This window comes from Lepidochelys kempii, chromosome 23 (assembly GCF_965140265.1).
Source record: "Lepidochelys kempii isolate rLepKem1 chromosome 23, rLepKem1.hap2, whole genome shotgun sequence".
NCBI classification, from domain to species: domain Eukaryota; kingdom Metazoa; phylum Chordata; order Testudines; family Cheloniidae; genus Lepidochelys; species Lepidochelys kempii.
The window spans coordinates 6095552-6164795 of record NC_133278.1 but is presented as its reverse complement, the minus strand read 5'-3'; the positions used below and the strand labels follow the sequence as shown (position 1 = coordinate 6164795).

Here is a 69244-nt window from a genome sequence, read left to right as displayed (position 1 = left end):
CCTTCTCCATCTCCAGTACATGCTTCCTCTCTTTTTCTTTCTCCTCCATAGCTCTCTTGTGGGCAGCTTCCTCTGCCTCCACCCTGGCTTTTTCTGCCTCAATATCCAAGCGCCTTAAGGCCATCTGTCTATCATGCTCTTTTTGTTTCTCTTCAGCTTCCAATCTGGCCAGCTCTAGTTTATTAGCTGCTTCACTGGTAGTCATTTTCCTGCTTTCTTGTGCTTAACTCTAGCTATACTGGAGAGTTAGGGGGGGAAAAAACTTGTGAATTTCCCTGCAGGAGGTGAGCTATTACCAGCAGGAGAGTGAGTTTGTGTGTGTATGGGGGTGGGGGGGATGTGAGAAAACCTGGATTTGTGCAGGAAATAGCCCAACTTGATTGTCATGCACATTGTGTAAAGAGTTGTCACTTTGGATGGGCTATCACCAGCAGGAGAGTGAATTTGTGTGGGGGGGTGGAGGGTGAGAAAACCTGGATTTGTGCTGGAAATGGCCCACCTGATGATCACTTTAGATAAGCTATTACCAGCAGGACAGTGGGGTGGGAGGAGGTATTGTTTCATATTCTCTGTGTATATATAAAGCCTGCTGCAGTTTCCACGATATGCATCTGAGGAAGTGAGCTGTAGCTCACGAAAGCTTATGCTCTAATAAATTGGTTAGTCTCTAAGGGGCCACAAGTACTCCTTTTCTTTTTGCGAATACAGACTAACACGGCTGTTACTCTGTACCCTGCCTTTAGGTAGAGAAAACTCCAGCTCACAAAAGACAAATCCCTTTGTAAAAAAACTAACACCTCTGTCTCCAGGCAAATAGACAGAAAACCCTCTAGCTGCTCTCAGCTTTAAAAAAAACCTCTTCAGGTCTGTGCTTTTGGTTCAAAATGATCCCACTGCTCTGATTCCTTCCCCACTCTGAACTCTAGGGTACAGATGTGGGGACCCACATGAAAGACCCCCTAAGCTTATTCTTACCAGCTTAGGTTAAAAACTTCCCCAACGTACAAACTGTGCCTTGGCCTTGAACAGGATGCTGCCGCCACCAAGCGTTTTAAACAAAGAACAGGGGAAGAGACCACTTGGAGACGTCTTCCCTCAAAATATCCCCCCAAGTCCTTGTGACGATGTGACTCAGCAGGGAGGGGGGAGTGTTGACCTGGGAATGTGCCCTGGGGATGGGAGACCTGAGAGCCTGTCACCTGAGCCCGGAGGGGGAGGGGGAGGTGACACCTCCGCCCAGGAATGTGAACAGAGGCTGCAGCAGGGAACCTGCTGGGTGGGTTTAGTTTCAGTTTGGGGCTGGGTGGAGGAACACAGGGAACCCCAGGGCTGGGGTCTAAGCTCCCTGCTCCCCCAGAAGGACGTGATTGAGGGGTCCTGGTTGTACCCACAAGCTCTGTTTGGGACTGTTCCTGTTGTCCAATAAACCTTCTGTTTTACTGGCTGGCTGAGAGTCTCAGTGGATCCCAGGAAGAGGGGTGCAGGGCCTGGACTCCCCCACACTCCGTGACAGTCCTACACACCCCTTTTCCTGGGGAGGCTGGAGAATAATATCCTAACCGAATGGTTCCAAAATCATCAAAGACCCAAACCCCTGGATCTTGGAAGAATGGAAATATCAGTCAGGTTCTTAAAAGAAGGATTTTTATTAAAAAAAAAAAAAGAAAGGTAGAAATCACCTCTGTACAATCAGGATGGAAAATATTTTACAGGGTATTCCGATCCAAAACACAGAGGATCTCCCTCTGGGCAAAGCCTTAAAGTTACAGAAAACAGGAATAAACCTCCCTCTTAACACAGGGAAAATTCACAAAAAACAAAAGTTAAACTAATCCTTCGTGCCTGGCTTATCTCTACTGGTTTCAATAGTGGAGGCTTGGATTAGAATGGGTTGAAGAAGATGGATTTCTGTCTGGCCTCTCTCAGTCCCAAGAGAGAACAACCACGTAAACAAAGAGCACAAACGAAAGTCTTCCCCTCTCCCAAGATTTGAAAGTATCTTGTCCCCTTATTGGACCTTTGGGTCAGGTGCCAGCCAGGTTAGCTGAGCTTCTTAACCCTTTACAGGTAACAGGATGTTGCCTCTGGCCAGGAGGGATTTTATACAGAAAGGTGGTTACCCTTCCCTTTATATTTATGACAGATGGGAAGGGATGCAGTGATAGGGGTGCGGGAGGTTGGGATGGGGAGGGATACAATGATGGGGGATTGGGTGTGGGGGGATGTAGTGACGGGGGGATGGGGGTGTGGGGGATTGGGCTGGGGAGGGATGCAGTGAGGGGCATGGGGGTGCGGGGGGTTGGGCTGGGGAGGGATGCTGTGACGGGGGGATGTGGGTGTGTGGGGTTGGGATGGGGAAGGATGCAGTGAGGGGGATGGGGGTGTGGGGGGTTGGGCTGGGGAGGGATGTAGTGATGGGGGATGGGGGTGTGGGGGGTTGGGCTGGGGAGGGATGCAGTGAGGGGGATGGGGGTGCAGCCCCATTCCCAGGACTCAGAGATGGGGAGACACATCCCTCCAACTCCTTGGTGCTGGCGACGGGGCGACAGGCCGCAGTGTGCAGCAGGCTCGAGCCCAGGCGTGTGAGGAGCAGGGGGCTGGGCAGCAGCGGAAGAAGCATGCGCCATGCGACCCCTCAAGCGCCGCCTGCCGACCGCTCGCGAGTGGCGCTGGGTCCGGCCCTGCAGGCAGGGGGCAGGGCAGCACACGGACCCCCACAGCAGCCCCTCGGGCAAGGAGCCGGACATGCCAGCTGCTTCCGGACCCGGGAGCCCTGCGGGCCGCGGCACTAGCAGGGAGCCTGCCAGCCCCACCGCGGTGCCGTGAACCGGACATTCAACTGCCCGGTCAGCAGTGCTGACCGGAACCATCAGGGTTCCTTTTTGACCGGGTCCCAAACCGGACAACTGGTCACCCTACCAGCTGGGCTCTGGGCTGAGCCAAACCCCCAGCAAAACCAGAGCGGGGATTCAGGTGGAACTGCCCCCCTGAGATCCCACCCCCCGACCCCTGGATTGTTTGGGACGTGCCTCTGGCCCCTCTGCTGAAAGCAAAGATAAAGGGGGTGTTGAGGCTGGGAGCAAGGGCTCGTATCGGGAAGAAAGTCACTCTTATTCTGGGACAGCGTGTCCACTCGGGGAGTTAGAGCCAGCGTGGGAGAGTTACTCCGATTGCCCCTTCCTCGAGCCCTGAACCTTGTCGGAGACCCTGGTGGCGGGGGAGCCCTGGCAAGGGAGAGATGACAAGCCCGCAGGCTGGCCGGCTCGCTCTGGTTCCCGGATTTGTGACTTTCGCCATCTCCTCCCTCATCTTCCTGGGGGAGGCAGTTTCACTTCTCCAAGCTGGCGGCTCAGCTGGAAGGATGCAGGCATGAGCCACATGTCACCGCTAAGGGCAGGTCAAAGCGACCCAAGCACAGGGCCCGGCCGCAAAGGCTGGGAGATGCGGAGAGTCCTCACTGGGCTGGGTCATGTCCAGGCAGGGGCTGGACTGGGAAGGAATTTGAGGCACGGACAGGACCTCGTCATGCTCCGGATTCTCAGCTTTCAGGGAGCAGCTGCTGGGCCAGGCACTTCCAAAGTGATTCTGGAAACCTGCCCTGAGGCTGAATGTTGCAGGGCTGCGCATGTAGCTCCCACTGGCTTGCGCTCCCCTGACATCCGGCTCAACCACAGCTCCCTGGGCTCAGGGGGGGTTCAGGGGGTGCATATGGGGGGCTCCCTGGCCTGGGTTATGCAGGAACTTGGTCTCTTCTGGTCTTAAAGTCTATGGACCTATATTGGACCTGTGGGTGCTCAGTGTACCTGGAACCCAGCACATCTGGAAACCAAGGGGTCTCAAGTTGCCCCTCCCCAATGGGGGTAGTGACCACTTTTGAAATTTTGCCAGCACAGTCCCGCCCTTTGGGTTATGAAGAAAATCTTGAAGACGTGACCAGGACGTAACTGGTGCACCAACATCTGCCTGCCCTGAGTCTGCACACAGCTGGGATGATAGCTCTGGGAGAGGAAGCTGGCCCCGGCAGCTCACACAGTGTTCACTCTGGAGCCTAATAACGATGGCTATGCTCTTAACCATGTTAACTCTTTCTCTGCTGCTCACAGCATAAGAGAGTGAGGATCGTATTATCAATCAGTGATGAATGGTGTCTCGTGGTACCTTGCATGGGCGGGGTATTGGACATCACTGCTTTATTGTCCTGTGTGTGAGGCAGGGTCTAGCCAGCCGTGTCTGTAGATCAGTGGTGCCTGATCCTTGGGGATACATCAAGAAGGGCTTTCAAAGCTAAATGGGCCATTGCAGGTCATCCCAATGCAAAGGCTTTGTGAACTGTCCCTTCACATCCACGATGGGCTCGTCCCATCAGCTGGAATTCTGGAAGAAGGAACTAAGATCAGCCGACAAGAACGTTTTTCCATCTCTCCCCTTTGCTGCTTGGATTCTCACAGGGCTGGAGCTACAAAAAGAAGCCGAGATCCCCAGCCTGGATAAGCCCTGGAAGGCGTTCAGAGCTGACAGATTGCGACAACTCGGTCACCTTTTTAAAACCATAGACTGTAACTCGTGTATGTCGACATGTTGCCTGCTTGAACCTGCACTAAATCTCTTGTATCTTGGTTAATAAATCTCTGGTTCGTTAATTACAGGATTGGCTAGCAGCATCTTTGGTGAGAGATTTAAGGTACAAATTCAGTGGGGGTAAGTGCCTGGTCTCTTGGGATTGGGAGCAACCTGCACATTTTGTGATCTTTGGTGTATGGCAAAGTCCAGCTGGCCCGGATGGCAGGAGAGAAGAGCCCAAGAGGACTGTCTGTGGCTCCATGATAAGGCTGTTACAATGACCCAGGAGTTCACATTTGTTACTGGGTTGGTGAAATGTAATTATGGAGCATGTCACCAGTGTGCGGTCTCTGCCCTGCTGCTGACAGGCTGCCCTGAGGGTGACATTCCCAGGCGTGACCCACTCCAGGCAGCGTGGCACTTGGTGGGGGTGTCATTACTGTTATTTGATTTTTAATATATGTGAGGGTGCAACTCTGCTCTCAGTTACCCCTGCCCTGACCCCGAGAGTCCGGCCTTGCCGGCATTGCAGTCAGGGGGTGACTCTGGATTGACCCCGGGGGGCTGAGATCAGAATCCAGCCCTGCCCCCATTGCAGTCGGGGGGATAACTCTGGATTGACCCCGGGGGCGGGAGGGCTGAGATCAGAGTCTGGCCCCATACATCCGGCTTGATGCACAATCCTGCAGATGCCTCTGCATGGATTTGTGGTGGGTGCCAGGTGGGGCCCCCGATCCCAGACACTGTAACACCGACACACTTGCATTTTTAATACAATGGACCCCAAAGATTTTAACCCTAAGGCAAGAAGGTTTCTCCACAATCCTGCCATGTGTCACAGCCCCCGCTCCTAGGGTCACCCCATCCACTTCCCCCCGGGATGCACCTCAGCTCCGTCCCCTCCCCACCACCTGCCAGCTATTGTGCAATAGGGGGTCCCAGAGACTGGCACCAGGAAGTGAGACCCAAGGTGGGAACTGTCACATCTGCAGCTCATGCCTTGGCTTCAGGCAGGGCAAGAGGAGGTTGTCTCCCTAGGTGGCTGCCCTGGCTCTGCCCCCACTTTGGGGGCACGCAGGGGCCTGTTTGGGGGCATCTGCCAGAGATGAGGGCCACCCCCAAACTGTAGCTCCTGGGTTCTCAGGCTCTTGGGTGGCTGTGCTGAGCCCAGTCCCTGATCCTCTGGGCTCGGAGCTGGACAGTGTCTGGCTCTGTGCTGTGCAGATACATGCTGAGAGCGCTCAGATTTGAGGGACAGGTGCACCCAGTTCCTGCCCTAAACTGCTGTGTGGCTTATAAACAGCCTTCATGCCCCACCCCAGAGGTGGCTGCATGTCAGTGCTGGGCGAGGGATCCCTGTATAAGAACAGAAGAGCAGCCATAGTGGGTCAGACCAATGGTTCAGCTAGGCCAGTGTCCTGTCTTCTGACAGTGGCCAATGCCAGATACTGCAGAGGGAATGAACAGACAAGGAAAATTTGGAGTGATCCATCCCCTGTTGTCCAGTCTCAGCTTCTGACATTTAGAGGTTTAGGGACACCCAGAGCAGGGGGCTGCATCTCTGACCATCTTGGCTAATCATCACTGATGGACCTGTCCTCCAGGAACTTAGCTCATTATTTTTTAACCCAGTTATGGTTTTGGCCTTTACAACATCCCCTGGCAGTGAGTTCCACAGGTTGACAGTGTGTTGTGTAAAAAAGTACTTCCTTCTGTTTTAAACCTGTTGCCTGTTAATATCATTGGGTGACCCCTGGTTCTTGTGTTATGCAAACTGGTAAATAAACACTTCCCTATTCATGTTCTCCACACCAGGCATGATTTTATAGACCTCCGTCATATCCCCCCCTTAGTCGTCTCTTTTCCAAGCTGATCAGTCCCCGTCTTTCTAATCTCTCCTCAAACGGAAGCTGTTCCAGCCCCTTACTCATTTTTGTTGCCCTTCTTTGTACCTCTTCCAGTGCTAATATCTCTTTTTTGAGACAAGGCCACTGGAACTGCACCTAATATTCCAAGTGTGGGCATATCCTAGATTTATGTAGTAGCATTATTGTATTTTCTGTCTTAGGTATCCCTTTCCTAATGGTTCCTAACACTGTTCTCTTTTTTGGCTGCCACTGCACATTGAGTGGATGGTCTCAGGGAACTATCTGTGATGTCTCCAAGGTCTCTTGCTTGAGTGGGAACAACTAATTTAGACCCCATCATTTTGTATGTATAGTTGGGATTATGTTTCCCAATGTGCATTACTTTGCATTTATCAACATTGAATTTCATCTGCTATTTTGTTGCCCAGTCCCCCAGTTTTGAGAGATCCTTTTGTAGCTCTTTGCAGTCTGCCTGGGACTTAACTATCTTGAGTAATTTTGTATTGTCTGCAAACTTTGCCATCTAATGGTTCAGCCCTTTTTCCAGATCATTTATGAATATGTTGAATAGGGCTGGTCCCAGTACAGACCCCTGGGGGACACCACTAGTTATCTCTCTCCATTCTGAAAACAGACCATTTATTCCTACCCTTTGTTTCCTGTCTTTTAACCAGTTACTGATCCATGAGAGAACCTTCCCTCTTATCCCATGACAGCTTACTTTGCTTATGAGCCTTTGGACCTTATCAAAGGCTTTTGAAAGTCCAAATAAACTATATCCACTGGAAAAAGAGCAGGAGGACATGTGACACCTTAGAGACTAACCAATTTATTTGAGCATAAGCTTTCCTGAGCTACAGCTCACTTCATCGGATGCAGCTCTAAGGTGCCACAAGTCCTCCTTTTCTTTTTGCGAATACAGACTAACACAGCTGCTACTCTGAAATATATCCACTGGATCACCCTTGTCCATATGTTAGTTGACACCCACAAAGAATTCTAATATTTGAAGTGTATGGATTCCCTTTACAAAAGCCATATGGACTCTTCCCCAACACGTCGTGTTCATCTCTGTGTCTGATAATTCTGTTCTTTACTGTAGTTTCAATCTGTTTGCCTGGTACAGAAGTTAGGGTCACTGGCCTGGGATTGCCAGGCTCATCTCAGGAGCCTTTTTAAAAAATGGGTGTTACATTAGCGATCTTCCAGTCACGTAGTACAGAGGATCATATAAGCCATAGGTTCCATACCAGAGTTAGTAGTTCAGCAATTTCGCATTTGAGTTCCTTCAGAACCCTTCGGTGTTACCATCTGGTCCTCGTGACTTATTACTTTAATTTATCCATTTGTTCCCAAACCTCCTCTATTGACACCTCAGTCTGGGACAGCTCCTCAGATTTGTCACCTAAAAAGAACAGCTCAGTGTGAGAATCTCCCTCATCCTCTGCAGTGAAGACCAATGCAAAGAATTCAGATGTTTTCCCTGCAACAGCCTTGTCGTCCTTGACTGCTGTTTCAGCGCCTCACTGGTCCTGTGGCCCCACAGACTGGTTGGCAGCTCCCTGGTGCTGATGTACTTAAAAAAATTTTTTGCTGTTAGCTTCTGTGTCCTTTGTTAGTTGCTCTTCAGATTCTTTTTCTGGCTGGCCAAATTACACTTTTACACTTGGCTTGCCAGAGGTTCTGCACCTTTCTATTTTCTCCCCTAAGATTTGATTTCCAATCTTTAAAGGATGCCTTTTTTGCTTCTAACCACCTCTTTTACTCTGCTGTTTAGCCATGGTGGCGGTTTTTGGGGGTTTTTTTTGGGTCTTCTTACTGTTTTCTTTTTTTTATGTGGGGTTTAGATTTAGTTTGAGTCTCTATTATGGTGTTTTTAAATAGTTTCCAAGCAGCGTGCAGCCATGGCATTCTTATGACTGTTCCTTTTCATTTGCATTTAACTAGCTTCCTCATTTTTGTGTAGTTCCCTTATTTGAAGTTAAACGCTACTGTGGTGGGTTTCTTTGGCATTTTTCCCCCTACAAGGATGGTAAATGTAATTGCATTATGGTTGCTGTTACTGAGCGGTTCAGCTAAATTCTCCTCTTGGACCAGATCCTGCACACCGCTTTGGACTGAATCAAGAATTGCCCCTCCTCTTGCGGATTCCAGAACTAGTTCCAGGAAGCAGCCATTTATGGTGTCTCAAAATTTTATCTCTGCATCCCGTCCTGAGGTGACATGTTCCAGTCAACATGGGAATGGTTGAAATCCCCCGTTGCTGTTGCGTTTTCTGCCTTTGTAGCCTCTGTGAAATGCTCAGGGAGATTACAGTCACCGTCCCCATCCTGGCCAGGTGGTTGGTAGTGTATTCCTATTGCTCTAGTCGAGTCTGGAATTTCTAGCCAGAGAGATTCTATGGTACAGTTTGATTCATTTAAGATTTTTACTCTATTGGCCTCTGCTTTCTTTCACATACAGGGCCACTCCCCCGCCAGCACGACTCACTCCGTCATTCCTATATATTTTGTACCCTGTTTACCAGCCCCCTGTATAAACAGCTTCTGTGCCACACCTCAGAGATGGCTACATCTCAGTGCTGACTGAGGGATCCCTGTATAAACAGCCCCCACGCACCACCCCAGAGATGGCTGCATCTTAGTGCTGAGTGAGGGATCCCTGCATACACAACTTCTGCTGCACCCCACCCCAGAAGTGGCCATGTCTCTGCGCCAGACGAGGAGTCCCTGTATAAACAGCCCCACCTCAGAGGTGTCTGCATCTCAGAGCCAGGCAAAGGATTCCTGTATCCACAGCCTCCACTCCCCAACCCAGAGGTGGCTGCATTTCTGCACCAGGCTTGAGCGATACCCCAGAGTCAGCTGCATTTCAGTGCCAAGTAAGGGATCCCTGTATACACACCTCCCCTTTCCCCCAGGTGGTAGTACTTCAGTGCCAGGTGAGGGATCCCTGTATACACAGACCCTGCTCCCCAACCCAGAGGTGGCTGCATTTCAGCGCTGAGCAAGGAAGCCTGGTATAAACAGCCCCCATGCCCTACCTGAAAGAGGGCTGCATCTCAGAGCCAGGCAAAGGATCATTGTATGACCAGCCCCTGAACTGTACCCAAGAGGCAGCTGCATTTCACTGCTGAGGGAGGGATCTCTATATAAACAGCCCCCACACCCCACCCCAGAGGTGGCTGCATCTCAGTGCTGGGCAAGGGAGCCTTATATAAAAAGCCCCCACACCCCCCCCCAGGCGGCTGCATCTCAGTGGTGAAAGGACCCCCTTTGGGGTTAGGAATAACGCCCCACCCGGGGGTGCCCAGGCAGGTACCCCTCTCCTGGGCTTGCGCATGGCATGGGTGGCTAGCGAGGGCCCAGCGGGCCGCTGCGCCGGCGGGAGGAGCCGATGACCGCATCGCCTTGTCCCCGCGGTCCCGCCGAGGAGGACAAGGGCAGCGGGCCGGAAGCGGGTGACTCTCCTTCCCCGCCCGCCCGCGCTATTTCGGGCTGCAGCGCTGCGGGGCCGGGCGCTATTTATAGCCGCGAGCGGCTAAAAATAGAAGCGGGCCCAGTGCGCGAGCTTATGCGCGCCCGGTCTGCGCCACGGGCAGGTCGCCAGCCCCAGAGCTCGCCCCCCCCCCAACTTCGGGCAGTGGCAGCCCCGCGGCCCCCCAAGGGAGCGCAGCCTGCCTGCAGGGACCAGCTGTGAGCGCGGAGAGGTGTGTATGGGGCGGGCTGGATACAGGGACCTGTGGGTGGGGCTAGGTAGCTAGATATAGCGGATAGCCGGGGCGGGGGGGTCGCTAGCCAGAGAGGGGCGTGTGGGGTGCATGCAGGTGGGGGTGTATTCGCTGCTCTAGGCAGCTGGGAACTCGTCCAGCCGGGGTATGCAGGGGCAGGTGGGGATTGAGGGGCATGGAGGGGGGCTGCAGGTCGGGATTGATGAGCATCAGCGGAGCTGGGGGCGGGGAACTCTCCCAGTTCAAATCCCCCACTCCTCCTTTGTAGCCGCAGATGGCCTGAAATCCAGTTCTGGTTTTACTCCTCGCCCCGCGTTTCTCACGGCCTCACAGCTGCTGCCAGGGGGGTCCCAGTGAATCCCGGAGTGGATTTTTCCATCGACGCCGGACCCGGTTCCCACCTCTGGGCCTGTAGGGGGGGCGCGGGCCCCGATCCTGGTGCCAAGGGCTCCTTGTCATGCCTGATGCGGGGGGCAGGTGCCAGCCCGGGGGAGCGATGGGAGTGGTGCCCAGGCCCCTATCACCCCAGGACCCCCTCCCCCCAAATGGGGGTTGCACAGGGGTCTCGCTAGCTCCTCCACAGCTGGCGGGGCCCCTGGGGCGCTGGATCAGTTTAGAGGGGGCAGCTGAGAGCCACTGATGAAACCCGTGCATGCCGCCTGTGGTGGAAGCCAGGTATTTGGGTGCTATCACAAACCAGGGGTGCTAAGACCCGCCCCCCAGCACTACTAGGCCCAGCACCCATGCTGGGTGCCCCCTCCTGGCACAGGGGAGCTATGTTCAGGCTGCTCCTAGCACTGGGGACTCACCCAGGCAGGGCAGGGGGAGCTGGGTTCAATGTGCCCACATCCTGGGCTGGGGTCTGACCCTAGCAGTGAGTCTCCAGGCACTGGGGAGGGGTGTCCCTCCCTTCAAGACTTGACCCTGCAGCCCGAGCTCCGTGACCCCACTCTGGGCCACCCACTCCACCCTCGGGACTGCCCCGGGGCTCCCATGGCAGGAGCAGTAATGACCGCAGCCTGTGAGAGACCCTGAGCCCAGCCGGGGCTCTGTGCCCCTACGGGCTGTACCAGGTTAAAGAATCAGTGGAGGCTGATGAACCAGCAAGGCGTCTATGGCATGGGGGGATACTCCCCCCCACCGCCCCATGGGGACACTTCAGGCCCTGAGTCCTTCAAGGCATTTGCCCCACAGAGCTTGTGATTGAAATAGACAGAGAGCAGGAGGGGAAGGGACTTGCCTAAGGTCACCCAGCGGGACAGCGGCAGAGCTGGGAAGAGACCGTGGTCTCCTGCCTCCCAGCCCAGTGCACTAGGCCACCCTGCCTGACACAGCAGCAAGGCCTGGGTGACTGTATCCCCAGGGATTCCTGTCGTGGGGTGGGAGGGGTCTCCCAGACAAAGGTCCCTAATGGTAAGAAGTGATTCCCCAGGCCCCCATTTTGGCGAAGTCGCTGGTGTTACAAACCTCAGGCAAGGCAGGTGTGGCCGGCGTCAGAACACAAAAAGAACAGGAGGACTTGTGGCACCGTAGAGACGAACCAATTTATTTGAGCATGAGCTTTCGTGAGCTACAGCTCGCTTCATCGGATGCGTACCGTGAAAAGCGTAGAAGATCTTCTTATACACACAAAGCATGAAAAAGTACCTCCCCCCACCCCACTCTCCTGCTGGTAATACAGATCACAGACGCTCCCGCCTCTGAGGAGGGACTGGGAAGGGTGGAGCAGGGGGCATCAGGAGCAGCTCCCGCTCAGGAGTCGAGCTAAGTCCCGGGACCTCCCCTGGCACGACTCCACCAGCTGCTGCCACCTGGGCTCCAGGGGAGGGGAGGCTGCAGCTCACCTGCTGTACAGCAGGGGTAGAAACGTCTGAGCCCCCCATTCCCCGGGTTACATAAACACACCCCATTCTTAGCTGGGCAAGCCCAGAGAGGTGGTGGCCCCAGCTGAGCTGCCCAGACAGCGTCTGCCCCTCCCACAAGTCAGTGGGGCCTTTAGCCTGCTGAATTAGGAACTACTGGTCAGGACCAGAGCCGCGCCCATCTTGCCCGGTATCCCGTCTCTGACAGAGGCAGCACCCGCTGCTTCAGAGGAAGGTGTGAGACCCCCAAAGTGCTGGGCAGATGGGGAGAAGCAGCTGCCCCCCACATCAGGTCTCTCACCCTGGTCTGTAATAGTTAGAGATCAGCTTCAGCCCCTGAGCAGAGTGCGTATTTGCTGTGATAATTCTGGATAGTCTTGTTAGCTGTATAAATATCCAGTCCCTATTTTAATCTGCCTCCACTCTCTGCCTCGGCGATTTCACGTGGCCGTGAGTTCCACAGGCTAGTCCCACATTGCGTGACAAGGTATTTCCTTTTATCAGATTTGAATCCCCCACCTTTTAATTCCCTGGACCATCCCTGTCTTGTTGTGTATGAGGCACAGAAGCTCCTGATCTCCCTTCTCCAGACCGGTCGTTATTTCATAGACAATTGGCATGTCCCCTCTCACTCGTCCCCTCTCTGCAATAGCAACCCCAATCTTTCCCATCTACATCCAGGAGCTTAGCCAGGCTTTGATCAAGGCTGTTGCTCATCTCTGACCCCCACTTTGTACAGCACTATCCTGTGTGAGATGGGCCCAGGGTTACATACACACACACATAGCCCAGATGGGGCTGCCCCATTGATTTATCTGGAGGCATCAGAGCGTTCTCTGCGTTTTTTCTCCACCCCATTCCTTACGCCCCCGGAACATCTCCTTAGCACTTTTGAGCGCAGCTGCTCGCTGGGCAGAGGTCCCCACTGGACTGTCTCCACTGATGCCAGGTCCCACTCCGGAGCTGGCCTGGTTCAGTTTGAGCCCCGTAAGGGCAATGTGCATTTTTCAACAATGAATTTCAGGTGCCACCCTGTGGCGGCCGCCCCCGTGGCTGGCTCAGGTCTCTGCAGACCCTCACAGCCCTCCCTGCTCCTGACTCATGGAAATCATAGAGCTGGGCAGAAAATGGAAAGATTTGGGGAGAGTGATGTTTGCTATCCCCAAATCATTTTAGTGCAGGGGGCCCAAACTTTTTACCTCATGTCCCCTCCCCCTTACCCCATCCATGCCTCTCCCCGCCACCTGGGGCTGGGAGCGGGGCTGTGGCTCTGGGTAAGGGGGCCAAGGCTGCGGCCACCGCTGGGGCCGGCAGCTGGGGCTAGGGCCAGGAGTGGAGCAGGGTGGGGCTCCCTCCCTGCTCCCCAGGGGGGCTGTCCTGGCCCCAGCCACACCCCTCCAAATGTTCTTTGGTGCCCCCCTAGGGGCACACCCCCCCCAGATTAGGCACACCACCTCTGTTTTAATGCTATCGGCAGCTGTTTGCCGTAGAAGTTTAACCAGCGGCCGTGGGCAGACACATGCCTTTAGCTTTACCACAGCACCACCATGTACCGGAAGGAAGAGCTTTCCTGTGCGCCGAGTCCCACGCACTGTGCATGCATCTTTGATGGAATGAAACACGAGCTGTCATAAATATAAAGGGAAGGGTAAACCCCTTTAAAATCCCTCCTGGGCAGAGGAAAAATCCTCTCACCTGTAAAGGGTTAAGAAGCTAAAGGTAACCTTGCTGGCACCTGACCAAAATGACCAATGAGGAGACAAGATACTTTCAAAAGCTGGGAGGAGGGAGAGAAACAAAGGGTCTGGGGCTGTCTGTATACTGCTTTTGCCGGGGATAGACCAGGAATGGAATCTTAGAACTTTTAGTAAGTAATCTAGCTAGGTATGTGTTAGATTATGATTTCTTTGGCTTTTTTCTTTGATTTTCTAATGGCTGAGAAAAGAACTGTGCTGAATAGAATGATTATTCCTGTCTGTGTGTCTTTTTTGTAACTTAAGGTTTTTCCTAGAGGGATTCTCTATGTTTTGAATCTAATTACCCTGTAAGGTATCTACCATCCTGATTTTACAGAGGTGATTCCTTTACTTCTATTTACTTCTATTTCTATTAAAAGTCTTCTTGTAAGAAAACTGAATGCTTTTTCATTGTTCTCAGATCCAAGGGTTTGGGTCTGTGGTCACCTATGCAAATTGGTGAGGATTTTTACCAAACCTTTCCCAGGAAGTGGGGTGCAAGGGTTGGGAGGATTTGGGGGGGAAAGACGTGTCCAAACTACGTTTCCCAGTAAACCCAGTTAGAGTTTGGTGGTGGCAGTGGATATTCCAAGGGCAAAGGATAAAATTAATTTGTATCTTGGGGAAGTTTTAACCTAAGCTGGTGAAAGTAAGTTTAGGAGGTTTTCATACAGGTCCCCACATCTGTACTCTAGAGTTCAGAGTTGGGGAGGAACCTTGACACAAGCGTATAAACGGAGAGCAGCATGTGCTGCTGTGCCCGACCATGGAGACGCCCTTACAGTGTGCACCAGGTCGTTGTCCCAGGATTTAGTAATAACTTCAGGACTCAGAGGGTCCTTTTTATATCAAAAAGAGCATCCATGGCTGCCATGGGTCTGGGGAGTTTGTGAGGCACCTCTGTTACCCATGGTACTTCAGGGGTGTCAAGCTGTCCCAGGGCCACTGGGTCAAAGTGATCAGTCACTAAATGTTTCATAGATTCCAAGGCCAGATGGGACCCATCCCGGGTAGCACAGGCCAGAGAAGTGCCCCAGAACAATCCCTAGACCAGAGCCTTTAGAAACACAGCCCAGCTTGATTGGCACATAGATTCATAGATATTTAGGTCAAAAGGGACCATTATGATCATCTAATCTGACCTCCTGCACAACGCAGGCCACAGAATTTCACCCACCACTCCTGCAAAAAACCTCTCACCTATGTCTGTGCTATTGAAGTCCTCAAATTGTGGTTTAAAGACTTCAAGGAGCAGAGAATCCTCCAGCAAGTGACCCGTGCCCCATGCCACAGAGGAAGGCGAAAAACCTCCAGGGCCTCTTCCAATCTGCCCTGAAGGAAAATTCCTTCCCGACCCCAAATATGGTGATCAGCTAAACCCTGAGCATGTGGGCAAGATTCATCAGCCAGATACTACAGAAAATTCTTTCCTGGGTAACTCGAATCCCATCCCATCTAATATCCCATCACCTATTCACCATGAATATTTAATTACCAAAACCATGTTATCCCATCATACCATCTCCTCCATAAACTTATCGAGTTTCATCTTAAAGCCACATTGTCAGGCCTGTTCTACGCTGCCGATTTAGACTGACAGAAGCCGCTTTGTGTCACCATAGTTCTGCTTGTATCGACACGTCCGTCTGTCTCCTGCCCTGTTACGCTGACCCAGTAACACCGCCTCCCGCAGCGGCGCTGGGCCCCGGTCGATGGGCTGAGGCAGATGCAGCGTGAGTGGAGAGGCGCGTTACTTATTGTAAGGGGACAAAATTCAGTGGGGGTGTTTTGGTTGCTAGCTCCCAGTACTCAAAGGGGAAGGGTCAATGGGAAGCCAGGACCTTGAGCCTGACAGTCCCCAGCAACAATGGGGAGAGGCCAATGCTCCAGGTCAGCCTGAATGACCGGTGGGCAGGCTGATCAGGAGGCCAGGGGGGTCCATGTGAGCTGGAATTCCCTGGGTCAGACAGAGTGGGGCCCAGCTAAGGAGAGAGCTGGGGCCCGAGCCAAGCTGCCAGCAGAGTCACAGAAGCAGCCCGGAGAGCAGACCTGCACTGGGAGGAGAGCTGCAGCAACCGGGGCCAGAGAAGCAGCCCAGGGAGCAGCCGTGCTGAGGCAGAATGGAGCTGGAGCAATCCAGAGCTGGGTGCGGTGAGTATCTGGGGAGAGCGAGGGGGACCCTGGGCAGCGGGCCCAGCGCAGGGAGATGTCCTGTCACCCCAGCCGAGAGGCCTTGCAGGCCAGGCTTGGAGGGGGACCGTAACCTCGACGGGGCGGGGGCGATGCTGGGAAGAAGGGTCCTGCCAGCTAGAGCCTGAGAGCGTGCGGCCACCGCCAGAGCAAGTGTCTGACCCTCAGCATCCCTGCAGCATGGCCAGGGCTTGAGAAGGGGCCTGGGTCGTTTGAGGAACAGACTGGGAGCTTCCCTTACATCCCAGAGACGCTGGTTGGGACGTCCCTGTGCCACGGAGCGGGGTGACGGGTTTTCTTTAACCTTTCCCAGTTTTTCCTTATTTTTTTAAATTAGTTGCTGTTTAATAAATTGTATTTGCCTTGAACTGTACCTAATGATCAGTAGGTCAGGGAAGCATCCACTGCAGAGAGAGCACCCCCGAGTGGGGACACCCTAGCCCCTGCCCTAAGTGACCACAACAGGGTTGGGGGTCGAGCCCCCCAGGAATCCTGGGCCCAGCCTTGTTGGGGTTACAAGGACTCTGCCACACAGGAGAGTTAAAGGGGAGCCCTTGAAGTCAGGCAGGCCTCTGGGTAAAGGAAGTGGGTGCGAGGACTCAGATCCTTTCTCTTGCCCACTTCACCGGGGTAGTGTATAAGCCAGGAAAGTTCCCCACAATAGCAGGACCATTCCCCTGCTTACATTATGTCCTCCAGCAGCTGTCCCACAATGCTCTGGTCACAGTTGTGAGCTCCTCTGCCCAGGGATCAGGTAGACCGGGAGGCCTGCCTCCCTTCCCCCATGAATTTTTGAAATGCCTTTTCCTGCTTGCCCAGCTTGGCGATCACACCAAACCACTCTCCACTGTTGTGTGCAACTGCCCAGCTGGCCATGCCAGCTACATGCGCTGGACACGCTCCAGCCTGGAGCAGACCGGAGATACTGGATCTCCTGGACCTGGGGGTCTGTGCAGGCCCAGCTCTGACCTAGCCATAGAAGCGTCGACCTCTACGGGCAGATTGCTCGGGGGATGCAGAAGGGGCACCACGGCGACCAGCAGCAGTGCCGCAGGAAAGCCAAGGAGCTGCGGCAGGCACACCAGGCGGCCAGCGAGGCCAACAATCGATCGAGTGCCGAGCTGAAGACCTGCCGCGTTCACAGAGAGCTGCGTGCCATCCTTGGGGGAGAACGGCTTTGAACTGCACCGCAGTCCCGGCAGCCGAGCGACGGGCGAGCCCAGTGCAGAGGGTAAGTGGGGGACTGCATTTCCCATGACAGGGATGGCACCCCCAAATGAGTGGGACACAGACTTGGGCCTTTCCTTGATCTACTCGTGCTGGAAGAGGTTGCAGTACAACCAAGAGAGGCGGAGTTGCTCTCTGCTTATCATTTATCTCATGCTTCTCTCATTCAAGAAAGGTCCCTTGAATCTTCCTGAGAGACCTCCATGAAACTTCTCTGCAGGTACCCGTAGTCCTGTCTCAAAGGTTTCCAGGCAGGGCTGCCTTATTTCATCCCCTGGGGTAGGTCACTTCCCCATGCCAGGCGGCGATAACTTTGGCATGCACCCTGCAGTCAACAGGCTGGTGGCACGTGGGGCTGGGTGGCTTCCGGACACCCGCAGCAGCTGTGCTCTCTCCACCTTTGTTACCCTCAGGTGAAATACAGCTACCACCACCCCCTGCGGAAAATGGGGCCGTATTCAGGGCCAGTGCCCTACCCTCGTAGGTTCATGCAACCCAGAAGTTCCCTCCTTCTTTAACACAGCGGGAGTTGAGCACTGGAGACCAGGGACGGCCAAGAAAATGGACACCGATGTTCCTTCCTCTGGTTTATTTATTACTGTTATCATGTCCCTGTCAGTCTTCTCTTCCACCCCCAACAATCTTCTAGTCATTGAACTTTCTGAAACTTTGCACTTTTAGGGAGAGGTGAGGGATTGACTCTGTGTACACAAATTTGCAGAGGGACAATAGGGTTGAGGTCTGTTATTTCTCACCTCTATATATTTATTTATTTTATTTATTTTAAACCATTTTTGCTGTTAACAAGCATGTTATCTCTGGAGACACAAATCCACAGTCTGAGAACTGCAAAACTAAGCATCTCTGATGGTATCTTCTAGACGGAGCACTGAGTCCCATTGGGTAGATAGAAAGATTAAGCTAAATAATCTATACAGAAGCCCCTGGAACCCCATAAGATTGGGTCCCTAATCCATGAATTATTGGAACTCCTTGACAAAACTTCTTAAACATTACACAAATATATTGTCTCCTACGATAGAATTAGAATTTATAATCCCTATTCCATGATGAGACATCTTTGGGCTAGAATGTACCTTAATTAAAACTATCTTTAGATAGGTTTTTTCCTCAAAAAGCATTTTATCAAAAAATCCAATTTAAATAAAAAAACACACTGATTTTTATCCACCCTGGTAGGACCTGGAATGGAACCACAGAGAGGGCTACAATGCCTCTGTCTGCCTTCCCCTGCTGTAGGATTGGTCGGTTGCCAATCTCTGAGTCAGAATTACCCCAAATGGGGTAGTGAAAGTGTAATCCATTAGCCAGAATGGCCCGGACTCTCCGAGAGTTCCCTCTTTTACTCTCTAAGGCAGGATGCCAAGAGCTCCGAGAAGGAGATTGGTTTCATTAATTGGCTCTTCCAGTTCACACCAGTAAGGGGGTGTTATTGTTCATGGGCTGGAAGGATGGGAGGGGATTTGGAAGGGAGAATCCAAATGAAATTTTTCAGCTTCCTGGCCACCTGCCTGGGAAAGTGACACTGACAAGAGCCAAGTTTCAGAGTAACAGCTGTGTTAGTCTGTATTCGCAAAAAGAAAAGGAGTACTTGTGGCACCTTAGAGACGAACCAATTTATTTGAGCATAAGCTTTCATGAGCTACAGCTCACTTCATCGGATGCATACTGTGGAAACTGCAGAAGACATTATATACACAGAGACCATGAAACAATACCTCCTCCCATCCCACTCTCCTGCTGGTAATAGCTTATCTAAAGTGATCACGCTCCTTACAATGTGTATGATAATCAAGTTTGGCCATTTCCAGCACAAATCCAGGTTTTCTCACCCCCCCGCCCCCCCCCCAAAAAAACCCACACACAGAAACTCACTCTCCTGCTGGTAATAGCTTATCCAAAGTGACCACTCTCCCTACAATGTGTATGATAATCAAGGTGGACCAACTTGATTATCATACACATTGTAAGGAGCGTGATCACTTTAGATAAGCTATTACCAGCAGGAGAGTGGGATGGGAGGAGGTATTGTTTCATGGTCTCTGTGTATATAATGTCTTCTGCAGTTTCCACAGTATGCATCCGATGAAGTGAGCTGTAGCTCACGAAAGCTTATGCTCAAATAAATTGGTTAGTCTCTAAGGTGCCACAAGTACTACTTTTCTTTTTACTGACAAGAGCCTTCCTACCCAGCACCAGAGAGGCAGAGAACCTGGGTGCTCGGCTTCTCCGGCCCCAGAGCCAAGGGGGAGGCAGGAGCCCTCCTGGACAGCGTTAATCAGTCTTGCTTTCTAGTCTTTCTCGTCTTGATTTTCCCAACAGAAAACTGACGTTTTACAGCAACATGGATGTTTTCCCAGAGGAAATTTAGATTTTTGCCCAAATGGCCTTTTCCATGGGGAAATTATTCCAACTGCAAACTCCCCACAGGCTCCACTGAATAACTTGGTTCACCTCCCCTCTCCAGATCCTCCTTAAATTCATTAAACACCTAGGAACCTAGTGCACAGCCTCTTGCCATGATGAACATTCACCGGTTGACCACCTCTTAGCTTCCTCTCCGTGGGCCAGTTTTTACTTTGCCTCTCGCCCATGACAACGTAGGCTTGATTTTAGTGGAACTTGGGAGCCAGAATACTTTTGCAGATCTGGGTCTTCACTTCTTAGTATCCTCTTATGCAGGACCTTGTCAAAGGCCTTTTGAAAGTCTCGGCAAATATAGCACCTGTCTACAAAAAGGGGAATAACGACAACCCAGTGACCGAGAGACCAGTCAGCTTAACTCCAGTACCTGATAATGGAGGAAATAATCAAACAATCCATTTGTAAACACCTAGGAGAAAATAAAGGGATATGTAACAGTTAACATGGATTTGTCAAGAACAAATCATGTCAAACCAACCTCATATTCTTTTTGGACAGGGTAACAAGCCTTGTGGATAGAGGAGGAGCGGTAGATGTGGTATATAGGGTTACCTAGGGAGGTGGTGGAATCTCCATCCTTAGAGGTTTTTAAGGCCCAGCTTGACAAAGTCCTGGCTGGGATGATTTACTTGGTGTTGGTCCTGCTTTGAGCAGCGGGTTGGACTAGATACCTCCTGAGGTCTCTTCCAACCCTAATATTCTATGATTCTATATCTCAACTTTAGTAAAGCTTTTGATACTGTCTCGCATGACCGTCTCATAACCAACCTAGAGAAATATAGCCGTAGTGAACCTGCTATGAGTTAGGTGCCCAGCTGGCTGGAAAACTGTACTCAGAGAGTAGTTCTCAATAGTTCACAGTCAAGCTGCAAGGGCATATTGAGTGGGGTCCTGCAGGGATCTGTCCTGGGGCTGGTTCTAGTCAATATCTTCATAGATTATTTGGATAATGGCATAGAATCATAGAATATCAGGGTTGGAAGGGACCTCAGGAGGTCATCTAGTCCAACCCCCTGCTCAAAGCAGGACCGATCCCCGACTAAATCATCCCAGCCAGGGCTTTGTCAAGCCTGACCTTAAAAACTTCTAGGGAAGGAGATTCCACCACCTCCCTAGATAACGCATTCCAGTGTTTCACCACCCTCGTAGTGAAAAAGTTTTTCCTAATATCCAACCTAAATCTCCCCCACTGCAACTTGAGACCATTACTCCTTGTTCTGTCATCTACTACCACTGAGAACAGTTTAGAGCCATCCTCTTTGGAACCCCCTTTCAGGTAACTGAAAGCAGCTATCAAATTCCCCCTCATTCTTCTCTTCTGAAGACTAAACATCCCCAGTTCCCTCAGCCTTGCCTCATAAGTCATGTGTTCCAGTCCCCTAACCATTTCTGTTGCCCTCCGCTGGATTCTTTCCAATTTTTCCACATCCTTCTTGTAGTGTGGGGCCCAAAACTGGACACAGTACTCCAGATGAGGCCTCACCAGTGTCGAATAGAGAGGAACGATCACGTCCCTCAATCTGCTGGCAATGCCTCTACTTATACATCCCAAAATGCCATTGGCCTTCTTGGCAACAAGGGCACACTGTTGACTCATATCTAACTTCTCGTCCACTGTAACCCCTAGGTCCTTTTCTGCAGAACTGCTGCCGAGCCATTCAGTCCCTAGTCTGTAGCGGTGCACTGGATTCTTCCGTCCTAAGTGCAGAACTCTGCACTTGCCCTTGTTGAACCTCATCAGATTTCTTTTGGCCCAATCTTCCAATTTGTCTAGGTCACTCTGAACCCTATCCCTACCCTCCAGCGTATCTACCTCGCCTCCCAGTTTAGTGCCATCTGCAAACTTGCTGAGGGTGCAATCCACACCATCCTCCAGATCATTTATGAAGATATTGAACAAAACCGGCCCCAGGACCGACCCCAGGCACTCCACTTGATACCGACTGCCAACTAGAGCCATTGAGCCATTGATCACTACCCGTTGAGCCCGACAATCTAGCCAGCTTTCTATCCACCTTATAGTCCATTCATCTAGCCCATACTTCTTTAACTTGCTGGCAAGAATACTGTGGGAGACCGTGTCAAAAGCTTTGCTAAAGTCAAGGAACAACACGTCCACCGCTTTCCCTTCATCCACAGAGCCAGTTATCTCATCATAGAAGGCAATTAGATTAGTCAGGCATGACTTGCCCTTGGTGAATCCATGCTGACTGTTCCTGATCACTTTCCTCTCCTCTAAGTGCTTCAGAATTGATTCCTTGAGGACCTGCTCCATGATTTTTCCAGGGACTGAGGTGAAGCTGACTGGCTTGTAGTTCCCCAGATCCTCCTTCTTCCCTTTTTTAAAGATGGGCACTACGTTAGCCTTTTTCCAGTCATCTGGGACCTCCCCCGATTGCCATGAGTTTTCAAAGATAATGGCCAATGGCTCTGCAATCACATCCGCCAACTCCTTTAGCACTCTCGGATGCAACACATCCGGCCCCATGGACTTGTGCTCGTCCAGCTTTTCTAAATAGTCCCAAACCACTTCCTTCTCCACAGAGGGCTGGCCACCTACTCCCCATGCTGTGCTGCCCAGTGCAATAGTCTGGGAGCTGACCTTGTTCGTGAAGACAGAGGCAAAAAAAGCATTGAGAACATTAGCTTTTTCCACATCCTCTGTCATGAGGTTGCCTCCCTCATTCAGTAAGGGGCCCACACTTTCCTTGACTTTCTTCTTGTTGCTAACATACCTGAAGAAACCCTTCTTGTTACCCTTAACATCTCTTGCTAGCTGCAACTCCAGGTGTGATTTGGCCTTCCTGATTTCACTCCTGCATGCCCGAGCAATATTTTTATACTCATCCCTGGTCATTTGTCCAATCTTCCACTTCTTGTAAGCTTCTTTTCGGTATTTAAGAGCAGCAAGGATTTCACTGTTAAGCCAAGCTGGTCGCCTGCCATATTTACTATTCTTTTTACATATCGGGCTGCTTTGTCCCTGTAACCTCAATAAGGATTCTTTAAAATACAGCCAGCTCTCCTGGACTTCTTTCCCCCTCATGTTATTCTCCCAGGGGATCTTGCCCATCAGTTCCCTGAGGGAGTCAAAGTCTGCTTTTCTGAAGTCCAGGGTCTGTATTCTGCTGCTTTCCTTTCTTCCTTGTGTTAGGATCCTGAACTCAACCATTTCAAGGTCACTGCCTCCCAGATTCCCATCCACTTTAGCTTCCCCTACTAATTCTTCCCGGTTTGTGAGCAGCAGGTCAAGAAGAGCTCTGCCCCTAGTTGGTTCCTCCAGCACTTGCACCAGGAAATTGTCGTGTAGAGCATACACGTATAAAGTGGTGGATGATACCAAGCTGGGAGGGGTTACAAGTGCTTTGGAGGACAGGATTAGAATGATCTTGACAAACTGGAGAAATGATCTGAAATAGGATGACAGAGCCGTAACTAGGCATTTTAGCAGCCGGGTGAGCAAGCCTATTTGCACCCCTTACCAGGGTTTTGTGTGTGTGTGTGTGTGATTTTCTTCCCCCTTTTTCCATCCCTGGGCTTTGTGTCCTGGGTGGCTGCCCCACTCACCCCGCCCCGGATACGGACAAATTCAATAAGGACATATGCAAAGTACCACACTTGGGAAGGAAAAATCAATTGCACACATAGAAAATGGGAAATGACTGTCTAGGAAGAAGTACTGCGGAAAGGGATCTGGGGGGTTAGACTGGATCACAAACTAAAAATGAGCCAACAGTGTAACACTGTTGCCAAAAAAGCAAACATCATTCTGGGCTGTGTTAGCAGGAGTGTTGTAAGCAAGACACGAGACGCAATCCTTCCATTCTACCCAGCACCGGTAAGGTCACAGCTGGAGGATTGTATCCAGTTCTGGGCACCCACACTTCAGGAAAGATGAGAAAGTCCAGAGAAGAGCAACAAAAATGATTAAAGGCCTAGAAAACATGACCTATGAGGAAAGAGTGAAGAAATGGGGTTTGTCTGGAGAAGAGAAGACTGACAGGGACATGATAACAGTCTTCAAGTACCTAAAAGGTTGCTAGGGGTTATAAATTGTTCTTCTTAACCTCTGAGGCTAGGACAAGAAGCAATGGCCTTAAATTGCAGCCAGGGCGGTTTAGGTTGGACATTAGGAAAAACTTCCAGTCAGGGTGGTGAAGCACTGGAATAAATCGCCCAGGAAGGCTGTGGAATCTCCATCACTGGAGGATTTTAAAAACAGGTCAGAGAAACACCTGTCAAGGATGGTCTAGATAATACTTAGTCCTGCCTCAGTGCAGGGGACTGGACTAGATGACCTATCAACAAGGTCCCTTCCAGTCCTATGATTCTAGGTCACCTAGGCTCCTTTATCCACAGCTTAACTGAACTGTTCAAAGAATCTCAAGAAAGTAGTGAGACACGATTTTCCTTTGCTCAACCCATGCTGGTTAGACCCTGTGAGACCATGATCTTCCAGAGTGTTATTCGGCTTTTAATTACCAATCCAACCTATTTGCCGGGCCCAGAGGTGATGCTCGTGGGGCCATACTGCCCCACATTCCCCTTAGATGCTTTTTATAAGTTTAGGCACAAGATTTGCTACCCTCTGGAATGGTGGCTGTGTTGTAGCTCACGAAAGCTCATGCTCAAGTAAATTTGTTAGTCTCTAAGGTGCCACAAGTACTCCTTTTCATTTTGCGAGTACAGACTAACATGGCTGCTACTCTGAAACCTGTGTTTAGTGAGAAATTGCTTATTTTCGTTAAAAGCTCAGCTGCTTCTTACTCGAGCTCCTTCTAAACCCTTGGCTGGACCATCTGGGCCTGCCACCTCGTTCTCTTTGTTACCAGGAGAAAGCAGGCCTGGGCAGGAATCACTCCCCACACCAGCATCTTCCGTGGTGAAGATGGATGCAAAGAAATAATTTCACTTCTCAGCAGACTTGTTTTCTTCCTTAATTGCTGCCTTTGACCCCCATGATCTGGCTGACACCTGATTCTTTAGCAGGCTTCCAGCTTGCCGTAGACTTGGAGAATCTCTTGTTTCTTTTTGCACCTTTAGCTATTTGCTCTTTGAACTCCGCTTTGGCCCTTCTGACTCATCGCCTCCTGTAATGGATGCTTCCATTTGTGGGGTTCACTTGGGTTGGTTTTTCAGATGCCAAAGGATGTTTATTTGGCTCCAACAGCTTCTTGAACCATTTAGCCAGAATGATTTAACTCCTTGCCTTCCTGGCTCACTTTTGGTGTGGATGCCTTATGGGACAGTATCAAATGCTGGAGGATGAAGAGGTTGAACACTAGCAACCAGCCTGGATTTACCAAGAACAAATCATGCCAAACCAGCTTGATTTCCTTCTTTGACAGGAAAAAGAAAAGGAGGACTTGTGGCACCTTAGAGACTAACAAAATGTATTTGAGCATAAGCTTTCAGTTGCTACTCTGAAACCATTCTTTGACAGGGTAACTGGTTTGGTGGATGAGGGGGATCCAGTGGATATAATATACCTGGACTTTAGCTTTTGACACAGTCCCTCATGATATTCTGATAAGTAAGCTGGAGAAATGTGGGCTCAGGAGAACTACCATTGAGTGGATACATAATTGGTTAAACAACCACAAATAAGGAGTAACTATAAATGGAATGATGTCGGATTGGAGGGAGGTCTCCAGTGGGGTTCCACAGGGATCTGTTCTGGGTCTGATGTTATTTAACATCTTTATTAAAGACCTGGATGTAGGACTAGAAAGCACCCTGATGAAGTCTGCAGATGACACAAAGCGGGGGTGGGGTGGGGGGGGGTTAGAAACACTTTGGAGGATAGAGCTAGAATTCAAAAGGATCTTGATAAATTGGAGAACTGGGCTATAGACAACACAATGAAATTCAACAAAGACAATTGTAAGGTGCCACCCTTGGGGAAAAACCCCAAATGCACAAATACAGAATGGGGGATAACCAGCTTGGCAGCAGCACTGCTGAGAAGGATCTGGGAGTTGTGGTGGATCACGACCTCAACGTGAGTCAGCAAAGCGATGCTGTTGCAAAAAAAGCAAATGCAATTTTGGGTTGCATTAACAGAGGCAGAGCCTGCAAGGTGATCGTGCTGCTCCACTCACCCCTGGTTAGGCCTCAGCTGGCATACTGTGTCCAGTTTTGGTCACCAATGAATAGAAAGGATATAGAAGGCAAGTGACAAAGATGATCAGAGGGATGGAACGCAAGCCATGTGAGCAAAGGCTGAAGGAGCTGGGTATGTTTAGTCTGGAAAAGAGGAGATTAAGGGGGGCCATGATAGTGGTTTTCAAATACTTGAAAGGCTGCCATAAAAAAGATGGAGATAAGTTGTTCTCTCTTGCCACAGAGGGCAGGACAAGAGGCAGTGGGTTCAAACTACAGCACAGCAGATCTAGATTAAAAATTTCCTAGCTGTAAGAACAGTAGGACAATGGAAGAGATGCCTAGGGAGGTTGTGGAAGCTCCTGGACGTTTCAAAAGGAGGCTGGAGCCACCTGTTCAAGGCATCAGTGGGCAGAAAGTTGTTGATCTGGGGGGAAACTGGAAAAACACACAGAGCCCTTCACACCTGGTTTCTTCTTGACTGGGGCAGTTCTGCCCTAGAACATTCCCTGGGATTTTGGAATTGCTGGGCTGTGGATTTGAAGAGTTCTCATGTTACAGACAAGTGGACAGAGAGATGCCATGGTGGTGAGCGTAAGGTCTTCGCAAGCTCAGCCAACAAGCTGTTCCAAACAGCAGCCAAGGAATCATCCTCTCCACTTGATCCTGCTGGGCTGTTTGATCAGTGCATGATCCTCTGCGCTCAGAATTTCTCTTTCTCGATTCTATGGCTCCGTTAGACAGAGCTTGGCTCCCCCAGCTCTTCATCCAACTCCGTCTCTCCTGGATCGCTTGTCCCCAGGTATCCCAGCACCCACTGGGTTTTGTCTTGCCACCATGTTTCCATAATGCCTGTAGCACCAAGCTCCGTGCATCGCCAGGCGTCTCGTCCACTGCAGTTTGGCTGCGAGCTTCTCCTATGAAGACCCAGACATTTATCGCTTTGATTCTTGGCGAGGTTTAGTATTGATCCAATTTTATTTGACTCCTTAATCCAACACCTGTCCTGGTACTAGAGGGGCACTTGTTTCCTTGCTTATGTAGGCTGAGCTGAAGACCTTGCTAGCCCTGAAGTGAGGGGCCCAGCTGGAGGGATAGTCCTAGTGGGGGGTGAGGGGTCCAGTTGGGTGTACAGCTCGGCCATAGCAATGAAGCGTGTGACCCCCTGTGACTAGACAGCAGCAGAGAGTCACGGCCCAGGCCCCTGCTGTGCGCTAGGCCCTGAAGAGAAGAGAACCATCCCTGCCCCAAACAGCTTTCTCAGTGGCTCTCTTGTGTGGCCTCCGCCCCTCCCTGCTCTAGGCCAGCCGGGCTTTGCTCCCTCCCCGTGACTGGGCACTTGGAGATGGCCGGCTCTGTTACTGCCCTCGTTAGCCACCACCCCACTCAGGTGCTGCCCCTCCGGCCACCCACCCCCAGCTCTTCGATCGAATGTGCCCAACACATGCCAGCAGCTTGGCTCCACTTTGCTTCCTGGGGGCCCATCTCCCTCCCCCTCCCCCTCCCCATGGACTGCCGCTGCCCCAAAATGTTCCCTGGAGCCCAATAAACTGAACCCTCCACACCTGCTTTCCCACCATGCCGTGGGGCCTGGCAGCCCCCTCTCTCTGGCTGCACCTGCCTGCCGCCTGAGGCAGCTCCCCCAGCACGACACCCAGGTTGGCTCTCGGCTACTCATCTCTTTACCCATGAGGTCAGGATCTGCCAGGGGGGTTGGGCTGGTCGACAGGCCCTTGGAGGATCCAGCCAGCGTGGCAGAGCCCCAAGGGGTCCCGCTCTTCCTCCAGGGCAAGCCCCACAGCCCCTGAGCCTTGGCTCCAGCCCGTCTGCTTGGGGACATGTGGGGGGACCCCTTTCCTCCCGGTGGCTGGGTGTGAATGTTCTGGGGTGCTGATACGGGGCCGCTTTCAGCATGTTGCAGCCAGCTCCTTAATGACCCAGCCATTGCGCCCCAGATCGCCAGGCAACCCCCACGCCTGCGCCAGCCCAAAACAGACTTAACCCTTCTCCCCGCACTGGGGAGTAGTGCAAAGCATTGCGGGAAACTGAGGCACGCATGAGATCCATAAAAACATTACCGAAAATGCCCCCTTCGTCCTAGGAGCATTGTTCCCATTCTGCAGACTGGGAAGCCGAAGCTCGGAGAGGGGAAGTGACTCCCACCCCCAAGCTGGAAATCAATCTCTGGATTTGAGTCTGGTGCTCTAGCCATTACCCCACACTGCTGCCCTGTACAGCTGGGGGGTTAGTGCTCATGTGTTTTGGGAGCTATGGGCCCAGCTTCCCTAGAGCATCGCCCACTCCTGCTGAGCCAGCCCTGGAAACCAGGCAGCATGGAGGAGGGGACTGGGATTTCCCAGCACCCTCTGGGGCATCGCTCCAACTCCCCATACCAGCCTCCTGGGTGCTACAGAAATCTGGACAGAGAGGCCCTCTGGGTGCCCCTGGTGCCGTGCCCAGTCCTGGCTGGCATTGCCACGAGCCACCCCTTCCCATCCAGTAGCCAAGAAAGCAGCCCCAGGCACAGAGGGGTGCTGGCCGGCAGTGTGTGCAAGTCATTACGCAGGAGCAGAGCTGGCCGGAACTCGGGGGATGGCTCCGGAGACGTTTTGGTATCCCAGATGTGAGCGGAGTCAGAACGGCAGCAAATGCACCCACTTTCTTGGCCCGCCGGTGACCGAAAACACCGAAATAGGGTGGGCCTGGAAGGAAATAGGGGAAAGCTGGTCTCCCTCCCGGCTCTTCCCTCCCCCACCTTGTCCCTTAGACGGTCAGTCACAGGCTCTGCAGCGTCCCTGCCCTACAGCTGGGAGCCTGGAGGCTGCCTGGGCTCAGGCACTGGGAGGAGGATCCAGCCCCGGCCCCTCCAGCGGCTGATTCAGCCCCTGCGCCGCTGCCGTCATCGCCCGGCCTCTGGCTCGCTGCTATTTTTAGCCGGGCTGCGCCAGGAATAGCGCGGGGGCCGCTGCGCGCAGGGCCGGAGCCTCGTCAGCGCAGCTATTCCGGGCCCGGCCGGCGCCCCCCCGCCGCGGAAGCCTGCGCCTGCCAGACCCCTGCCCCCCCTCCCCTGCCAGACCCCTGCCTCCAGCCCTCTGCCCCCCCTGTCTCCCCCACCCCAGCCCTCTGCCCCCCTCCCCTGCCCTGCCTCCAGCCCTCTGCCCCCCCTGTCTCCCCCTCCCCAGCCCACTGCCCCTCTGCTCTGTCCCCTCCGTCCCCTCCCCTCCCCAGGCAGGCTCCCTTTCCAGCCCTTTTCTGCCTCCCCATGTCTCCCCTGCCCAGCCTCTGTCCCCTCATCTCCCCCTCCCCAGCCCTCTGCCCCCCACATCTCTCCCTCCGCAGCCCTCTGCCCCTCCCCATGTGTCCCCCTCCCCTGCCTCCAGCTATCTGCCCCCCCATCTCCCCCTCCCTTGCCCTCTGCCCCACATCTCCCCCTCCCCAGCCCTCTCTCCCCTCCCCCCAGCCCTCTGCCCCTCCCCTGTGACCACTTCTCCAATGTCTCAGGATCATTTTGAAGTCTCCTGAGGTTCTCCATGGCGCTTCAGGCCCCTCCCAGCACGGTGCTGCCTGGGGCATGTTATACAGACTCCCCACTCTGCCCTCACCCTCTCGGGGAGCCCCGCACCCCGCCAGAGCCCTGCGGGGCCCACTCGTGCTGCATCCCTGGCTGACAGTGGCCCCCGGAGCGTGGTTTTGCAACCAGTTGCTCACCCCAGGGCCTGAAGGGCTCTTGGACCCAGGGGAGGCAGGACAAGAGCCCAGGGCTGGGGGCTGCAGCTGTTCACTAGGGAGGGGGATTAGCCCAGGGTGGAGGCTTCATCTCCGGGTGGTCCCAGGCCAGTCTGGCTCCTTTGGAGAAGATGCTTCAGCCAAGCCCGAGTGATTGGGCCCAGTACAGAGGGGCCGGGTGAGATGTGATGCCCTGCATTATGCCCGAGGCCAGGCTAGAGGGTCTCGTAAGCCCTCTGTCAGAGCTGGGGCGGGGGGAGAACGATGACTTTTTTGGGCAACTAGCAAATTTGCTGAAAAATGCAGGTTTCATGGCCTCTAACTGATTTAGAAATTCCGGTCACACCTGGCAACTAGCTTTGGACAAAAAAACTAAACGGTTTTTAAGTGTTTCAAAAGGGTGTTTTGCTCAGGAGCTTATTGCACCCAGCAACAGCAGTGCCCAGCCCCCTCCAGCAGGGGGCAGCAGTGGTGCACGTGCCCACACACTTGTGGAAAACCAAACCCCCCAACCCATTTCACTTGGGCGCAGGACCCAACAGCCCCCAGCCTGCACTGTACCATGGCTCCCACAGTGTAGGGGAGGAAACTGAGGCGCGGGAAAGGCCTCATCGGTGTCACAGCTGGGGCAAGAGCCCTGGAACCCTGATTCCCAGACCCCCCCCCTGCTCTAACCACTAGACCCCACAGCCCTTTGATTAGCTCTAAGAGACACTTGGAGGAAAGGGGCCACTAGAGGAGGTGCTGACAGCCCCCACCCCCAGGACCCTCCCACGGGAGGCAACACTTTGCTCACGGTGACAGGTGTTGGGAATTGGCTGGTGTGGGGTCGCCACCTAATGGTGGATCTTAGGAATGCAGAGAGCTCCCACTCACCCAGAACCACCCACCACCCCACCCCCATGGAAGGGGGCTCAGCCCTGTCACTGAGCACCCAAGCCCTGGCACCCGGATCCCACGAGCTGGGCATCACACAGGGCAACAAACAGGATAGCTGGGCACCCAGGGTGGGGGAGCCTCTGCCACCCTCTGAAAAGTGGGGCAGAAGCACTGCCCTCAGGGGGCTCTGCTCGGTCTCGGGCAGGTGTTACACTGGGAGATGGGGGGGGTCTGTACTGCTGCCAATTTAAGGAGCTGATGAGGTTCCCCCCTCCCAGTGCATAGACTGGGAGAGCCAGGCCTGCCCACACCTCAGCACCTGTCTAGAGGGTTTGGCCCTGGGCAAAGGGCTTGGCTGCACCTTCCAGTGGGGGTGAATGGGGCACTGCCCAATCCTGGCACCCCAAACTCCACCCAGGGCCCTGATGGAGCCAGGCAGGTGGATGAGGGGGCAGCCAGGGCACAGTCGAAAAGGACACCTGGATGCACGCCTGACAGGGGTGGCTGAGACGCTCCATTGGCTGCGGAGAGGGAGCATCTCCCAACCCCCAGCTCAACCCAATGTCCAGGCTAAGCCCAGTCCTGGACTTCAGAATCAGCCCCTCATGGACATAGACGCCCCCTCTACATTTGGTCACCAGCCTCGGGAGACCTGGGCTCAGTTGCCTGCTCTGACACAGCCTCTTGAGCAACCCCATCTCTGTGCCTCCAGCCCCCTCTGTTTACTAGGGTCCTGACCCTGCTGGGAAGTGACCCACTGCACCCCAGATCCCTTAATTGGATAAAATTCACCCTGGGCTATTTAAGGAACTGGCCGTAGCCGGCTCAGAACCATTAGCAATTCTCTTGGAGAGCTCCTAGAGGGTGGGTCAGGTCCCAGACAACTGGAGAAGGGAAACACACATCATACTTATCTTCCAAAGGGGAACAAAGACCCCAGGAATTCTAGACCAGGCAACCTAACTCTGATAACTTGTTCCAGGTATTAAACCCTGTTCACACTGGGAGGATAATTCAGTGATAGTTACAGCCAACATGGATTGGTCAAAAGCAAACCATGCCATAGGCGCAGATTCCAGGGGTGCTCGGTGGCTGGACCACCCATGGAAAAAATAATGGGGACTCAGCACCCACAGCTGTTTAGCAGCACCCCATATCAGCTAATCAGGGGTGCCACCAAACAGCTGTTTGGCTGCTCAGGGAGGGTGGAGAGCAGCAGAATGGTGGGAGGTGGGTGCAGAGTGGGGGGCAGGGCCTCGGGGTGGGGCAGCCCTGGGGGAAAAAACCCAAACGTTGGCACCTATGAATCATGCCAAACCAACCTAATTTCCTTCTTTGACAGGGTAACCAGCCCAGTGGCTGGGGGAAGCAGAGACTTGCTTTTAGTGCAGTTTTGATACAATCCCATGACATTCTCTAGGGCTGTCATAAATATAAAGGGAAGGGTAACCACCTTTCTGTATACAGGGCTATAAAATCCCTCCTGGCCACAGGCAAAACCCTTTCACCTGTAAAGGGTTAAGAAGCTCAGGTAACCTTGCTGGCACCTGACTCAAAATGATCAATGGGGGGACAAGATACTTTCAAATCTGGAGGTGGGGGGGGGGGGAAGAGGGAAACAAAGGGTTCTGTCTGAGTGATGCTTTTGCCAGGAACAGATTAGGAATGCAGCCTTCCAACTCCTGTTAAATTAGTAAGTAATCTAGCTAGAAAATGTGAGAGATTTTCTTTTGTTTAATGGCTGGTAAAATAAGCTGTGCTGGAGGGAATGTAGATTCCTGTTTGTGTCTTTTTGTAATTTAAGGTTTTGCCTAGAGGGATTCGCTATGTTTTGAATCAGATTAACCTATAAGGTATTTACCATCCTTATTTTACAGAGGTGATTCTTTTACCTTTTCTTTAATTCAAATTCTTCTTTTAAGAACCTGATTGATTTTTTCATTGTTCTTAAGATCCAAGGGTTTGGGTCTGTGTTCACCTGTACCAATTGGTGAAGATCATCATCAAGCCTTCCCCAGGAAAGGGGGTGTAGGGCTTGGGTGGAAGAGGTCTCCAAGTGGGCTCTTTCCCTGTTCTTTGTTTAAGATGCTTGGTGGCAGCAGCATACTGTTCAAAGACAAGGCAAAGTTTGTACCTTGGGGAAGTTTTTAACCTAGGCTGGTAAGAATATGCTTAGGGAGTCTTTCATGCGGGTCCCCACATCTGTACCCTAGAATTCAGAGCGGGGAAGGAACCTTGACAAGGGCAAAGTAGGGCCATGTGGCCTAGGTGAAATTGCTATAAGGTGGGTACACAACCGTTTGGAAGACCTTACTCAAAGAGTCGTCGTCAATTGTGTGGTGTCAGACTGGGAAGGTGTCTCTAGGCGTCCTGCATCCCGTGCTATTCAATATTTTCATTAGCAACTTGGAGGAGGGAATGGAGAGTACGCTTATAAACGCTGCTGGCGACCCCAAGCCCGGAGGGTTGCAAGCACTTCAGTGGCCAGTATTCAAATTCAAAGTGACCTTGAGACGTTGGAGAAATGGTCTGAAATAAAGTCAGATGTAATTCAGTAAAGACAAGTGCAAAGTACTGCACATCGGAAGGGACGCTCAAACACACGACTACAAAACGGGGACTAACTGGCTAGGCAGGGGTACCACAGGAAAGGATCTGGGGGTTATAATGGAGCTGAACTGACTAGGAGTCAACAGTGTGATGCTGTTGGGAAAGAGGCGAATATCACTCTAGGGTGTATCAAGACACGGGAGGTAGTTGCCTGCTCTACTCAGCCCTGTAGGACCTCGGCTGGATGCTGTGATGTTGGAAGAAAATGGGAGAGAGTCCAGAGAAGCGCAACAAAAATGATCCAAGGTTTCAAAAACCTGACCTCGCCGAGGTGGAGTTCTTGAGCAGTGCAGTGAGTTACTTACATGCATAGGCGCCGACTCCATGGGTGCTCTGGAGCTGGAGCACCTGGGGGGTCGGGGGGAATTAGTGGGTGCTCTGCACCCACCAGCAGCCCAGCTCCCCACCCCCCTCCTCAGCCTCCACCTCCTCCCCTGAGCATGCCTTGTCTCCGCTCCTCCCTCCCAGCCCTTGCTGCTGCCAAACAGCTGTAGCAAGCTCCAGGAGGGAGTGGGAACGTGGTGCGCTTGGGGGAGGAGGCGGGGCCAGGGATATAGGGAAGGAGTCGGAATAGGGGCAGGGAGGGGGTGGAGACGTTGGGGAAGGGGTGGGATGGGGGCAGGGCAGGGGCAGAGTCGGGGGGGGGGGTGTCCAAGCACCCATGGGCGCCAGGAGAAGTCGGCGCCTATGCTTACATGGACAGGAGCAGCATTGGAGTGTAGACGCTTATGGAGTTGGGTTGATGTAAGCACGTCACCCTAACTCTGTAGTGTAGACCGGGTCTAAGCCCTAAGAGCCTGCCCTGGAACAAGGAGCTGGCAAGAGAGCCCCGGGGAGCAGAGCATCTCCTGAGGTACACCTAGAGCCAGGTAAGAGAAGATGGAGAGGCTGGGTAGGAAGGAAGGAACCCAGGGAAACAGCACCAGGGACAGGGACTGAGCAAGGTTGCCAACTTTCCAATTTTTCAAAACTGGCTGGTACAGGCCTCCCCCTCCTGTCGCTCGCTCCCCCGTCAATTGGTCCTCCCTCTCCCACCATAAGGATAAGGCCTTTTCTTGTAGCCATATTGTATGGTCCGAGACCTTTATCTGCAGCCCTATTAGGAAATCAGCAAATTACATTAAAACAACGTAATTGTGACACTGCACCTCATTCTCCATGGTGATAGTATGACAGGATTATGACATAATTATGATGCATTTGTACAAGTCAAGTCATGTAAGGTGTCCTTGGAGAGGTTATGATTTGCTGAATTTGATTATCCTATTTGTATGCATGTATCATTTTTGTATCTGAAGTGATGAATATTGACTATGTATCTGTATTTCAAATGTAGTCTAGTGGGCACTACCCAGGGTAACAAGATGCTTTCAGTCTAGATAATGGGTGGGGAAGGGCCTATTCAGGGCGATGGGCCATTAGGAAGAACAGACCTGAGGAGAATCTCATCCCTCACCTGGTGATGAGCCTTCCTGAGAACACTCCAAACAGCCTGCGAGTGATGGCTGCTATGACACTACAAGGACATGTGATCAGGCCACATGATGCTGGACTCCATCTTGGGATGTCAGGATTATTCCACTGATTGGTCTGGGAACCAAGCTTTGGAACAAAGGGTTCCTGCCATATGCAAAAGCCATATAAGACAGGGAGTGACATCTGGAGTTCTTTACTCCCCACACAAGAGGGCTCTGGGGAACATGTGAGGAACAAAAACTGAACTGGAGGAAGTGCTGGACCCAGGCTAAGGGATTTCCAGCCTGTGTATGAAACACCTGGAGATTCCAAGCTGCAAAGCAATTGTAGATCCTTGAGGCACAAGCTACAAGTGTGTCTGTACCATCAGTTAGGGTGAGAATCTGCTAATTTGTATCCTATTTAGTATTATAACAGGGTCACACTCACCTCTTGCGAGCACCCCCAGCCAAGTCCACACTTTCGGTTTGTGGGGGGATCTTCAGTGACTCAGCCAAGTTATACACAGTCTGTTTGGGATAAAAGCAACGCAAACCCCTTTTCAGGGTACAAGTCCAACAGGAGTCTTTCAGTTTCTCCCTGCTCTGGACTAGAACAGTGCCCTATAACTCCTTCCCTGGAGGCAGTGTCTTCACCCCCTCAGGGCCTTTCAGGCCCCAGCTCTTCAGCTGGGCCACTACAGGTCAGTTCCCCTTCTTGGGTGCCTCAAAGTCCAGGCCACTTTCCTAGCGGTCAGTGGTGGACCCAGGCCCACCCTCTACTCCAGGTCCCAGCCCATGGACCTTATAGATAGCAGCCATCCATAATGTCCCCTTAAATAAACTATGTTACTGCTATAAATCCCTGGACCGCTTCCCCCTTGCTTCAGGGCCTTGTCCTGGCAGAGTCCCAGCAGCCAGCCTGGACCAGCAGCCACCCTCCTCCAGCTCTAGCAAGGAACTTGCAGGGGCCCTGAAGCTCTTCTTATACTGACCTGCTGGACCCTGATTGGCTGCTTCCCACACAGCCACTCTAGGCAGCTTGGAGGACCTCTATACTGCCCTTTTCTGGGGCGGGGTGTGGCAGGGCCACAAGGCCTCCAGCAGGGGGCCTCAGGGCCTAGTCCAGCCCATCGCAAGTATATTAAGCTTAGTTTGCATTTTTTGTTTATTTACTAGGTAATCTGCTTTGATTTGTTTGCTATCATTTATCATTAAGGCTTCATTTTAGTCACAGGTATTTTTGGTAAAAGTCACAGACAGGTCACAGGCAGTAAACAAAAATTCGTGGCCCGTGATCCATCCATGACTTTTCCTATATACCCCTGGCTAAAACTTTCGGGGGGCTGCCCGGGGGCACCATGGGTGTTGGGAGAGGGCAGCCCGGAGACTGGGGCGGGTAGGCGGCAGTGGCACGTGGGCGGGTTGGCTCAGGACTCCCGCTGGTGCTGGGGAGGAGGCGGGCAGTGGCATGTGGCCTGGGACCCCCGCTGGTGTTGCGGGGTGGGGTTTGGTGGGAATGGTAGGCTCCCTACCTGGCTCCATGCCTCCCGCTCCCCAACAGCAGCAGAGGAGGCTCAGGTGTAGGCGTGGCCAGCCCAGAGCGCTGGCTTTGCAGCTCCCATTGGCTGGGAACTGCCTCCACCGAGGTGCTGAGCAAGGGGGATGTTGCTGCTTCCAGGGAGTGCCCCAAGTTAAGCACTGCCCAGAGCCTGCTTCACCCCATCCTGTGCTCCAACCCCGTGCCCCCTCCCACACCCAAACTCTGCTGCTGGGTTGGGGTGGGGGTGGCCTGAGGCTGTCCCAGCAGCAGCCAGTGCGACGGGTGCAGTGGCTGCCTGAGCTGCCCCTGAGCCAGGTGCACCGGCTGCTGCAAAAGTCACGGAGGTCACAGAAAGTCATGAAATCTGTGACCTCTGTGACAAACTCGCAGTGTTACTTATAATCACTTAAAATTTATCTTTTGTGGTTAATAAACTTGTTTTTGCTTTATCTAAACCAATGACTTGGACTGAAGTGTGTGGGAATCATAACCCAAGGGTCAAAGGCTGTTGCATATTCCTCTCCACATTGCGGGAGGGGGTGAACTTTATGAGCTTATGCTGTACAGTTCCCTCTGCAGTGCAAGATAGTATAATTTTGGGTTTATACTCCAGAGGTGGTGTATGCCTGGGGACCTGGGGGTTGCCTTGGCTGTAGCCTTTTTATGTAGGGGCTTGTCAGAGTCTGCATGTAAATGCAGCTCAGTGTGTGAATGCTGGTGAAAGTGCAGGCTGGAGGGCTTTGCAGCTTGTCACAGCAGTACAGTGTGAGAAGGGTGATGGGTCAGGGGGCTCAGTGGTACTCCAGTTCCAGGTGGCACCCCAGGGAGAAGCCTGACACAGTAATATTGGGCTGTTAAGAAGGTGATCCTGTCCTAATAGTACCTATCATCACCAGATAAAGAAAAATCTTAAGGTGGTTAAAGAAAACGTTGTTTTTTGGCATTCTGTCTGGCAAGAAATCATGTTTCAACAAGTCGTGGTTGTGAAATCCTCATTTCTTTATTGTTTTGTGTTTATGGTCTTCACTTCTCTATTGTTTATCAGTATGGTCTCTGTTTGGTTTTTTTATTGTTTCTGTCTGTTGCATAACTAATTTTGCTAAGTGTAAATCAATGAAGGTGGCAGGGTATGATTGGTTGAAGAATTGTTTCACATTATGTTAGAATTGATTAGAAAATTTTTTAGTAAAATGATTGGTTAAGGTATAGCTAAGCAGGACTCAAATTTCACTATATAAACTGGGGTCCAAACGGAAGTTCTTTGGGAACCAACTCCAGGACACAGCCCCAAGAACAGAGTTCCCAGACCTCAACACCCTGCCAGCCACACCATGCAAAAGTGGGAGTTCCCCAGATAACCTGACCCTGACTGGCCATCAAGAAAAGTTCATGTGTCTTATTGGGAGCGGTGAGCACTGTATGTGTAGCCTGTGCAGTCTGTTTTTGGTGATTGTTAATAAATAGAGGATAAGGATATTAGTGTGTAAGGCTCTTTCACTGGTAAAAGATCCCATAAACCCGCAAAAAGTAAGGTTACGCCTGAGCCCTAGGAACTGGGAAAGGGTGGTGCCTAAATTAAGAGGGCTACACTCTGAGCCCTAGGAACTGGGTAAAGGTGGGTGCCCCTAGAATGTGCGAGTAACAGAGAATTTTGTGGGGGTAACACCAGGACTCACCTGCCGCCCGCAGAGCTGGGTTGGGAGGAGCTGATGCAGAGCCTACCTGCCTGCCCAACTGGGGCATGGCGGGGAGAGAGCCAAGGTCCCGGGAGGCTGAGAAGGCAGGACGGGCCCTCACGGGAGGCAAACCCAACGACCGACCCTGCTCCTCAAAAGCCAGGCGCTGTCAGCATCCCTCCTCCTCCAGCAGCAGCTGCTCTTCCCACCCTCCCAGTGGCGGAGGTCAATGGCATTTACTGCGGGAACCGGACATTTGGTGTCCGGTCAGCATAACTGCCTGGACACTTCATGCATCTCCTTTTGACCAGACTTTCCAGTCAAAAACCAGACACCTGGTAACCCGAGGACTGAGTAGACCTGGGCTGCTTGTTGTAGGGTCCCTGGGCTGGAACCTGGGGTAGCACGCAGGCCCAGGCTCCCCAGCCGGCCATGGGGATAGTGGCCTAAAGCCCAAGGAGGGGCTGAGCACCATATGGAGATGGCCTGTGGACAGGGTCCTGCTGGACTCTATAACCCCAGAAGGGGTGGACTACATGTTGCGCTGGCCGGAGGGCCAAGTGCCTGGGAATAAGGCTATTGCAGAGCAAACAGCGAGGGGGCAACCGCCGCAGCAAGAGCCCCATTCCCTGATCTGGACCCAAAGAGGCTCTTTAGCGGTGGATATCAACCCCATGACAATAGGTGGGGAATGCGGGCAAAGGTTCACCATGAAACGAGGGAAGACTAGGGGTCATCAGTTAGAATATGGAGCCACCATACGTGGAAGCCTTCACGGGAGGAAGGGCTGCGCTCCCAAGCTGCGAACAGAGGGGCAGGCTTAGTTACCTGAGTCCCCTGGTCAGCTGTGGGGAGCAGCCGGAGCAAGTCCAGGCACAGCCCCTGGAAAACCAGCACAGACACAGGCAGGGGCAGGCGGACCTGCGGAGACACCTGCTGCTCTTGGAGGTGCAACGTCAGTGGCTGATGGGGATCCTGTGAAGGGAAACCCCCACAGGCCATGGGCATCCAGGAAGGGAACAGCAGCAGGGTCCAGGAGCCCAAAAGCACAGCCTAGGGTATGTTTGGCCTGTGGCAGGCCCTTATATGAACCACGAGGAGCATGCCAGCCCCGGTGGGGTGGGGGTGGGCAACTGGGTGAAAACGTCGAAGAACGGCCTGCCGGCAGGGCAAGGCTGAGGGTGTGTTTTGGATGCCAAGAAGCCGGGTCAAAAGATGCTGACTTCGCAGGAAACAGAGAGTGGGCAACGGAAAGACTGCAGGGCTGCAACTAGTGGGGCAGGCCCCTGTGGCGATACGGACGTGCTACAGGGTGTGATTCCCAGAGACCCCCCGGGGCAGGCTCCTGTGCAGATACAGACAGGTTACAGGACATCTCTCCCAGACAGACCCCGCCAGGGCAGGCTCCTTTGTGGATATGGACGGGTTACAGGGTGTCCCTCCCAGAGACTGCCCAGGCCAGGCCCCTGTGGGGATACGGAGGGGATACAGGGCGTCCCTCAAAGACAGACCCCAGCTGTAAGACCCTTTAATGCTCTGCCAGGTATGGCCAGGTTTGCTGAAATAAGGTCTGGGAGGGCTGCGCCGCCTGGTGGCAGAACCATACAGTGCAGTTTAGCACCCCATTGCGGCATGGACCCAAGGGGCCAGGAGGGGTGGCCTCTCGCAGGGCCAGGCAGGAGGCAGGCAACGTGGAAGTGGCGGCGACGCCCGTGGACCTCGCCATTCACCCCGCAGTCGCTCGGAGGACACAGAGGGCTAAAAACCAAGGGTGGGTGAGACAGAAGAGGCTGCAATTGGGTCTGGCCCAGACACGGGACCAGCTCCGGTGGGCCTGCAGCCCCGGCGGGGAGGGGCTTGGGGGGCAGTGGAGCGAGCGTGGAGGATTCAGGTGACACTAGTCACCGTAGCACAGGCCTTGTGAGCAGAGGCCCAAGAGTCCCTGCGGAAGCAGGACCGGACATGAGGGAAGAAAAGGAGCAAGTGCAGCCAGTGGCAGGCAACCTGGAGCAGACGTGAGTTGCCCTGTGGGCGCAGCCTAAGACATCTTCCCCCACGAGGCAGGCAGGGTGTGTGGTGGGTGTGCACCCCACACCAGCCCTGAGAGGGTTAACTAGGGCCTGGCCTCTCCTGGGTGGGGGAAGGCCCAAGTTCATGGACATGGAGCCGGGCTGGGCCGGCATTAGATGGCCAGGAAGGCACGAGCAGGAGGGGGCTGCAGTCACTGCCTGGGACAAGGGAGGTCCTCAGGAGGCGGGAGGGCAGGGGGGGACCAAGCCCTGCGAGGCTGCCCTGGAGCAAGGAGTGGGCAAGAAGCTGGGCGAGGTGAGGGAGCCCCTGGGACCCAGGACCAGGCAGGAGAAGATGGAGAGGCTGGTAGGAGGCAGTCCAGGGAAACAGCAACAGGGATGGGGCCTAAGCAGACCTGGCCTGCTTGCTGTAGGGGCCCTGGGCTGGAACCCGGGGTAGCGGGTGGGCCCGGGCTCCCCTGCCGGCCATGGGGATAGCGGTCCAGAGTCCGAGGAGGGACTGAGCAACACCTGGAGATGGCCTTTGGCCTGGGGTCCTGCTGGGAGCAGGGGGAGCTCTGGGGTGCCACGTTCCCAGCTCAGGGTGCCAGCTGCCTTGGGGTTGATGGTGCCAAGTGCAGGGGGCACCTGAGATACAGACCATGGTGTAGACCCTGGGCCATGACCCAGCCCTGCTGGCCCCCACCTCCCCTCCCGCCGGTTCCCCCCTCCCCTCGCTCTGCCCTGCTGGCCCCCCCCTCCCCTCCTGCCAGTTCCCCCCTCCCCTCGCTCTGCTCAGCTCTGTGCTGGGTTAAGGGATCACGTCTAGGGGGGCATCCCAGGGGCAGCCGCTGCCCAGACAGTGTGGGATGGGCTCCATGCAGCCCCCCTCCCCCACCTGTGTCTTGCTTCTGGACCAGTGCCCAAGCTGAGCATCCCCCTCCCTTCCCCGACTGCTCAGGGGCTGGGTGGGCAGCGATTACGGGGTGGGAGGGCCCCTGCTGTGACCCCCGCCACCTACTCTCCCAGCCTCGGGAGCTCCCCCTGCTGGTGGCTGGGAGCCATTCCCACCCCCTGTGCCCAGTTGTGGCCGCAGTGAAGGACCCTGCCCAGCGGATTTTTCCACCAGCGTTTTTATTAAAGTGTAAATCTGAGTGGAGCTTTGCGGGCGCCAGGGCTGCGCCTGCCCCACGGCACCAGGGGGTGGCCCCAGGCCAAGTCCAAGAAGGGTCCACCGGACTAAAAACAGTGTGGAGAGGCGGCGGGGGGGGGGCGGGGTTGGGGCTCGGACACAACAGGCTGCCAGCCCCTGGGCTCCCAACCAATCACAGACCCTGAATTCACTTAGGTCCAAGCCCCCCTGCCCCCCCGGGGAAACCAGACCCCTCCAGCCCTGAGGAGCCAGGGGCCTGCCCCTTCCCCACCCCCACCTCGCAGGGCCAGGCCCTGCCGGGCTCATGCTGGGGCTGCGGCTTGGAGGCAGGAAGCAGGCAGGGCCCAGCACGCCGTGCCACTCGGCCCAAGGCAGTGGGTGGCATGCAGGGGCCTCTTGTTAGGGCAGGCTGCACCCGGTGCTACAGCCCAGGGTGGTGGCCGAATCACAGGGGCCCCTCTCAGTCACCCCCGCCACCTCCGGAGCCCTGAATGTCCAGGGAGCTGCCTCCTGCCCCAGCCCCACAACACACAGGGCCAGGGGGGCAGCGCAGGGGCTGAAGTGTAGGCAGGTTCCTGACCAGGAGAGGGGCCTCAGTCCCTTTCCCTGAGGCGGGAGGTGTCACCGGCGAGGAAAGGGTCCGGGGGGAGCAGTGGGGGGGGGCAGGGGCATCATTGCTGTGAGTCGGGCTGGGGCAGTCGCTCATTCTGGCTTCGCTTTGGCACTTGGAAGCTTGGCCTGAATCCTAAAGGGGAGAAAGAGAAACATCACCACGGCGGTTTAATACCCCCTGGCCTGGGCTGGAGCCCCTCCCCCGCCTCCTCGGCACCCACGCATGGCAAGACGGGCACAGAGTCACTGGGTTACCCATGCTCCAGCCCTGTCTCCCCAGGTCTGACCCCCTGGCACTCAGCCCCCCGGGCCAGCCCCTAGAGGGGAGCATGCTCACATCCCGCAGGACACCTGGGCTGGGCAGGGCTGGACGGGCAAAGGAGTCACTGCAGGGCGTTCAACCCAGCAGCCCCGCAGGGAAATACCGTGGGGACACCGTGCTGCAGGCCCTCTCCCCCTGCCTTCAGTGCTGACCCCAATACCCCAGCAGTGGGGCAGGGAGCTCATCAAGGAGTGCTGTCGTGCAAGGGCAAGGGGCTGGGGGCTCGGCAGGTGACACTGTGCTGCAGGGAGCTCAGCAGGGGGCGCTGTGCTGCAGGGAGCAGGCCCGGGGGCTTGGCGGGGGGGTGCCGCACTGCCGGGACTGGGTGCTCGGCGGGGGGGTGCCGCACTGCAGGGGGTGTCATCTCTGGGCTGTGTTGTGGGGTCACTACAGCTGCCTGGGAGACAATGAGCTGTGGCCCCTGTGTGGTTCCTGGCAGAGCCAGGAGCTCGTCCCCTCCCTCCATGGCAGACACGGGTAGGGTGACCAGCTGTCCCGATTTTATAGGGACAGTCCCGATTTTGGGGTGTTTTTCTTATATAGGCTCCTATTACCCCCCCACCCCCATCCTGATTTTTCACACTTGCTGTCTGGTCACCCTAGACACAAGGGGTGCAGGGGGCCCTTACTTGGCTCTGAGGTTACTCAGCTGGTTCCTCACCAGCCCAACGTACTGGTCGATCTGTGCCTGGAACAGATGAAGTGAGAGGTAAACGGGGGCTGGGGGGGGGTCTGGGCAACAGCCCCCACCAGAGACCATCGCAGAACTATGGGGCCCCTGGAGAGCCAGGACTCACTGCCTGGGGTGCCCCCGACGCCTCCGGGGATCCCTGAACAAAGGTGAGAGCTCCAGGGAATGTTGGGGTTGGTCCTGCTCTGAGCAGGGGGTTGGACTCGAACCTCCTGAGGTCTCTTCCAACCCTGCTATTCTACGATTCTATGAATGGGACACGGGGCCTGTCCCCTCTAGGGGGCGCCATCTCCCATCCAGCCCCAGGGTGGGGGAATAGCTAGCTCAGGGGGGCAGGGAATGGGACATGGGGCCTTTCCCATCTAGGGGGCGCTGGATCCCAGCCGGCCCTAGGGCGGGGGACTCCCTAGCTCAGAAGGTGGGGAGTGGGACATGGGGCCTTTCCCCCCTAGGGGGTGTTGTGTCTCTCCTGCCCTGGGGCGGGTGCAGAGCCAGACGGCTCCTGGGGCTGCAGAACTGCCAGCAGCAGCCCGTGAGCTGGGGTGCGCTGGTCAGGCTAGCCCCTCCCGATGGCGCACGTGGCCCTGAGCCACCCCCCGACCACTCACCTGGTGCTGTCGGTAGAGCAGGGGGAAAGTAAATGCACTTATCACACCTGGGGGCAGAAAGGGGCAGGTCAGAAACACACACCCCCTGCTGCTCCCAGCATCCCCTGCTGGGGGAGGCCCCCACAGCCAGCACTACCCACCTGCTGCCTACACGGTGGTCCTGCCCCGCACACACCCCCTCCCCGACCCCCCTTCACCCCCATCTGCCCTTACCCAGGATGAGCAGCGTCAGCCCGTTGAACACGGCTCCCACGTAGGTGAGGATGTAGAACAGGAAGGCGAACTGCAAGCAGGAGAGAGCACAGTGAGAGTGGGGCAGGCCTCCCTCCCCCCCGCCCGTCCAGGGGCTGCAGCCTGCCCCAGCCTGCCAGGGAGCAGCAGCCCCACGTGGGGGGAAGGAGCCGGGCTGGTTCTGCTCAGCAGAGACTCATGCGGGTCCCTGCTCCCAGCCTCCAGCAGGGGTCGCTGAGCAGCCAGGGCTTCCTGCCCAGGGAAGCTGGCAGGTGCACAGCAGGGCTGGGGAGAGGGAGCAGTTCCCTGCTAGTCTTGTGGGTTCATGGCCGTGGCTCTTGGCCTGACGCCTGAGACCCACAGAGACCAGCGTCCAGCTGCGACCCACTCTGTCCTGGGCGCATCCGTCCAAGCCGGCAGCCCCACCTGGCCCCGCGTGCCCGCTCCCTGCCAGGGATGCTAGTAGCAGGTTTTCGCCCGGAACACCAGGTCAAAAAGGGACCCTGGTGGCTCCGGTCAGCACCGCCGACCAGCCGTTAAAAGTCCGGGTGGCGGTACTGCAAGGCTAAGGCAGGCTAGCCCTACTCCGCTGGCTGTCCCTGCCCCGATCACTGGCTCTGCACTCCCACTGGCCAAGAACCGTGGCCAATGGGTGCTGGGGTTTGGGGCGGTACCTGCGGGCGAGAGCAGCGCGCAGAATCTCCTGGCCCCCCTGCCTAGAAGCCGGACATGCTGGCCGGTTCTGGGGTGCAGCGCAAAGAGAGGACAGGCAGGGAGCCTGCCTTAGCCCCACTGCGCCGCTGACCGGGAGCCGCCCGAGGTAAGCCCATGCCCCAACCCCCTGCCCCAGCCCTGAGCTCCCACCCAAACCCGAAGCCCCCTCCTGCACCCCAAACCCCTCATCCCCAGCCCCAGCCGAGACCCCACACCCTGAGCCCATACCCCCTCTTGCACCCCAAACCCCTCATCCTCAGCCCAACCCCCCAGCCCGCACCCCCAACCCAGAGCTCTCACCCCTTCCCACACCCCAACCTCCTGCCTCAACCCACAGCCCCCTCCTGCACTCCAAATCCCTTGGCCCCCCTCACCCCAAATCCCTCATCCCCAGCCCCACCCCAGAGCCCACACCCCTAGTCAGACCCCTCACATCTTCCCAACCCCAACTCCTGGACCCAGCCCAGAGCTCCCTCCTAAATGCCCCAAACCCCTCATTCCCGGCCCCACCCCGAAGCCTGCACCCCAGCCGGAGCCCACACCCCAGCCTCAACCCCCTGTCCCAGCCCAGTGAAAGTGAGAGCAAGCAATGGAGGGAGGGGGGATGGAGTGGGCAGGGGGTGTGGCCTTGGAGAAAAGGCGGGGCCTCCAGGCAGGGGGCAGGGCCAGGGTGTTCGATTTTGTGAGATTAGAAAATTGACAACCCTAAATCCAACTCTCAGAGTCCCAGGGGCCCAGGTGCTGCAGGCGCGTGGGGGTCGCTGCCCGACAGCAGGGGCAGGGGAGGGCTGTGCGCAGACAGGCCAGCGCTGGAATCCAGAACACCGCACAGCTTGCTGCAGGGTACCAGGTGTCACAACCCAATGGCCCCCTCCCTCAGGGGATCCCCTGGGGAGACAGATCAGCACTGTATGTTGCTAATGCTGTTGCAGGCATCACAAAGCATTTTGGGAAGAGTTAAAGGTGTAAGTGTGGAGTGGAAAATTCCTTTGCAGGTTGCAAAAGGCCGAAGAGGGAGGGAGAAAGACAGGAACAGGTTAACTCAACGATTCAGCTAGGCTTGAAAATAAGGGGCAAAACTGCCGCTCAAGGCCAATGCACACACAAACAAGCTCCCTGCTGCTAAACAGCCAAAAGCCTGTAAAAGAAAAACAACTGAACCAAACAGACCTAAAAATGGGGTGCAAAGCTAGTAAAAATGCAAAGCTCAGCAACTGGGAACATAACAGTCTCACGACCCTGAAGCCAATGTGTTTTGGGGAAACCAAGAAAGCCTCAAAAGGCCGGTTTAAACTGGCACACAGAGCTTAAAAACCAAAGGTCCCCCCCAAAAAAAAACACCCCCAAAAAAACCCAGGGTCTTAAAAACCCTCCCAAGAGCTGAGGCAAATCGGAGATCAACAGCAGATCCTAAACAACCCGTCCACCCCTCCCCTTCTTCTTACATTACACCCCGGCGTGGCCAGCCTTGGGTAGTACGGGTGTAGGTATGAAAGTGGGTTAGGGCTTGGGGCACTAACGCTTCCTTCCTTCCTCTGAGTGACGTGGGGAACCCCCCAGTGCTCTCCGCTGTTATTTTATTATTTTATCAATAAACTTTAAAACTTAAACCCTTGGTGTACTCCATCATCTCCTCCCCTAACAACCCTGCAGCCTCAGCCTAATCACCTGATGCCTCAGGCAAATTGATAACTGAAATCTGTCACGCAGGCAGGGTCAGAGCCCGGGGAGGAGTGGGGAAAGACCGGCCTCAGCTGACTCTGCGCTGGGCCTGAGTGCCGGAGCAGGAGCAGCCCCAGCGCCTTCCAGCTCAGGCAGGGGCATGGGGAGGGCAGCTGGAGGTCTGATCCCTGCGTGCGAAGCCATGGGGGTCAGTTCTGGTGCTTCAAGGCCGGCTGTGAGTGTGTGACGGCTGTGCCTGCGTCTTCCCAGTGCCCTGGCCTGGCGCCCGCCCTGCACCAGCCCCAGCCAAGTGGCCTGACCATCACCGGGCCACCTCCCTCGCCCACCTGGCGTGGCCATCACCTGGCCGCCTCCCGACTGGCCAAACGGCCTGGGCATTGCTGGGCCATGTCCCCAGCCTCAGGCTCTGGCTCTCCCGGAACCCCCAAAAACTCTGCAGAGTGGGTATCCCCCTCCAGCAGGCACGGGAAGCCCTTCACCTGCTCCCCACCACCCCTTGCTAATCACTGACCCCCACCCCCATGGAAAGGAGTCCCACATTGCTGACTACCCCCCCCCCCCAGTTCCTGCTCCCTCCTGCCAGACCCAGGGGTAGGTACCAGCTCCCCACCCATGACTCCCTAATGGCCAAGGAGAGCATATAATGGGGGGCTAGATAAATCCAAGGGGAGAAGGCAAAAAACCTTCCCCACTGTGCCCCAAGCCCCATGGGAAGGGGGGGTAAACAGAGGTCAACACTTAGAATCATAGAATCATAGAATCATAGAATATCAGGGTTGGAAGGGACCCCAGAAGGTCATCTAGTCCAACCCCCTGCTCAAAGCAGGACCAATTCCCAGTTAAATCATCCCAGCCAGGGCTTTGTCAAGCCTGACCTTAAAAACCTCTAAGGAAGGAGATTCTACCACCTCCCTAGGTAACGCATTCCAGTGTTTCACCACCCTCTTAGTGAAAAAGTTTTTCCTAATATCCAATCTAAACCTCCCCCACTGCAACTTGAGACCATTACTCCTCGTTCTGTCATCTGCTACCATTGAGAACAGTCTAGAGCCATCCTCTTTGGAACCCCCTTTCAGGTAGTTGAAAGCAGCTATCAAATCCCCCCTCATTCTTCTCTTCTGCAGGCTAAACAATCCCAGCTCCCTCAGCCTCTCCTCATAACTCATGTGTTCCAGTCCCCTAATCATTTTTGTTGCCCTTCGCTGGACTCTCTCCAATTTATCCACATCCTTCTTGAAGTGTGGGGCCCAAAACTGGACACAGTACTCCAGATGAGGCCTCACCAATGTCGAATAGAGGGGAACGATCACGTCCCTCGATCTGCTCGCTATGCCCCTACTTATACATCCCAAAATGCCATTGGCCTTCTTGGCAACAAGGGCACACTGCTGACTCATATCCAGCTTCTCGTCCACTGTCACCCCTAGGTCCTTTTCCGCAGAACTGCTGCCTAGCCATTCGGTCCCTAGTCTGTAGCTGTGCATTGGGTTCTTCCGTCCTAAGTGCAGGACCCTGCACTTATCCTTATTGAACCTCATCAGATTCCTTTTGGCCCAATCTTCCAATTGGTCTAGGTCCTTCTGTATCCTATCCCTCCCCTCCAGCGTATCTACCACTCCTCCCAGTTTAGTATCATCCGCAAATTTGCTGAGAGTGCAATCCACACCATCCTCCAGATCATTTATGAAGATATTGAATAAAACCGGCCCCAGGACCGACCCTTGGGGCACTCCACTTGATACTGGCTGCCAACTAGACATGGAGCCATTGATCACTACCCGTTGAGCCCGACAATTTAGCCAGCTTTCTACCCACCTTATAGTGCATTCATCCAGCCCATACTTCCTTAACTTGCTGACAAGAATACTTCTCCCATCCCTACTCCAGGATGCTCACAGGGGGCCCAAACCCCCTACACCAGCAGGGACAGGGAGCTGGGGTGACCCTGCCGGGGGGGGGCAACACCCACCTTGATCGAGTCCACCAGATCCTCCACCAGGAAGAGGCGTCGCAGGGTGTGTGCGGCCGCCAGGATGTCCCGGCTGAGCCGTGCGGTGAGGCGCTCCAGCTGCTCCTGGGACAGCGGCAGGTCAGCGTCCAGCTGAGCCCTGCGCACATGGGGGAGTGGGGGGTTAGCGAGTGGGAGGGATCCCAGCCAAGCACCCACCCCATAGCATCCCCTGGGAGAGGCCAGGGATGGTGTAGCTGGAAGCTCCCCATACAGCCAGTGCCCCGCCACACTCCCCACAGTGCCCCCTGCTGGGAGAGGCCGGGGCTGGCATACCTGGGGGCTCCCCACACAGCCAGCGCCCCACCACGCTCCCCACAGTGCCCCCTGCTGGGAGAGGCCGGGGCTGGCATAGTCAGGTGGCTGCTGAGGGAGGAATTCACTGGAAGGGGAGGGGGTACTCATGCGGACGGGGTGTTGGCGGTACCCACTAAAGTGGGAGTCTGGGGGCGAGGGTTAGACCCACCAGAGAGGGGAGGCTCTGAGGGTTAATCTCTGGCTGGGAGGGTGCAGGGTTGTGGGGGATCATTCAGTTGAAGGGGAGAGGATCGGGGGGCTGGCCAATGGTATGCTGGGGGACCAAGGGGACTCTCTGGAAGGAGGATGTCGGGATGGGGGTACTCACTGAAAGGGCGAAGGGTGTGTGGTTGGAGTCTTTGGGGGTCGCGCTCCCTGGCAGAGGGTCGGGGGGGTCACACTCCCTGGCAGGGACCCGGGGGAAGGTCACACTCCCTGGCAGGGCCTGAGGGGGGGTCACACTCCCTGGCAGAGAGTCGGGGGGTCACAGTCCCTGGCAGGGCTCTGGGGGGGTCGCACTCCCTGGCGGGGCCCCGGGGGGTTGCATTCCCTGGCGGGGCCCCGGGGGAAGGTCACATTCCCTGGGAGAGGGTCGAAGGGTCACAGTCCCTGGCAGGGCCCCAGGGGAGGGTCGCACTCCCTGGCGGGGCCCTGGGGGGGGGGGTCGCACAGAAGGTCCGGGGGGGTCACAGTCCCTGGCGGGGCCCCGGGGGAAGGTCACACTCCCTGGCAGAGGGTTGGGGGTCACAGTCCCTGGCAGAGCCCCAGGGGAGGGTCGCACTCCCTGGTGGGGCCCTGGGGGGCGGTTGCACAGAAGGTCCGGGGGGGTCACAGTCCCTGGCGGGGCCCCAGGGGAAGGTCACACTTCCTGGCAGAGAGCCGCGGGTCACAGTCCCTGGCAGGGCTCCGGGGGGGGTCGCACTCCCTGGCGGGGCCCCGGGGGGGGTCGCACAGAAGGTCCGGGGGGGTCGCACTCCCTGGCGGGGCCCCGGGGGGGGTCGCACAGAAGGTCCGGGGGGGTCACACTCCCTGGCAGGGCCCCGGGGGGGCTCACACTCACTGGAAGGGGTTGGCGCCGTCGGAGCGGTGCAGGACCTGCAGCCCCTTGCGGCTCAGCCGCAGCGTGAGGGTGATGCCCAGCACGGCCAGGGCGCCGTAGGAGCCCACGCTGACGATGCTGAAGTGGAGCAGGCTCAGCAGAGTCACCATGATGCCGGTGAAGACGAGCGCCGAGGTGCGGGTGTCCCGCCAGTGCACCAGGTCCGCCACTGAGGGGGAGAGCGTTAGCGGGGCGTGACGGGGGGTCCTGGAGCCAGATGTGTCCATGGCCTGGGGCTTCCCCTGGGGACCCTGTCCCCGTCCCTCAGGACCCCTCCCTCTGCCTGGCCCCTCAGGGACACCCTGCCCCCTTGGGAACGTCCCGCTCAGTCCCTCAGGACCCCCACCCCCCGCCTGGCCCCTCAGGGACACCCTGCCCCCTTGGGAACGTCCCGCTCAGTCCCTCAGGACCCCCACCCCCCGCCTGGCCCCTCAGGGACCCCCTGCCCCCTTGGGAACGTCCCGCTCAGTCCCTCAGGACCCTCACCCCCCCCCCCACCTGGGCCCTCAGGAACCCCCTGCCCCCTTGGGGACGTCCCGCTCAGTTTCTCAGGACCCCCTCCCCCTGCGTGGCCCCTCAGGGACCCCCTGCCCACTTGGGGACGTCCCGCTCAGTCCCTCGGGACCCCTCCCCCCGCCTGGCCCCTCAGGAGCGCTCTCCACTTGGGGACACTGGCTCCATCCCTCAGGACCCTCTCCCTCTGTCTGGCTCCTCAGGGATCCCCCGCCCCCTTGGGGACGTCCCGCTCAGTCCCTTGGGACCCCCTCCCCCCGCCTGGCCCTTCAGGGAACCCCTCCTCCCTGACCTGGGGACACCCGGCTCAGTCCCCCCTCTTGAGCCCCCTCCCCAAGCTTGGGTCCCTGGCTCAGGCCCTGGCCCAACACTGCATCTCATGCTTGGTCAGAACAACGAAGAGCCCCATGCAGTGAGTGCCCAGCTCCTGGGCACAAACCCTCCAGCCTGTGCCCCCATCAGTCCCCCGCCCCCTGGATATTGCAGCGCCAGGCCAGGGCACGAGCCGCCAGCAGGGCCCAGCCAGCCAGACCCAGGCCTGGACGGTTGCTGAGGTTCCCCCCAGCAGCGCCGCGCCAGGAGGGGCCCTCAGCCACACCCGGTCCCTGCAGGGGTGCTGGGGGGAGGACCCACAGCAGCAGGGCCGAGTCCAGGAGGCTGGGTCTGGGTCTCTGGCGGGGCCTGGGGGGCATCCTTGGGGCCGGGCTCTGCAGCAGGCCTGGGGCCTCGGGCGCTCCACTGGGAACAGCCAAAGGGTCAGGGATCTGGGGATGGGCCGAGGCCCCCATAGGGGTCTGGGCTCTGCTCTGGTGGGCACAGCCCTGGGGCAGGCACTCTGAGCGAGGGAGGGCTGCGGGCACAGACTGGGGGGGAGGGGGTGACAGACCCTGGTAGCTGCTGCTTAGCCCAGGTCCAGTGCCCAGCCCTGATTGGGTTGTTCCAGTCCTCCCCACGGGCCAGGCTACAGGATACTTGGGGAAAAGGAATAAGGGGGCATGGAGAGTCAAGGCACCATCTGCTCTGGGCTCCCGTCGCACAGGGGGTCTGAAACTGGGCCAGGCATCCCACAGCAGCTCTGAAACCAGGACACCCCCCGCCCCCCGGGGCCAGAGACAGGAGACTCCCTTCGAATATAGAACTTAGGTGTGTTTTTATCACTTAGTTAGTTATCGAGGTTTAAAACAAAGAATCAAAATCACAGTCCGCTTGTGTACGGGTCTTGTCTCACTAGGATAGTCTGAGGCCTTGTTCTTAGGCTAAGGCCTTTGGCTAAGCACCAGGGGCAGCCAGAAGCTGGGACACGAACAGTCACATCCCAAACCAGATCCTGTCCTGATAGTGCCCATCACCACCAGATAAAGAAAAAGATCTTAAGATGGTTAAAGAAAACTTAGTTTGACAGCATCCTGTCTGGCAAGCAATCACTTATCAGTGGTTGTGAAACCCTCATTTCTGTATTGTTTTATCTTTATGGCCCCCACTTTTCTATTGTTAATCTGTCTGGTTCTCTAATTGTTTCTGTCTGTTGTATAATTAATTTTGCTAGGTGTAAGTTAATGAGGGTAGTGGGATATAACTGGTTAGAGAATTATGTTACAATATTTTAGGATTGGCTAGTTAAATTTCAGTAAAATGATTGGTTAAGGAATAGCTGAGACTATTACTATATAAATGGGTCAAACAGGGAGTGGATGGGAAATTGGAATCGTGTTTGCTAAGGAGAGGGGGAATGGGAACAGGGACACAGGGAAGGCTCTGCGGCGTGGGAGCCAGGAAGGGGACACTGGGGAACAGACTCTATCGGCATATATAGAGATAAGCCCGAGTGGTGTGAAGGGCTTCGGAATATGCTTGCTTGGAAACTAACCCCAATAAACATCGCATTGTCTGCGCCTCGGACTTCTGGTCTTTTGCTGCTTGCTGTCTGCGTGACAACCAGAGGAGAGGGTGAAAGGAAAACCCCTAACACTGGGCCAGGCATCTCACACCAGCTCTGAAACCAGGACCCCCTGGGGCCAGATACAGGAGACTCCCCCACCCCCACTCCAACAGAGCCAGTGCCCCTGCAGTGCCCCCATCTCAGCTCCCCCTGCAGGACCCACACCTCAGTGCCCCCTGCAGTGCCCACAGCTCGGCACTCCACAGTGCCAATGCCCCAGAAGGGCCATCTCAGCGCTCCTAGACAGCCAGTGCCCAGACCCTCCTCATGCTCAGCCACGCCCCACACAATGTCCAAGTGTCACTGAGTCCCTGGGCGATGCTCAGGAACTGCTCCCTATGAAGCCAGGCAGGACTCTGGGGAAGTCTCCTTTCTGTGAGCAGCCTGTCTGCAGGGCAAACAGCTCACACAACATCTACCTTCCTGGGTCTGACCTCGGAGCATTCAGCATCCTCTGCCCCTCCATGCGCTTCCCCCAGCGAGTCCGCCCAGGCGGGGTCCTGGGGAAGCCAGAGGGTCCTGCCCCCCAACTCTGCAGTCAGACGTGACTCTCAGCCAGCCAGCCAGTAAAACAGAAGGTTTATTAGACGACAGGAACATGGTCTAAAACAGAGCTTGTAGGTGCAGAGAACAGGACCCTCAGCCGGGTCCATTTTGGGGGGCAGTGAGCCAGACAACCCCGTCTGCACTTCACTCCATGTCTCCAGCCAGCCCCAAACTGAAACTCCCTCCAGCCCCTCCTCCTCTGGGCTTTGTCCCTTTCCCGGGCCAGGAGGTCACCGGATTCCTTTGTTCTCCAACCCTTTAGCTCTCACCTTCCAGGGGGGAAGGACCAGACCATCAGTTGCCAGGAAACAGGGTGTCGGCCATTCTCTGTGTCCAGACCCCTGCACACACCTGCCCTCTAGGGCTCTGCAAGGATCATACACCCTCATCCCACCACCTAGAGACTTAAGAACTGCCTAGGGGAAACTGAGGCACCCCCACAATATTCAGAGGAAACATTAAGAACAGTCCCGCTTCGTCACACCAAGGCATGAGAGTACCCCGGCCACTGGCCCTGCGTGTACAGGGGTAACGCCTGACTCCCTGAAAGGCTGCATGTGCCAGCTTCCACCCCTCAGGGCGTGCCATATACTGCCCCACCAGTGCCCACTCCCCTTCCACACCCTGCCAGTGCCCACTCCCCTCCTGTGCCCGTGCCACATCAGTGCCCACTCCATGTATGTTCCCAGTGCCCTTGTTCCTCCCCAGGCAGATGCCTCTCTCTGTAACACGAGATGCCCAGGAGCTGGGGACACCCTGTTCCCACCCCCATCGCCCATCCTGCTAAGTGCCACCCCAGCCCTGCCCTTTTACATGGTAGTGGGGGGGCCTTGCTTCCCAGGGGGTTGGGGGAGGTCACCCCTTTGTGGACGACTCGTGGCTAAGTTTAGCTGCCGGCCTGCAGCTGTCGGGATGGTGCCGCTCCCCCTCCTCCACCTAGTAACTGACAGGCCCAAATGCCAGGCTGGGGGCATGTTGCTCACAGGCATTGACTGGGGTGGGGTGGTCACAACCTTGAGGATTGGGGCCCCCCAGCAATCACTATGACCCCCAGCTTTGATCCCAACCCCCACAGAGCTTCCATCTGCCCTGCTCTCCCAGCCCAGCCCAGCCCTGCCCGCAACGTCCCCCCAGCCACTCCCTGGCCCCCAAGAATGACCCAGCCCCAGTCCCTGTCTGAGCCCAGCCCCCCAATGCCCCCAGCCGTCCTCAGCCCTGTGATACCCCCCCCGATGGGGCATGTCTAACCTGCGCTACCCATCGCGAGTCCTTTCCCTGCAGCACGGTGCGAGGGTCCCGTCGCCTCGGCACACCGTCTCCGGGTGGGGGCTGGGGGCTGCAGGGCTGCACAAGGGGGGAGCCCGGGGGCTATTTATAGCCAACGAATGCCAGCTGCCATCTCCCATCACCCCATCCCCCTTCCTGTCCTGCACGGGGGCTCGGCCACACCAAGGATGGGAGGGACGGTGCCGATGGGCAGCGGTGGGGGGGCAGGACGGTCCAGTGCCTAAAGCACAGGACTAGGAGCCAGAACTCCTGGGTTCTGCCCCTGGATCTATAGGGGAGTGGGGTGCAGTGATCAGAGCGGGGGGGCTGGGAGCCAGGACTCCTCGGTTCTGTCCCCAGCTCTGGGAAGGGAGTGGGGTCCAAGGGTGAAACGGGGGAAATCAGGACTCCTAGGTTCTATTCCGTGCTCTTCTGTGGACAGATCAGTGTGAACCACAGAATGCCGAGCTGACTCCAGCTGAGAAGGATTCTGCTAACTGGAACCCCTTCCCCTGCAGGGTCAGTCGGATACACCCTGTTCTTCAGTGCTGCACAGCTGTGTAGCAGCCCCTGCACCCCACCCCAGAGGTGGCTGCATTACAGCACTGGGCAAGGGATCCCTGTATAACCAGCCCCTGCGCCCCACCCCAGAGCTGGCTGCATTACAGCACTGGGCAAGGGATCCCTGTATAACCAGCCCCTGTGCCCCACCCCAGAGCTGGCTGCATTACAGCACTGGGCGAGGGATCCCTGTATAACCAGCCCCTATGCCCCACCCCAGAGCTGGCTGCATTACAGAACTGGGCGAGGGATCCCTGTATAACCAGCCCCTGTGCCCCACCCCAGAGCTGGCTGCATTACAGCACTGGGCAAGGGATCCCTGTATAACCAGCCCCTGTGCCCCACCCCAGAGCTGGCTGCATTACAGCACTGGGCAAGGCTCCCTGTAAAACCAGCCCCTGAGCCCCAGCCCAGCCTGGCCCTGCAGGAGGCTGGAGCGTCCCCCTTCCAGCTGTGGCATTCTCTGGGAGGCATGTGCCAGCCCCAGTCTCTCCTCTACTGCTCCGGGACGTGCTGCTGTCAGCACCGGGGCTATGTTTACCCGCTGACTCGCCTGCCCTGGGATCCTGCTCTGGCACCAGCCCACAAGCTGGGAGGAGCTCTTGGGGGCGGGGACTGAGGCAGCCCTGCCAGCACCCAGCTGGGGACTCCAGCGCTGCGAGTTCCCCACGGCAATGCCCCATCCAGAACACCAGTGCGGTGAGCTTCCCCAGAGCAGTGCCCTGCCTGGGACTCCAGTGCTGCGAGATTCGGCCACAGCCCTGTTATTCACCTGTCCCTTGCCCCCCCCCCCCCAGCTCCCAGCTTCTGCGTCTTCATTGGCTGCTCACCTATCATGTATACGCCCAGAGTGCTCCCGGATTGGTCCAGCCCATCCAGCTGCTGTTCTGTGATTGGTTCCAAATCTGCCGGCTCCCCCTCCTCCTCTGGCTCCAGCTCCTCCTCCCCTGGGCTGGGGGCGGCTGAGATCTGGGGGGGGGGCTGGCTGCCCTCGGCGTAAGCGAGCCCGGGGGTGCCCCCTGCAGGACACGGCATGAGGGCTTTGGGCCCCGGGCGGTCCCCTGGTGCTGTCTCCGGAGCAGCCTCTGCCACAGGCAGGGAGGTGAGGGGTCATTGCCAGGGTCATCGCCTGCCTGACACCCCACGAGCCCGGCGGTGGTCCCCTCCAGCAACACAGCCTGCTCCAGCCCCCCAAGAGAGCCCCTGCTCCATCCCCCCATCTGCCACCTCCCTTCCCCCCGCCAGAGCCCCTCCTCCATCCCCCTAGCCACCTCCCTTCCCTTCCCCCCCAACAGAGCCCCTCTTCCATCCCCCCATCCACCACCTCCCTTCCCTTCCCCCCGCCAGAGCCCCTCTTCCATCCCCCCATCTGCCACCTCACTTCCCTTCCCCCCGCCAGAGCCCCTCCTCCATCCCCCCATCTGCCACCTCCCTTCCCTTCCCCCCGCCAGAGCCCCTCCTCCATCCCCCCATCCGCCACCTCCCTTCCCCCCGCCAGAGCCCCTCCTCCATCCCCCCAGCCGCCACCTCCCTTCCCTTCCCCCCGCCAGAGCCCCTCCTCCATCCCCCCAGCCGCCACCTCCCTTCCCTTCCCCCTGCCAGAGCCCCTCCTCCATCCCCCCATCCACCACCTCCCTTCCCTTCCCCCTACAGAACCCCTCTTCCATCCCCCCATCTGCCACCTCCCTTCCCTTCCCCCCGCCAGAGCCCCTCCTCCATCCCCCCATCCGCCACCTCCCTTCCCCCCGCCAGAGCCCCTCCTCCATCCCCCCAGCCGCCACCTCCCTTCCCTTCCCCCCGCCAGAGCCCCTCTTCCATCCTCCACCTCCCTTCCCTTCCCCCCGCCAGAGCCCCTCCTCCATCCCCCCAGCCGCCACCTCCCTTCCCTTCCCCCTGCCAGAGCCCCTCCTCCATCCCCCCATCCACCACCTCCCTTCCCTTCCCCCTACAGAACCCCTCTTCCATCCCCCCATCTGCCACCTCCCTTCCCTTCCCCCCGCCAGAGCCCCTCCTCCATCCCCCCATCTGCCACCTCCCTTCCCTTCCCCCCGCCAGAGCCCCTCCTCCATCCCCCCATCCGCCACCTCCCTTCCCCCCACCAGAGCCCCTCTTCCATCCCCCCATCCGCCACCTCCCTTCCCCCCGCCAGAGCCCCTCCTCCATCCCCCCATCCGCCACCTCCCTTCCCTTCCCCCCGCCAGAGCCCCTCTTCCAACCCCCCATCCGCCACCTCCCTTCCCCCCGCCAGAGCCCCTCTTCCATCCCCCCATCCGCCACCTCCCTTCCCCCCGCCAGAGCCCCTCTTCCGTCCCCCCAGCCACCACCTCCCTTCCCTTCCCCCCGCCAGAGCCCCTCTTCCAACCCCCCATCTGCCACCTCCCTTCCCTTCCCCCCGCCAGAGCCCCTCCTCCATCCCCCCATCTGCCACCTCCCTTCCTTTCCCCCCGCCAGAGCCCCTCTTCCAACCCCCCATCCGCCACCTCCCTTCCCTTCCCCCCACCAGAGCCCCTCCTCCATCCCCCAGCCACCACCTCCCTTCCCTTCCCCCCGCCAGAGCCCCATCCCCCCATCTGCCACCTCCCTTCCCTTCCCCCCGCCAGAGCCCCTCTTCCAACCCCCCATCCGCCACCTCCCTTCCCTTCCCCCCCCAACAGAGCCCCTCCTCCATCCCCCCAGCCACCTCCCTTCCCTTCCCCCCCTACAGAACCCCTCTTCCATCTCCCCATCTGCCACCTCCCTTCCCCCCAACAGAGCCCCTCCTCCATCCCCCCATCCGCCACCTCCCTTCCCTTCCCCCCCAACAGAGCCCCTCCTCCCTCCCCCCCCCCACAACAGAGCCCCTCTCCCATGGTTCCTACCTGAGTGTGCGGCGAGGGCTCCCGGCTGCTCTGCTGCCCCAAAAGGGCGGGGGCAGGGCCCACCCCTGCCTGGCATGACTTGTGGCTCTTCCCACCCCAGGGAGCTGGGCTCATCCGCGTAGCTCAGCGGGGCATCCCAGGCCGAGAAGGGTTCCAGCCCCTGGCACTGCCCGGCCAGCAGCCCCTGCTCGCCCTCGGGCGACTGGCACAGGCTGGGGATGTTCTCCAGGCTGTCGCCCAGCGCGGGCACCAAGGTCTCGCAGGTCTCGGGGCGGGGCAGGGGGCCCCTCATCCGGCGGGCCAGGGAGTCCCGCCGCCCCCGGGGGCCAGGCTCGCTGGGGGGGATGGCGTCGGGGCCACCCGCGAAGGTGATGTAGGAGAAGGTCAGCTCCCTCGGGGTCCCCCAGTCCAGGGATGTCTCCTCCTCCTCGTCCTCGGAGAACTCCCGCGCCGTCTGCAGCTCCGGGAAATCCGACTCGTCATTGCCGCCTGCCGGGGAGGCGCGGGGGTTACTGGGGCAGAGAGGCCGGGCAAGGAGGGAAAAGGAACCTCAGACCCCTGCCAGGGACTGGACTGTGGGGGATCTGCCCCGCCCCCCTCCCCCCACAACTCCCTGATGAAGACCGGACTGTGGGGGATCCAACCCCCCAAACCTCACCAGGGACCGGGCTATGAGGGGCTCTGCCCCCCCTCAGCCTCCGATGGGGGACTGGACTGTGGGGGATCCAACCCCCCAAACCCCACCAGGGACCAGGCTGTGAGGGGCTCTGCCCCCCTGTGATGAAGTGGGGGCTTTTCTTGTTTTTTTCTTGTTTTTTTCCAATGGTTTGCATGCAGAAGGGGGTGGGACTCAGTTTCCCTGGGTGTTACTGGTTTAACGAGGTGATGGGAGAAGGAGTTTGTTGGTACAGAGAACCCACGAGGGAACTTGGGACCCCGGCCAATGGCCTGGAGAATGGAGACCCCAGCGACTGGTGACCAGGATGCCCAGCTCGGGAGTCACAGGCGGGTCTGGGCAGTGGGAGAACAATGGGCTGCGGAGAGAGGACCCTGGTGTCCTGACCAGCTGGTTCCAGCAAAGGACTGGCTGAGAGGAGAGGAGGCCCAAGCAACCCTGTTTACCTGGATAGAAGAGAATGGACAGAGGTGGGGCTTGTGGGCAGGTGATATCAGATGCCCAGCTGGAAAGGGGAGGTGGGGGGTGGGGGGCTCAGGGCTGGAGGGAGAGAGCAGGCAGAGCCCACCTGGATGCAGGGGAGACTTGGATGTGCTGGGCTGAGGGAGGCCAGGCCTGAGGCCCTGAGAGTTTCCTGTGCTGGGTTCAGACGCTCAATAAACCCTCCTGTTTTACGCTGGCTGAGAGTCGCTCTGGTCTAGAGATCAGGGTGGCATTATTCCCTCTGGGCGTGGGGGTCCCAGGGGTCCAGAGCGAGTGGACTCCCTGAGGGGGCGCACGGCGAGAGACAGGTGTGCTAAGGATCAGAGAGGTGCGGTTCCAGGAGGCGGAGGGGCTTAACCCCCCAGACAGAGTGGATCCCCGAGAAGGGCTGTCACACTGAAGGGGACCATACTGGGCCAGGAGTGGGCAGGACCTGTGAGTCTGTGACACCCCATCATCCCCCCGATGGAGACCAGGCCGTGGGGGATCCAACCCTCCAAACCCCACCAGGGACCGGGGCTGTGAGGGGATCTGCCCCCCACACACTGTCAACCTCCCAATGGGGACTGGGCCATGGGGGATCCAACCCCCCAACCCTCATGGGGGACCAGGCTGGGAGGGGATCTGCCCCCCATCCTCCAGGCTGTGGGGGATCCAAACCCCATCAGGGATGGGACTGTGAGGGGCTCCGCCCCCCGTGCTGGGAGCTCTGGGGACAGGGCATGGGGGGCAGAGACTCACCGTCTGTGGAGTCAGGTGTGGTGGAGACAGTAGAAGGAGATTCTTCTGCAAGAGACAGAGGGAGGCACGAGGGTCAGTCTACTCCAAAGCCCCAGACCAGCAATGAGTCCACACACCCCTGAGCCCCCAACCCCTCCACCCCACTCCCTGCAGCCCAGCGCCCCCTAGCGCCACACTGGCGCATCGGGGCCAGCACTGACTGCCAGGGGAGAGCACCCTCTACTGAGCACCTCAACCCACTCCCTGCCAGGCACTGAGCATTCCTGGGGGCTCAACCATTTTGCATCTTTTACTACCAGACCAAACCCTGAGTAGTGATTCCAAGCAGCGCAATCTAACCCACTGCCTCACCCGATGCCCAGGCTGCGGGCAGGTGCCAACTAGAACATCCATTGCAACAAACTCTCTCCTATTCCCGGCCCTGCTGACCAGCGTCCTCACTAACCCCAGGGGAGAATGCCCCATTCAGCTGCAGGATATAAGTACCTGTATGCAAAGACCCAGGGGATCTCTCCAGCACCCAAGCTGCATCCTTCCCCCACATGCTGTCTCCCACTCTGTTCCCCTTCCTTCCCCCAGCCCCTCCCAACCATCACCACCCCCCTTGCTCTAACTGCCCCCCAATATATGCAGGGGCAGTTTGCTGGGGAGACTCAGAGACAGGCTGATCTGAGCTGGGGTCCTTGGGATGGCTTTACCCTGCAACCCCCCCTATTGGGACACTGACTCTTGGGGCAGCCCCTTGGGGCAAACTTCTTGGTTGGAGGGCCACATCTGGATGGGGATATTGCATGCAGGGCCAAGAATGTAGGGCTGGGGCAGGGAGTTGGGGTGCGGGAGGGAGTGTGGGGTGTGGGAGGAGGTGCGGTATGCAGGAAGGGTCTCAGGGCAGGGAGTTGGGGTGCAGGGTTCAGGAGGGGTACGGCAGGGGGCTCAGGGCAGGGGATTGGGGCGGAGGAGGGGTGTGAGGGCTACAAGGGGGCTCAGGGCAGGGGGTTGGGGTACAGGGTGCAGGAGGGGTTCAGGGTGCGGCAGGGGGTTGGCGTGCCGGCAGGGAGCTTAGGGCAGGGAGTTGGGGTGCGGGGTGCAGGAGGGGTTCAGGGTGCAGCCTCTGGCCTGGCGCCACTTACCTGGAGTGGCTCCAGGATGGCAGCAGCATGCAGCGGGGCTAAGGCGGGCTCCCTTCCTGCCCTGGCCCTGCGCCGCTCCAGGAAGCGGCCAGCACCACGTCCCTGCGGCCCCTGGGTGAGCGGGGGGCAGAGGGCTCTGCGCACTGCCCTCCCCTGTGGGTACCCACTGGCCACGGTTCCCATTGGCCACGGTTCCCTGTTCCTGGCCAATGGGAGCTGCGGGGGGCAGTGCCTGGAGGCAAGGGCCGCACACGGAGCCATCTGCCCCCTTCTCCCCCAGGGGCCGCAGGGACATGGTGCCAGCCACTTCCAGCAGCAGTATGGGGCCAGGGCAGGCAGGAAACCTGCCTTACCCCCGCTGCGCCACGGGGCTGGCAATCCCGCGGGTCAGATCCAAAGCCCTGGTGGGCCGGATCCGGCCCCCGGGCCATAGTTTGCCCACCCCTGCCCTAGCCAGACCCAGGGGGCCTATTTCAGGCTGCCCAACAGGGGGCACCACGTGCGAGCCCCACTGGCTGAGGCAGGTCTCTCCCCACAGACGGTCGGGCAGGTGCTGCCACCTCCCACCACAGTCTGTTCCCGGAACTGACCTCATCCCCTCCCCACGGCTGCTCAGAGCCCCGCCATGTTGAGGCCAGGGGGTTAATGCAGGAGCTGGGCCGGTGCCAGGGCCCTGGCAGGTGAAGGAGCCTCCTCCTGCCCCAAACTGTCCGGTTTCCTGGCAGGTCTGGTCAGGACAGGGGGGCTTAAGGCAAAGCCCAGCTGCTGAGAGGAAAGGGCCAGGGGTGAAGGGAGGGGCACTGTGCTGCAGGGTTCGGGAGGGGGCGCTGTGCGGTCAGGGCAGGGCTCAGGAGGGGGGCACCGTGCAGCCAGGGGCAGGGCTCAGTAGGGGGTGCCATGCGGTCAGGGCGGGGCTCAGCAGGGGGCGCTGTGCGATCGAGGCAGGGCTCAGCCCTGTGGTCAGGGGCAGGGCTCAGTAGGGGGCGCCATGCGGTCAGGGCGGGGCTCAGCAGGGGGCGCTGTGTGATTGAGGCAGGGCTCAGCCCTGTGGTCAGGGGCAAGGCTCAGCAGGGGGTGCCGTGAGGTCAGGGCTCAGCAGGGGGCGCTGTGCAATCGAGGCAGGGCTCAGCAGGGGGTGCAGTGAGGTCAGGGCTCAGCAGGGGGCGCTGTGCGATCGAGGCAGGGCTCAGCCCTGTGGTCAGGGGCAAGGCTCAGCAGGGGGTGCCGTGAGGTCAGGGCTCAGCAGGGGGTGCAGTGAGGTCAGGGCTCAGCAGGGGGCGCTGTGCAATCGAGGCACGGCTCAGCCCTGTGGTCAGGGGCAAGGCTCAGCAGGGGGCGCTGTGCTGCTGGTGGGAGATTGTTGTCCTTTGAATCACTGATGTTAAGGCCCTGACTCCTTCACCTTCCAGTTCCCCAGGCTCTTCCGCAAAGGGCTGAGCCCCGACCCCAGGGCACTGGCCAGCCTCTCACTTGGGGAACAGCCAGTAACGCTGGTGCCTGGGGTCAGCCCTGCCTGCAAATGTGCCCCACAGCACAGCGCCCCCTAGTGTGATTGCGGGAATGGGTCAGCCCTGCCGGTGCCAATAGCACAGCGCCCCCTAGTGCAAACTGCAGGAATGGAGTTAGCCCTGACCACTCCGCCCATCGAGTCCCGGTGAATAATGGCAGGGAAATGAAATTCCTGTTTTACCAAATACTTAAAGAGTTTTTGGAACTTTGTTTTTAATCTCTGACTGGGACCAAACCCCTCCTGCATGTTCCTGAAGCCGGAATGAGGTCGGCTCCCCGAGGCGCATCTAGGGAGCTGCCCAGAACAGAGCACATGATGTCTCGGCCACCCAGGGCCAGAGAAGCCTGGGGGCTGGGAACGATTTTCTGACAGAAAAGGGAAATTTTAGAGCAAAACTGAAATTTTCCTGAGAAATGTTCAATGTTGCAGAAAGTAGTAAATTCCCAGTAGTAAATTCCCGACAGGGACATTCAGCTCTGTGTGTGTGCAGGGCCTGGCACAATGGGGCCTGCCCCATGGCTGTAAGGTCTTAGGCCCTACCATAACACACCTAATAGCTGTAAAATGTACAGCACCTGGCACAATGGGGCCTTCCCCATGGCTGGGGGGGGTCCCTAGGCACTACCGTAATACACCTAATAGCAATTCAAATGTACAGCGCCTGACACAATGGGGGCCTGCCCCATGGCTGGAGTTCCCAGCTGCTACAGTAACACACCCAATAGCAATACAAATGTACAGCACCTGACACAATGGGGGCCTGCCCCATGGCTGGGGCTCGTGGATGGTACCCTAATACACCTAATAAACAATAATCATTCCTGCCAGCACCTCTTGTACCCTGCCGCTTGATCCTTAGCAGCCTCAGGCCTCGGAGTCCCCCCAGCTCCCGCGGAGCCCTGACCGCCCCCGGCCCTGCGTCCTGGGCCGGAGTGGGGGGTGGCTGGGTCACCCACCGGCCCCGCCGTCGAATTTCAGCACTGTCCCCCCGACCCCCCAGAGCAACGGCGGGGAGCGGCCCCAGCCTGGGGATGCGGATGGAGCAGCGCCCCTGGGGGCACCAGCTGCGGCAGGGGCCAGACTCCGCCCCAGGCCCTCGGCTGCCGCTCTCCGCCCAGCCCAGGTGCTGAACCGGCCCGGAGCCCGCGACGCGCCCCGCCCAGGGGCCCTGCAGCCCCCGGGAAGCCGCCTGCCGCCGCGCCCGGGCCACGGCCAGGCCCCGGGGCGCAGAGCAGCTGCCCGCGGAGCCGGAGAGAGATTCCCCCGCGTCGGGTCCCCAGCGGCCCGGCTCCGTCCGGGGACCCCGCGAGCACCGCAGCTGGAGCCGCTAGGCCGGGCGGGGGGCGCACGGGGGCACCGGACAAGATCCCTCCACGCACGGGCCCGATCCTCCCCACGCCCCCCCCCCGCCCCGCCCGGGCCCGATCCTCCAGCCTGACCCTGGTCCCGCCCGCCGGGCCGGGCCGATGCCCCCACCCAGTCCCGATCCACCCTCCCGGCTCGGGGCCCGCTCCCCCAGCCTGCCCAGCCTGCCCCTGGTCGCCCCCCGCTCAGGCCCCATCCCACCTCCCTGTCCCGATCCTCCCCCCCGCGGGCCCGATCCCCCGGCCTGACTCTGGTTCCTCCCCCCCCCCCCCCGCCCGGGCTCGAGCCCCGCGCCCCGCCCCGCCCGCTACGTACTGCAGTGGGCGAACCCCAGGACCTGCCCCATCGCCCCGCAGTTCCCTTCATGGGGCTCGCGGTGCGCTGCGGCGGCGCTGCCCCCCGGCTCCCCCCGGCTCTCATCTCCCCGGCCCCATGCTGCTGCCGCCGGCCGGCCTGATGGGGAAGCCGCGGCTCTGCAGCTCGCTGCCCCCTCCGCGCCGGCCTGCGAGCGATTGCGGGGGGGGAGTGGGGGGGGCTGCGGAGGAGGGAGGGCGGCGGCTCACAAAGGCGAGGGGCGGGGAGTGTCTGTGTGCGGGGGGGAGAGACGCAGACAAAGGGGGACTGAGACAAAGGCGCAGGGGAAGGGAGAGAACGTGGGGGGCAGATCCTGGTGGGGATGGAGAGGGAGGGGTGGGGGTAGGTCCTGGAGGGGTGGAGAGGGAGAGGTGGGCGTAGGTCCTGGGGTGGGGGCAGAGGGAGGAGTGGGGGCAGATCCTGGGGTGGGTGGAGAGGGAGGGGTGGGGGTAGGTCCTGGGGTGGGTGGAGAGGGAGAGGTGGGGGTAGGTCCTGGGGTGGGTGCAGAGGGAGGGATGGGGGTATGGCCTTGGGGTGGGGGCAGAGGGAGGGGTGGGGGTAGGTCCTGGGGTGGGTGGAGAGGGAGGTGTGGGGGTAGGTCCTGGGGTGGGTGCAGAGGGAGGGATGGGGGTAGGACGTGTCTGAGAGCACTCTGGGGAAAGAGGCGTTAACGGCGTGATGGGATGGGAGTGGTGGGGGGGTAGTCGCAGGGGCCATGCTGGGCGAGGGTAGGAGCCCCTCCTCCACCTGGTCATCCCAAACCGCTACCCCCCAGCCCATGCCATGCCCCCCTGGCACTCTGAGCCCCTTCTCACTCACTCTCATGCCACCCCAAGCACCCAGATCTGCAGCTCCTGGGCATGGGGACCGGAGTGCCTGGCTCACCACCCGGGGTGCAGCTGGTAGGGCCTGTGGGGACGGGGCATCTCCATGGAGATGGTGGGACCCCGGGCATCACTTCCCCCGGTGGGTTGAGGGCGGGGCCAGAGATGAGCCCCCACCAGAGGTGCAGCCCAGCCTGGGACTCCTCGCCAGGCTGAGTGGGGTGGCACGGACCCTGCTCTGGGGTGACCAGACAGCAAATGTGAAAATTCGGGACAGGGGTGGGGGGTAATAGGAGCCTATATAAGAAAAAGACCCAAAAATCAGGACCGTCTCTATAAAATCAAGACATCTGATCACCCTACCCTGCACTTCCCCACCTCCTGCCTGGGGGTATACAGCCTGGGGACCACAGGGGACAGCACCGCCCCCTTCTGGGCGTAACAGAGTCAGCACGTTAGTAATGACCCAACACTTCTCTAGTGCCTCTCCCTACGGATACCCCCAGCATGCTATGCAGCCACCTCTGGGGTGGGGCGTGGGGCTGTTTATACAGGGATCCGTCGGCTGGTGCTGAGATGCAGCCACCTCTGGGGGAGGTAGGATGCATAAATACAGTCATCCAGCAACTGTGATGAAGTGGGGGAGTTTCTTGTTTTTCCTTGTTGCCTAGGTGGAATTTTCTTGGTTTTCCTATAGTTTGCATGCAGAGGGGGTGGGACTCAGTTTCCCTAGGTGCTACAGGTTTAACAAGGTGATGGGAGAGGGAGTTTGTTGTTACAGAGGACCGGCGAGGGAACTTGGGACCCCAACCACTAGCCTGGAGAATGGATACCCCAGAGACCGGTGACCTGGTGACCCGGAGGCCCAGCTCAAGGACCGGCGAGGGAACTTGGGACCCCAACCACTAGCCTGGAGAATGGATACCCCAGCGACCGGTGACCTGGTGACCCGGAGGCCCAGCTCAGCAGTTGCAGCCGGTTCTGGCCAGTGAGAGGACAATGGGCTGTGGAGAGAGGACCCCGGTGTCCTGACCAGCCGGTTCTGGCCCGTGGGAGAACAATAGGCTGTGGAGAGAGGAGAGGAGGCTCAGGCGACCCTGTTCACCTGGAGAGAAGACAAAGGACAGAGGCCAGGGTTGGGGCTGGTGATAGCAGATGCCCAGCTGGGAAGCAGGGGGGCTCAGGGCTGGAGGCAGGGAGCAGGCAGAGCTCACCTGGATGCAGGGGAGACTTGGATGTGCTGTGCTGAGGGAGGCCAGGCCTGAGGCCCTGAGAGTTTCCTGTGCTGGGTTCAGATGTTCAATAAACCCTCCTGTGTTACGCTGGCTGAGAGTCTCTCCAGTCTAGAGAACAGAGGGGCATCATCCCCTTCGGGGGGTGGAGGCCCCAGGGGTCCAGAGCGAGTGGACTCCCTGAGGGGGCCCACGGCGAGAGACAGGTGTGCTAAGGCTCAGAGAGGTGCGGCTCCAGGAGGCGGAGGGGCTTAACCCCTGAGGGAGAGTGGACCCCCGAGAAGGGCTGTTGCACTGAAAGGGGCACCCCCTATGGACCGCACAGGGCCAAGAGTGGGCACGACCTGTGAGTCCGTGACAGTAGGGCCTGTGGGGATGGGGCATCTCCATGGAGACAGTGGGACCCCAGGCATCACTTCCCCACGGTGGGTTGAGGGTGAGGCCAGAGCTGAGCGTCCGTCACAGGTGCAGCCCAGCCCAGGACTCAGCGCTGCCCCTCACTGAGCTGAGCGGGGGGCACGGACCCTGTGCTGCCCCCGCCCCCCACCTTGGGACCACCAGGGGACAGCACCGCTCCCTTCTGGGCATAACAGAGTCACTACATTAGTAATGACCCAATGCTTCTCTAGCGCCTCTCCCCACGGATACCCCCAGCATGCCATGCAGCCACCTCTGGGGTAGGGCGTGGGACTGTTTATACAGAGATCCGTCGGCTGGTGCTGAGATGCAGCCACCTCTGGGGGGAGGTAGGATATAGAAATACAGTCGCCCGGCAACGCTGCCCAGCAATTTGGGACAGGAAGTGAAAACAAGTCAAGTTTCTGTGTGAAGCTGTGTGGGGAGAAGCCCTGAATTCAACCTGGGAGAAAAGCAGCATATGCCAGCTGGGCCCTTCTGCTCCCCCATCCCCAGCTGGGCCCTGCTGCTCCCCCGCAAAAGCCCAGCTGGGCCCTGCTGCTCCCTCCCCCCACAACCCCAGCTGGGCCCTGCTACTCCCCCACACACAACCCCAGCTGGGCTCTGCTGTTCCCCCCAACCCCCCAACCCCAGCTGGGCCCTGCTGCTGCCCCCAGCGCACAACCCCAGCGGCGCCCTGCAGCTCCCCCCACCCCCAGCTGGGCTATGCTGCTCCCCCTGCCCAGAAAGGAACAACCCCCAGACAACTCGGCCAATGGGCCCCAAATGGACACTTTCGTGATGGCACCGTGGGCCTGGTCCCGCTTGCCAGTCTGGCTGCACTCTGCAGAATACCCACAGTGGCTAGGGCGGGGCTGGCCCTGGGTCCCGCTACCCACACCCCAGCTTTGCATGGCCCATGCTGCGTGCTGGGCCATGACCGGGCAGGGATTAGGAGATTTAACATTCCATATTTAGCTGCAGGATGAGGAATTATGGTGCCAGGGAGGACAGAGCCACCACAGCCCCCGCAGTGCATGTGTCCCTGGGGCTGCCAGGGGGCGAGCCAGCCGCACAGCATCATGGGGGTGCCAGGAAGGCCCCGGGGAGTCGGCAGGGGCAGGGTGCAGCCCCTGCAGCTGAGCCACTGAAACCTACCGGAGATCAGAGGGCTGGTGCCAAGCGGTGACCGGGCGATTCCCCAGGGCACTTGGTCAGGGGGCACCAGGCTTGGCAATAGGGTGAGTACCCGGGGCACAGGATGGCGACCTTTGTGCGACTGCTGGTGTCACAGGCAGAGCGGATGGTCTCGCGTCTCTTCAAGGCGGAGCGTGGCGAGGGGCCCGGCTCCTTCCTGGAGGCTCCGCGGACGGAGAAGCTGCTGGAGCAGGGCGAGGGGGGCGGGCTGCGCTACGGGCTGGGCGCCATGCAGGGCTGGCGGGCCCACATGGAGGACGCGCACACGGCTCAACCCCAGCTGCCGGGCAGCCTGGCCACCTGGGCCTTCTTTGCCGTATACGACGGGCATGCGGGAAGCACGGTGGCGCAGTTCTGCGCCCACCACCTGCTGGGGGAGCTGGTGGTGGGCGAGGCCTTCACGGGGGGCGTGGAGTCGCCAGAGGCGGTGAAGAGGGCGGTGCGGGAGGGCTTCCTGCACATTGACAGCCGCATGCAGGCTCTGGCGCGTGCCGAGGGCTGGGAGCACGCCGGCTCCACCGCCGTGGCTGTGCTGGTCTCACCGCGCCACCTCTACTTCATCAACCTGGGCGACTCGCGGGCCCTGCTGTGCCGGGCCGGCCGCCTCACCTTCTACACGGAGGACCACAAGCCCAGCCGGCCGCGGGAGCGGGAGCGCATCGAGAACGCCGGCGGCACCGTCCTGCTGCAGCGCGTCAACGGCTCCCTGGCCGTCTCCCGCGCCCTGGGCGACTTTGACTACAAGGCCGTGGCCTGGCGGGGCCAGACGGAGCAGCTGGTGTCCCCCGAGCCCGAGGTGTACGAGCTGGCGCGCTGCCCGGGCGAGGACGAGTTCCTGGTGCTGGCCTGCGACGGCGTCTGGGACGCCTTCGACACCGAGGGGCTCTGCGCCTTCGTCCGCTCCCGCCTGCAGCTCGGCAGGGACCCGCAGGCCGTGTGCGAGGAGGTCCTGGAGGCCGGGCTCTACAAGGTGAGGCAGGGATGGGGGGCAGGGCCATTGGCCTCTAGCGGTCGCTGGTTTCCAGCTGCAGGGTGGGGTGGGGCAGGGAACGGGACATAGGACCTTTCTCCTAGGGGGCACTGGTTCCCATCCGGCCCTAGGGCAGGGACTGGCTGGCTCAGGGGGGCGGGGAATGAGGCACAGGACCTTTACTGTCTATGGGGCACTGACCCCAGGGCAGGGCACTGGCTAGTGTGGGGAGGTGGGGTGGGGAATAGGACGTGGTTATTTTCCACTCTAGGAGGTGCTTGCTCCCAGCCAGCCAGCCACAGCATGGGGGCGCGGGGGGAATGGCACATGGGGCCTGTTCCCTCTAGAAGGCGCTGACTCCCATCCGGCCCCAGGGCAGGGACTGGCTGGTGCAAGGAGGTGGAGGGGAGGGACTGAGACATGGGGCCTGTCTCCTGTAGGGGGTGCCGGCTCCCATATGACCCCAAGGCAGGGACTGGCTGGCTCAGGGGGCAGGGAATGGGACACAGGGCCTTTCCCCTCCAGCAGACAGTGGTTCTGTTATCTCTGCCTGGCCAGATGTTTGGGGCAGAGGGGTTGGGGGGAGATGAGGGACCCCCCTGCCCAACACTGTCTGGTTCGATGGATTTCCTGCTCTGGGCTGGGGTGGTACAGATCCAGCTGCTCTCCTTGTCTGGCTGTTGTATGGGCCCTTGGGCTCCATGCTGGGCTGTATCCGGGCATAATGCCCCCTTGGGCTCCCACCATTCTAATGACCCATCAGGGCCCCCTACAGCCGCCTGTCCCCACGCTCGCTGCCCCCTGACCTGATTGGTTCTCCCCTGCCCAGGGAAGCCGCGACAACATGACCTGCATGGTGGTGTGCTTCCGGGGGGCCCCCGGCACTTCCCAGGCCGCCCTGCAGAAGGAGCGGGAGCTGGACGCCCACCTGGAGAGCCGGGTGGCAGGTGGGTGAGGTTGAGCCCTGGGCAGCACCAGGCCCTTGGCTACAGGGCAGCTAGACCAAGGGACCCAGAGCGGGAGGCACCCACGCCTGCCTGTGCCAGCTACTGCCCGTCAGGTCATGGGCGGGAGCAGAGACAACAGGGAGGGGAGTAGGGGGAGGGCAGGGGCAAATGGGGTGAGAACGGGACGGGGGGGCAGGGGCAGTGGGGAGGGGGTAACCAGGTGCAGTGCAGGGGCAGAGCGGGGCTTTGAGTGCCTGGGCAGAGCCAGTCATGAGCCAGCCCCTCTCCCCACAGAGCTGTATGGGGAGCTGCAGGAGCAGGGGGCTGCCAGCCTCGTGGCCATCTTCCGGTGCCTGGCGTCCGAGGTGAACCCCAGCCTGCCCCCCGGCGGGGGTCTTGCCAGCAAGTGAGTACAGATCCCCCCCCCCACAGCGAGCACCCCCACTACATGGAGCCCCCGGCACACAGTGCCTCTGCCCCAGGCTGGGGTCTGGCTCACAGTCCCATGTGGCTCCATGGGAGGGGAGGGGGTGAGAAGCCCCGGGCCCTTAGGGGACCCCGAGGGGGTGGGGTAGTGAGGGGCCAGGCACTGCCTCAGGGCTGACCCCTGCTATCCCCTTGCAGAAGAGCCGTGATCATGGAGGCCTACGAGCGCCTGCGTCGGAGCTATGAGGCCCAGCTGCCAGTAAGGACTGAGCAAT

General features: G+C 57.8%; 2 protein-coding genes across 5 annotated transcripts in view; one reads left to right on the top strand and one right to left on the bottom strand.

Moving 5' to 3' along the window:
• Positions 1-40732: 40732 nt before the first annotated feature.
• RTN2 (reticulon 2) lies at positions 40733-63149 on the bottom strand. Of its 4 annotated transcripts, none has more exons than XM_073321717.1 (11): positions 62939-63147; positions 58619-58663; positions 56719-57207; positions 54691-54945; positions 53282-53377; positions 48997-49204; positions 47601-47739; positions 43217-43286; positions 43004-43050; positions 42334-42392; positions 40733-41515 (listed from the first exon to the last, which is right to left on the bottom strand). In XM_073321717.1, exons 1-11 carry the CDS (start codon positions 62967-62969, stop codon positions 41473-41475), a joined length of 1482 nt encoding a protein of 493 aa, XP_073177818.1. In that variant the 5' UTR covers positions 62970-63147; the 3' UTR covers positions 40733-41472. The 4 variants fall into 4 exon arrangements, with proteins under 4 accessions (XP_073177818.1, XP_073177815.1, XP_073177817.1 ...); XM_073321714.1 differs by lacking the exon at positions 53282-53377 and adding an exon at positions 51416-51472 and having other exon boundaries at positions 62939-63146; XM_073321716.1 differs by lacking the exons at positions 43004-43050; positions 53282-53377 and adding an exon at positions 51416-51472 and having other exon boundaries at positions 62939-63149.
• Positions 63150-66690: 3541 nt separating this feature from the next.
• The window catches only part of PPM1N (protein phosphatase, Mg2+/Mn2+ dependent 1N (putative)), a 5142-nt gene continuing 2588 nt past the window's right edge, over positions 66691-69244 (top strand). The window contains exons 1-4 of the mRNA XM_073322401.1: positions 66691-67596; positions 68426-68543; positions 68838-68949; positions 69168-69228. Coding sequence (XP_073178502.1) covers positions 66691-67596; positions 68426-68543; positions 68838-68949; positions 69168-69228 — 1197 coding nt within the window. The remainder of the gene's footprint in view (positions 67597-68425; positions 68544-68837; positions 68950-69167; positions 69229-69244) is intronic.

Coding starts and splice junctions, on each gene's coding strand:
- RTN2 (XM_073321717.1), bottom strand. CDS start 62,969: ATGGGGCAGGTCCTGGGGTTCGCCCACTGCA. Junction 54,946..56,718: donor AGCCCTCGCCGCACACTCAG/GTAGGAACCATG, acceptor TGCCTGTGGCAG/AGGCTGCTCCGGAGACAGCA. Junction 43,051..43,216: donor GCTGACGCTGCTCATCCTGG/GTAAGGGCAGAT, acceptor TTCTGCCCCCAG/GTGTGATAAGTGCATTTACT.